General features: G+C 39.5%; 1 protein-coding gene across 3 annotated transcripts; it reads right to left on the bottom strand.

The window, feature by feature from the left end:
* Positions 1-24,046: 24,046 nt before the first annotated feature.
* MED6 (mediator complex subunit 6) lies at positions 24,047-44,635 on the bottom strand. Of its 3 annotated transcripts, none has more exons than XM_039251850.1 (8): positions 44,535-44,635; positions 39,794-39,953; positions 38,631-38,722; positions 36,151-36,233; positions 35,727-35,856; positions 33,916-34,031; positions 25,052-25,079; positions 24,047-24,463 (listed from the first exon to the last, which is right to left on the bottom strand). In XM_039251850.1, the coding sequence occupies exons 1-8, from the start codon at positions 44,554-44,556 to the stop codon at positions 24,333-24,335; spliced, it is 762 nt and encodes a 253-aa protein (XP_039107781.1). In that variant the 5' UTR covers positions 44,557-44,635; the 3' UTR covers positions 24,047-24,332. The 3 variants fall into 3 exon arrangements, with proteins under 3 accessions (XP_039107781.1, XP_039107782.1, XP_039107783.1); XM_039251851.1 differs by having other exon boundaries at positions 35,727-35,835; XM_039251852.1 differs by lacking the exon at positions 44,535-44,635 and adding an exon at positions 44,066-44,319.
* Positions 44,636-72,089: the final 27,454 nt, after the last annotated feature.

The following is a 72,089-nucleotide window of genomic DNA, read 5'->3' as shown; positions in this document are numbered from 1 at the left end:
TTCTCTTTTTTTGCTGGGTCTCTGCTTGGCTTGGGAATCAAAGTGATGCTGGCTTTGTAGAATGAACCCAGAAGTTTTCCTTCGATTTCTATTTTTTGGAATAGCTTGAGAAGAATGGGAATTAATTCTGTTTTAAATGTCTGGTAGAATTCCCCAGGGAAGCCATCTGGCCCAGGGACCTTATTTTTGGGGGGAGATTTTTGATAACTGATTCAATTTCTTCACTAGTTATGGGTCTGTTCAGATTTCCTATCTCTTCCGGTGTCAGTTTTGGTAGTGAATGTGTTTAGGAATGTGTCCATTGCTTCTAAGTTGTCCAGTTTGTTGGCATATAATTTTTCATATTATTCCCTGATAATTGCTTGCATTTCTGAGGGGTTGGTTGTAATAAGTCCATTTTCATTCATGATTTTGTCCATTTGGATGCTCTCTCTTTTCTTTTTGAGAAGCTGGATAGAGGTTTGCCAATTCTGTTTATTTTTTTCAAAAAACCAACTCTTGGGGTGCCTGGGTGGCTCAGTCAGTTGAGCGTCCTACTTCGGCTCAGGTCATGATCTCATGGTTCGTGGGTTCAAGCCCTGTGTCGGGCTCTGTGCTGACAGCTAGCTCAGAACCTGGAGCCTGTTTCAGATTCTGTGTCTCCCTCTCTCTCTGACCCTCCCCCACTCATGCGGTCTCTAAGAAATAAATAAAGCATTAAAAATTTTTTAAAAAACCCCCAACTCTTGGTTTCATTGATCTGTTCAACTGTTTCTTTGGTTTCTTTTTTTTTTTTTTTAATGTTTTATTTATTTCTAGGAGAGGGAGAGAGAGACAGCGTGAGCAAGGGAGGGTCAGAGAGAGAGGGAGTCACAGACTGAAACAGGCTCCAGGCTCTGAGCTGGCAGCCAGCACAGAGCCCGACGCGGGGCTCGAACCCACGAACCGCAAGATCATGACCGAAGCGAAAGTCGGACGCCCAACCGACTAAGCCACCCAGGCTCCCCTGTTTCTTTGGTTTCTACATTGTTTATTTCTGCCCTGATTTTTTATTATTTCTCTTCTCCTACTGGGTTTGGGGTGCCCTTGTTGCTCTCCTTCTAGTTCCTTTAGGTGCGCTGTTAGATTTTGTTCTTGTGCTTTTTCTAATTTCTTGAAATAGACCTAGAGAGCAATATACTCTCCTCTTAGGACTGCCTTTGCAACATCCCATAGAATTTGAATTGTATTTTCATTTTCATTTGTTTCCATATATTTTTAAATTTCTTCTCTAATTGCCTGATTGGCCCCTTCCTCCTTTAGTAGGGTGTTCTTTAACCTCCATGTTTTTGGAGGTTTTCCAGACTTCTTCCTGTGTTTGATTTCAAGTTTCATAGCATTGTGATCTGAAATTGTGCATGGTATGATCTCCATTCTTTTATATTTATTGAGGGCTGCTTTATGTCCCAGTATGTGATCTATCTTGGGGAATATGCCATGCACACTTGAGAAGAAAGTGAATTCTATGGCCTCAGGATGTAGAGTTCTAAATATATCTGTCAAATCCATCTGGTCCAATGTGTCCTTCAGATCCATTGTTTCTTTAGTGATTTTCTGTCCGGTTGACCTATCCATTCCTGTAAGTGGAGTATTAAAGTTCCCTGCTATTAGCACATTCTTATCCATAAAATTGTTTCTGTTTGTGATTGTTTTATGTATTTAGGTGCTTCTGTATTTGGTGCGTAGACATTTATAATTGTTAGCTCTTCCTGATGAACAGACCCTGTAATTATTATATAATGCCCCTCTTCATCTCTTGTTACTGCCTTTACTTTCAAGTCCAATTTGTCTGATATAAGTATAGCTACTCAGCTTTCTTTGACTTCCAGTAGCATGATATATATTTCTCCATCCCCTTACGTTCAATCTGAAGGTGTCCTCAGGTCTAAAATGAGTTTCCTGTAGACAGCAAATAGATGGATTTTGTTTTTTTTTAATCCATTCTGCTACCCTATGTCTTTTGATTGGAGCATTCAGACCATTTACATTCAGTGTTATTATGGAAAAATATGGGCTTAGAGTCATTGTGTTCTTTGTAGGATTCATGATTGTGGTGGTGTCTCTGGTACCTTGCATTCCTTGTGACATTTCCCTCATAGAGTCCACCTCAGGATTTCTTGTAGGGCTGGTTTAGTGGTGATGAATTTTTGTTTATTTGGGAAGACTTTTATCTCTCCTTCTATTCTGAATGACAGGCTTGCTGGATAGAGGATTCTTGGTTGCTTATTTTTTCTGTTCATCACATTGAAGATTTCCTGCCATTCCTTTCTGGCTTGCCAAGTTTCAGTAGATAGGTCTGTAACTACTCTGATAGGTTTCCCTTTGTATGTTAGCACCCTTTTATCCCTAGTTGCTTTCAGAATTCTCTTTGACCTTATATTTTGCCAGTTTCACTATGATATGTCATGCAGAAGATCAATTCAAGTTATGTCTGAGGGGAGTTCTCTGTGCCTCTTGGATTTCAATGTCTGTTTCTTTCCCCAGATTGGGGAAGTTCTCTGCTATAATTTGTTCAAGGACTCCTTCAGTGCCTTTCCCTCTCTCTTCCTCTTCTGGAATTCCTATGATACGGATATTTTTCCATTTGATCGTATCGCTCAGCTCTTGAACTCTCCTTTCATGTTCCTGGATCAGGTTATCTTTCTTTTTCGTGGCTTCCTCTTTTTCTATAATTGTGTCTTCTAAGTCACTTATTCTTCTCTCTGCCTCTTCAATCCATGCATTGGACACCTCCACTTTATTATGCATCTCATTTATAGCATTTTTTAATTCATCACAACTATTTTTAAGCTCCATAGTCTTTGTAGCAATAGTTTCTGATGTCTTCCATGCCTTTTTGAAGCCCAGTGATTAATTTTATGACTATTGTTCTAAATTCTTGTTCAGTTATGTTGCTTATATCTGTTTTGAGCAGTTCTTTAGCTGTCATTTCTTCCTGGAATGTCTTTGGAGGAGAGTTCTTCCGTTTCATCATTTTGGTTAGCTTTCTATCTCTTGTTAGTTTTAAAAGCTTGTTATGCACTCTGCACCTGCGAGTACTGCTGTATTAAAGAAGGCTCTTTGACTGTCCAGGGCCTGTCCTTTAAGGAAGTATTCTTTGAATGGTGTCTCTTCGGTTTTTTGGTTGAGATTTTGGTTATTTTATTTCCCTATTCATAGTGGTATTTGGGACTCTCCACTATGTGTACTTTGGCTTGTTTCTTTAGGTAGCCCTGGAAAAGAAAACAGACAGACAAACATATAAGGAACAAAGGCACAGAAACGCACAGACAAATCCAACAAATACGCAAACCAAAAGGGAAAAAGAAAAAGAAAATAAGGAAGGGACAAAAAAACAAACAAACAAAAACAAAAAAAAAAAAGAAGAAGGAGGCAAGACAAATAATAAAAATAAAAATAAAGAAAAAAGAAAAAAGAAAAGTAAAAAGAAAGAAAACCCAAACGACAAAGGACAGTTTAAAAGCATAAAACCAGAATTCCCAGCTACAAATAAAGAGCCCAGTGTATGCAATGCTGATGGAAGAGCATATACAAAGAGAGAAATGACAGGGCGGGGAGGAAGCAAAATTGGAAGAGAAATGACCAGGCAGAGAGACTAACAGGCTTAATTCAGAGACAGAAAGTGGAGAATATGGTAAGAGACAAGGAAAAAGAAACAAAGATAATGTTACTCAGAGAAACTATATAGTTTGATTCCTCTAGAGAGAGAGAGAGAGATAGAAAGGTAGCAGTGGAGTTGTAGAACATTCATCTAGAGAATGGATTAAATGTGACTATTTAAGCAAACCAGTGACCAGAGTGCCCAGTCCAGCATAGGGGAGCGATTGGAATGAGACAAGGGAAAATATACCTGAATAGAAACAATTGATCTAGAATTAATCACAGCAGTGCATCCATGTTGGTCTTGCCCCAGGCTCTGGTAAAAAAAAAAAAAAAAAAGGCAGCTCTTTAGAGGGGATGGGCATGGGTTGGTATAGGCGGGTCTTAGCCTCTTCTGCATCCCACGGGCCGCTCCCTGAGGTCCCACATTGGTGGTTGTGGGGAGAAAACTGGCAGCGTCCCAGTCCTTTCTCGAACCAAACGCTGCAACTCACTCTTTTGGGTCCGATCTCCCTGTGCCGTGGGCACAGTCAAGGTGGGCTATGCTCTATGTCCCAAGCCACCCCTCATTTCCAGATCTTAGTCCGAGTGCCCCATTGATACTGACCGAAATATAAACCCGCAGGCCCAGTCATTCTGAGCAGTTTCAAGCCTCTCGCCTCCCCACTGGGAACCAAGCCAGGAGAGCAATGGAGTGGCTTCAGGCGTGCCGCTTCCCCTCCAGGTGGGGCTGGTGTCACCTGGGACCAGTGCGTCCCGCTCAAGACCAGCTGGACAGCTGGAAATCGGATCCCTTTGTGTCCCAAGCCAAGGTTTTTCTCTTCTCCAGTGACAGGGACAGTTCCTTGAGCAGTTTTAGCTACTCTTTCTTCCTCCACTCATCACGGTTCCCCCACAAAGGGGGCTCCCTCCCCTCCCTCTGTGTCTCCAGTCCTGGCCTGCTTTTATCTTCCCTAGTTCACACTCACACTATAAGGTTGTTTTCTCAGAGGACTCTGTCTCCTTTTCCTCCCAAACTCCTGGATTCTGTAAGGGTTCCTATGGCTTCAGGCCTTCTCCATTTGAGAGATGGGGGCGAGTGAAATGTAACGAGCTCTCTACTTCTCCACCATCTTGCCTCCTCCCCAATTATATCTGAATTTAGAAAAAGAGAAAAGAAAGGTCTCAAATCAATTATCTCAGCTTCCACGTCAAAAAATGAGAGAAAGAAAAGTAAATGAAGCCCAAAGTAAACAGATGACAGAAAATAATAAAAATCAGAATCTGAATCAATGAAATATAAAACAAAACAAAACTAGAGGGGAAAACACACAAAACCAAAGTTGACTTTTTGAGAAGAGCAATAGTACTCATTCACCTCTCACCATACTTATCAGTAAAAAAAAAGGACAAAAATTACCAATATGAAGAATGGTTAAAGGACAATGCCACAGATTGATTCCATGGTTACTGAAAAGATAATAAGTGATAATTATGAACAACTTTATGTCTATAAATTAGACAGCTTAGGGATGAAATGGACATATTCCTTGAAAGACACAAACTATCAAAGTGTATGCAAGAAGAAGCAAATAGCCTAAATAGCCCTGGATCTTTTAAAGAAGTTGAATTGATAATTTAAAACTTTCCTACAATGTGAGCTTCAGGCCTGCAATGATTCCACTTCTGAAAACTACCAAAGTATGAGGAAGAAAAGATAATTCCATATAAACTTTCCAAGAAAATTGAAGAGTAGGGAATATGTTCCAAGTCATTCTTCATAGCCAGCATTACCCTGATGTGAAAGTTAGATGAAAACATTACTAGAAAACAAAAATTCAGACCAATGTCCCTCATGAACATAGATGGCAAAATCCTAACAAAAGTATAGCAATTGAATTCAGGTATAATATATCATGACCAAATGAAGTTTTTTTTTTATGAATATTGGACTGGTTTGAAATTCAATCAATGTAAGTTACCATAGAAACAAACCAATAATGAATTACCATATGATCACCCCAACAGATTAAAAAAATCATTTGACAAAATCCAATATTCCAATATCCATTCCTAATAACTCCCAGAAAATTGGCAATGGAGGGAAGTTTTATTTATTTATTTATTTATTTATTTATTATTCTTTCATAGTTTATTGTCAAGTTGGTTTCCATATAACACCCAGTGCTCATCCATCCCAACAAGTGCCCTCCTCCATGCCCATCACCCCCCATCAGCCCTCAGTTTGTTCTCAGTTCAAGAGTCTCTCATGGTTTGCCTCCCTCCCTCTCCCCAACTATTTTCTCCCCTTCTCTTCCCCCATGGTACTCTGTTAAGTTTCTCCTGTTCCACGTATAAGTGAAAACATATAGTATCTGTCTTTCTCTGCCTTACTTATTTCGCTCAGCATAACACTAGAGGGAACTTTTCAACATGATAAGGGCACCCACCTATGTATAAAATCCACAACTAATGGCAGCTTTTAATGGTAAAAGACAATATCTTCCCTGCCCCCCAAGATCAGAACAGGAATGTCTACTCTCACTACTTCTATTCAACACTATACAACTAAAGATTTTGACCAGTGCAATCAAATTAAAATAAAAAACATCCAAATTGGAAAGGAAGATCTAAAATTATTGGGACGCCTGGGTGGCTTAGTCAGTTAAGCATCTGACTTCAGCTCAGGTCATGATCTCATAGTTTGTGGGTTGGAGCCCTGCGTCAGGCTCTGTGCTGATAGCTTGGAGCCTGGAGCCTGCTTTGGATTGTGTCTCCCTCTTTTTCTGTAACTCCCCAGCTCACACGCTGTCTCAAAAAATGAATAAACATTTAAAAAATTTAATTATCTTTATTTATAGATGACACTTTAGATCTCTATGAAGAAAACTGATAGAGTCTACAAAAAGCGCTATTAGAACTAGTAATTTAGCTTAGCAAGCTCAAAGGATACAAGATGAATATACAACCATTATATTTTTATGTATTAACAATTAGCAGTTGGAAATTATAATTATTAAAAAATACTATTATACAGCAACAAAAAGTAGTAAGTATTTAGCAATAATTCTGACAAAAGTTGTGAATGACCTATAATTGAAAACTATAAAATATCACTGACAGAAATGAACAATAACCTAAGTAAGTAGAGAGACCTTATTCACTAATCTGAGTAATTAACAGCATTAGGATGTCCATTTTCTTCAAGAGGATTGATAAAATCCAACCTTTTTCTTCCAAAATTTCACAAACTTATTTTAAAATTTACATAAAAATGCAAAGGCTCTAAAGCAGCCAAATTAACTTTGAAAAAGAGGACTACCACTATCTGATTTCAAAAGTTACTATGAAGTAACAACACTCAAAACAGTGGGGTATTTGTGTAATGAAAGACAAATATATCAATAGAACAGAATGGGGAGAACAGAAACAGATCCACACAAATATGGACAACTGACTTTTGACAAAGATGCAAAGGCAATTCCTGGAGAAAAGACAGTGCTGGGGTTTTTTTTGTTTGTTTGTTTGTTTTTTGTTTTTTTAACAAATATTGCTGGAACAACTAAATGGAAAACAAAAGAATTTCATTCAATACCTTGCACCACATAACAAAGGGAATCCCAAATGGATCACAGACTAACATGGAAAACAAAAAATTCTAAAATTTCTAGAAGAAAGCATGGAAGAAATCTTTTAAACCAAAGGTTAAGCAAACATTTATTAGATGTGGCAGAAAATATACAATAGTCATGAAAGAACAAAATAAGTTGAATTTCATCGAAATTGCAAAATTCTCTTAAAAAAACTTTTCAGGGAATGAAGATACAAACCACAGACTGGAATAAAATATTTTCAAAGTATATATGAACTAAAGGACCACTGAAAATACATAAAAACCTCAGAATTCAATAAGAAGCAACCCTTAGAGAAATGGACAAAAGATCTGAAAGTGCACTTAAACAAAGAAGATAATAAGGACAGGGAAAGGTGCTTGACATCACTAATCATGAGAAAAATGCAAATTAAAGCCACAATATGATATTACATGTACTTATTTGAATGGTTAAAATGAAAAATGCTGACCATATCAGCTGATGGTAAAGACAGAGAGGGACTGGAATTTTTAACCACTGATGACAGAAATCTAAAATGGTACAATCACTTTGGAAAACAGTTCTACAGTTTCTTAAAAAGTTAAATGTACATCTACTATATGATCCATTCATTTTACTCATTAAGTTTTTACTCAAGAGAAAAGAAAGCTGAAGTCCACACAAAGATTTGTGCATGAAGGCTCACAGCAGCTTTATATGCAATAGCCCGAGTGGGGACAAACCAAATGTCCATCAACAGGGTAATGGATAAGCGAACTGTGATATATACATTCAATGGAATACTACTCAGCAATAAAAAGGACTGAACTATCTCTATACCCAAAAACATAAATAATTTTCAAAATAATTAGGCTGAGTCAAAGAAGCCAGGCAAGAAAACAGTACATACTGCCTAACTCTATTAACATAACATTCTTTTTTTTTTTTTTTTTATTTCTAGGAGAGATAGAGAGAGAGAGTGTGAGCAGGGGAGGGTCAGAGAGAGAGGGAGTCACAGACTGAAACAGGCTCCAGGCTCTGAGCTGGCAGTCAGCACAGAGCCCGACGCGGGGCTCGAACCCATGAACTGCGAGATCATGACCTAAGTGAAAGTCGGACGCTTAACCAACTAAGCCACCCAGGCGCCCCTCTATTAATATAACATTCTAAAAAATGAAAACTAACCTATACTGGCAAAAGCAGATCAATAGTATCCTGAAAGGAAGGATTGCTGAGGGACAGGAGGACACTTTTGGGGGTGGCACATATATTCACTGTCTTGCCTGTGGTGATGAGTTCAAAGGTGTATACATATATGTCAACACTTAGCTAAATACACAAGTTAAATATGTGCAGTTTATTGTAAGTCAAATAAACTGCGATAAAACTGTTTTTAAAAATAAAATTTGAAGAAGTAAAGAAAATAAGAAATAAAAAAATAAAAGAGGTGGAAAAAAGTATATTGTATCAGAGAATTCTCTCTCTCTCTCTCTCTCTCTCTCTCTCACACACACACACACACACACACACACATCCTATTTAATATTTTACCCCAGGAGTTTAGGAAAAAAGCAACAACATCCTCTTAGTCTTTCTAGAGGAAACACAACTGGCGTGTGGGCCCTGCCCAAGTGGTGATTCCCAAGAAGGACCCCAGAGCCTGGAGCACTGGCAGAGCCTTCCGCCTGTCCCTCAGGATTGCCTACACCCGGCGCTTGGAGGGCCACACCCTTCTCCTTTGTCTACAGCCTAAGAAGCTCTTGGTTTCCAGAACCTGCCAGTGTTCACTGCATGCCCTCCATGTAGATCAGTCCTTCATCTAGGATGACTGCTGCCATCATGGTTATGTTGAGGGGGACCCCCAGGGATCCCCGATTGTTCTCAGCACCTGTTTAGGGACCTTTTGAGGGATGCTGCAGATAAATGACCTCAAGGCACTCTACCACATTGGAACACTAATTGCTATGAGACTCAATTCCCACCCATGAAATGCAACTTAATGAAAGATGATGTAACATCAGAAGCTGGAGTTCAAGGCAGAGAATTCAAAACTGCCCCAGACTTTCCACAACTGGTGGGCCCACCGGCCCTTTGTGGAGTTGGTTATAGTGGTGGACAACTGTAGTTTCAATTACTCAAACAGAATGTCTCAAAGGCAACAGTATATTAAACGTGATTAATTTAGTAGATTGCATTTGTCTATGTGTAGGCCTTCACATTTTTTTAATTGGGATTGAGATTTGCAACCAGGCAAATTTGATCAATGTCAAACAAGTCAACTTCTTGACAACTTTTAGTGACTGGAAAAGCATTCATCTTTATCCCTGTTTGCCACATGATTGTGGGTATCTGTCTGTGGGCTAGGATTTTTCTAATGTACTTGGATCTCAGGAATATGACATCCTCAACTGGGGCCAGCAGTTTGTAAATCTTCCATTTTGCAGTAGTCATTGTTCACCAACTGGGCCATAATCCTGGTATGTCTCATGTAGAGGAATTCTGTTTATGCAGGAAAAAATTTTGCATTATAAGCACCCATAATACAAATACCAGTACTTTTAGCAACTGCAGTTATAGAAGTTACTTCAACCTCATTAACCGCAGTTGAGGAGTTGGGGGGGAGGGGTCAGGGTCTGTCTGACAAATACACCTGTTTTTTGAAATGTTATCCCACAGGAACAATGTGGTAACAAAGTAATGGAAGGTGACGAAGAGTGTAACTGTGGGTCAGAACATTCCTACAGAAAGGATTCTTGCTGGGACTCCACTTGTAAACTGAAACCTTGGGCAGTCTGTGCTTTTGGATCTTGCTCTATAAAATGTTAAGTCTGTTTCTCCCAGAAAGCTCTGTAGAGCACATATCAGTGAGCGTGATCTTCCCAAGCAGTGCAGTGGAAGTTCAAGGGGGTGGCCTGATGATGCCTCATAGTGACAGTGCCTCCTGTTAACACAAAATTTGCAACAGTCACAATAAACAATGTCAATATATTTTGGCCAAATAGCAAGGAATGTCTCCCTGAGCTGGTATAAAACAATGAATATGCAAGGAGATCATTCTGGCCACCGTGATATGGAGGGTTTAGCATACAAAACATGCCCTCCTCCAAATACTGTATGTGGAAGAGTACAGTGTGAGAATAAAGAAACAATCACCAATCTCAAACAACACAACACCAGAACTCAGGTATCAGTTAGTGGTACCAAGTGCTGGGGAAACAACTACCACTTTGAGAGGGGTATAGTTGATATTAGACAAATAAAAGATAGCATCTTTTGTGGTTGAGGCAAGGTAGGTGTAAGAAGGAGCTGTCAGCAACATGCAGAAGAATGAAACTAGATCATTTTCTCACACCATGCACAAAAATAAACTCCAAATGAATAAAGGACCTGAATGTGAGATAGGAAACCATCAACACCCTAGAGAAGAAAGCAGGAAACAACCTCCTTGACCTCCACCACAGCAACTTCTTACTTGACACATCCCNTATGAGAATAAGCAATTAAATTGGTGCTCCTATCAAGACGTGTCAACTAATGGTCACATAACAATGAGAGGACTATTTTATAAATATTGTTTCAGAAACATCTACACTTGGGGAATATTCCTTCGTATGAAGGACTTTTTAAGGTAAAATTGTTAAGAAAATACAGACTGCTGAGGTTAGTTATATTGAGTTGGTGTGAAATGATTAAAATGCTTACATGAGAATATCCTTTACCACCACAATTTTCTCCCCCACAGACATAATATTTTGGATTCAGAAGCACATTGTGGAATGTTCACCACGTCTTTTTCCTTTCAAATACCTATGCCTTTCCATCCTCTTCCCAGTTGGTTCATTCAGATAACATCATTTTCCTTTTTGTATGTATCATGTTTCTGTTTCCAAAAGAGGTAAGACTAATATTTGGAGAATCTAAAAAAAGCTAAACTCAAAGAAAAAGGGAGGAGATTGGTGGTTGTCAGTGGCTAGAAGATAGAGGAAATGGGGAAATGTTGGTCAAAGGGTACAAACTTTCAGTTTTAAATGAGTGTAAGTTCCAGGGATGTCACATATAGCATGTGATTATAGTTAACAATAGTATCTTGTATACTTGGAAGTTTCTAATGTAACTGGGGCTCCAGGGCTCCCACACAGACCAGGTTTGGCCACTTGCAGCTGACAAAATCCAAAGGCAGAGACAAGTAAAGATGAAACAAGAAAGGAATTTATTTCCCCCCTTCTTCTCCCCCATGTTCCTCAGTTAAGTTCCTCCTAATCCTCCTATACGTGCAAACATATGATACTTGTCCTTCTTAACTGAGGAACAAGGGGGAGAAGAAGGGGGGAAATGGTGGGGGAAAGGGAGAGAAGCAAACCATGAGAGACTCTTGAATGCTGACAAAAACTGAGGACTGATAGATGTGGGGGGGGGATGGGCATGGAAGAGGGCACTTGTGGGGATAAGCACTGAGTGTTATGTGGAAACTAATTTGACAATAAACTATTAGAAAAAAAACATAATATCTCTTAAACTTCAAAAAAAAAAAAAGGAGCTGTCAATTATTTGACCCTAAACATCACTGCAAATTAGAAAAATGTCATAGGAGAGGAGTATGCAACAATGAAAAACCCTGCCATGGTACTTCCCTACTGTGAGTTTACAAGCCTGGGGAGGAAGCCCAGATAGTGGCCCAGCTCCAGAGGCAGATCCTTTCCCCTACTAATAATTCTTGACACAATAATTCTAGTCATCCTCTTTTTCCCTGCTTCTATAGCTTATGTTTTATCAGAATACTGTTTTTAATGGAGTCCCTACTCAATTAAATATCCTTAAAGAACTTACAAGAGGACACAGGATTCCAAAATATTCACTGGCTCCAATAAAAATGTCTTTGGAAAGGGAGGTCACTACAGGATTACTGTCCCATTGTCGTCCAATGACCCACAGTTCATTCATTTTGAAAGTCTGACCAAAGGCAAAGTTTTCTTGGTTCTCTATGTTTAATTGAAAGATTAACAGACATTAACTTCTGAAATTAATGTCTTTTGCCTTTCCTTAGTAACGACTCAGCTTTTTTTCCATTTAAGGTAGGGTAGCACTCAGTACGAAACCCTGGAAAGTGTCCAAATGCTTTCATCGTATTAGCGCTATGGCTACCCCCATTAACCAGATGTAAGGGAACAAGTGTGTGGCACGATCGCTGAGACAAAATCTTCAAAGGTAAGGCTCCCTTTGTAATATCTGAAGGTGAAATGTACAGGAAATCAGAAGAACGAGTGGAGCTAATACACAAAATAGCCAGAAAAGAGCCCCAAATACAATAAAGAGATATAAAAAGGCAAAAGTCAGGGAGTCAAAGCAAAGCACAGGAAAATCTGCTGTTTTTATGGTTTTTGTAAAAGCAGGTAATGGTCTGAAAAATATCTCCAGTGAATTAGTTTCACAGAGGAAGCTGGTACACGCGCAGTACCAAGTACACTGTACAGGGCTGTGGAAACCTTACAAAGACGGTTTTCACCGGATTCTTGGGAAGCACAGTGACTGGAGCAGAGGGGAGATGAGCAGAGGTCAGCTGAGTTTGTTATCTCAGAGGAAAAGTGATAATGAAAAGAGACAGCACTTGTGGGAGTGCTTACCCAAGTATCAGGTTCTAATCTAAACATAATATTAACTCATTTAACTTTCAAAACAATCCTGACAGTGGGTAAGAGTTTAAAATCTGCATGGCCCAGAAGACAGTGCACAGACTTAAAAGTTCTGCCATGTAGTGCCTCTTGGTGAGAAATGGTGTTGCTCAAATTCCAAAGTATGGATTGGCCCAAGATGTTTAGGGTGGAATTTTCTGAGACATTCTGAAATATGCCAGTCATAGTACACATGGACATATTTATTCATTTGTTCAGCCCTTCATTCAACAAAAATATTTTTAAGTAGGCTCCATGTCCAATGTCAAGAGTTAATGTTCTACCAACTAAGCCAGCCAGGTGCCCCTCATTCAATAAATATTTCCTGATGTTGGGCACTGTGAGAAATTCTGGGGAAACACCAGTGAACAAGACTGACATTGCTCCTAGAAGTTAAAGTCCAATATGGGAGTCAAACATTATACATACAATTCAGTATAACTGTGTTAAGGACCCTCACAAAAGAATTAGGGCCTATGAAAATGTATAAACTAGTCTGGTAGTCAGAAAAGGCTTCCTTGGAAAAAAGGCACTTGATTGGAGACATGAAAATGAAGTAAAAATAAGCAAGCTGGGAGGCAGAATGTACAAATTCCATGCAGAGTGAACAATATCTGCAGGAAATTATCATCAGCATTTGGCAGACTTGATCACTCCCTCCTCCTTGAATTGCTTTCTCCATTTGGCTTTCAGGGGTTTACTTCACTGGCTGCTACTTCTCATCTTCATTGCTATTCTTATCTCCCCCAACTCTAAATGTTTTTTTTTTTTTCTTTTAAATAGTTTATTGTCAAGTTGGTTCTAAATGTGTTTTAGTGGACAATTCCCCCCCCCCCCCCTGCTTTTCTCTACTTATCTTGCTGGTGATCTCATCACATTTCATGTTATTAAAGACCACAGATATGCTAAGTCAAAATGTGTGTGTGTGTATGCTTATATATGTATGTATCTTCAGCCTGACACTCCTTTAAAATCCAGATTAATGCTTCCAACTGACTAACTGGCATCACCACTTGAATGTTTAATTGGCATCTCAAATTAAGTTTTTTATCCTCCTCACCCTTAAAACTGCTTGTGCCAGTCTTCCTCATCTCAGTTAATGACAGTTCTATCCTTTCAGATGCTCAAAACAAAAATCTTACCATCATCTTTGATTCTTCTTTTTGTCATACTTCACACATCTAATCTGTCAGAAAATCCTGTTGTTTCAACCTTCAGAATATACACTAAATCTGATCACTTCTCCCCACAATCATCATACTAGTCAAAGCTGCCATCATCTCCCACCTTGATTATTGCCATAGACTCCTACCTTGTCTTCGGTTTCCATCCTTATCTCCATCACTCAACTCCCACACAGGGACAGAGTGCACTGTTAAATTGTGAGTCATATCAGTCATATCATATATCCTATCATTACTTTGCTCAGAATCCTCCAATGATTTCCCATCTCATTCACAGTAAAAGTCTACAGAATGTTCTACAAGGTCCTACCCAATATACCTCCCTGATTCATCTCCTACGGTATTCTGCCCTTTGTTCATTCCCTTAGAGCTGTTCCCCTGCTGATTCACTAACACACCAAAGCACACTCCCTCCCTCAGGACTTTTAGCCCTGTTGTTACTCCCTTGATCTACACTGATTGGGGGTGAGGGTGTAAATTAATTGGTTTCAGACTGATCAGAGAAATCTGACCTAAGTATATACATTTGTGAGTCTCCAGCACATGGAAGGCAACTAAAGTCATACCAGGGCTAAGATTTTCTGTAGAGAATAGAGGAAGCAGGGGGAAGGGGCAAGAGCGTGGGACACTGACACAGATGGACACACAGAGATGGAACTGGAGGGTATTATGCTAAGTGAAATTAGAGAAAGACAAATATCATATGACTTCACTCCTGTGAGGAATTTTAGATACAAAACAGGTGAACATAAGAGAAGGTAAGCAAAAATAATATAAAAACAGGGAGGGGGACAAAACATAAAAGACTCTTAAATAGAGAATAGAGGGTTGCTGGAGGGGTTGTGGGAGGGGAGATGGGCTAAATGGGGAAGGGGCAGTAAGGAATCTACTCCTGAAATCACTGTTGCACTATATGCTAACTAACTTGGATGCAAACTAAAGAATAAATTAATTTAAAAAAAGAAAAGAAAAAAAAAGGAATAGCTCACAAAGGCAAATGAAATGAAGGAAGCAGAGAGCCAGTAAGGTATAGATAGATGGATAGACACACAGATGAATAAATAAATAGGTAGGTAGGTAGGCAGATAGGTAGAGAGATAAAAGAAAGCATGATGCTGCAGAAAACAAGGACAGAAAATGTCGCTAGGAGTGACTAGAAGGCAAGGCAATCAGTCCCTCGGCTAACTCAGGACTACCAGGAGGGATAGGGAAAAACTATCACACCCAGAAGATTTAGTACCTACATATCCTGTCCTACCCCCAGATCACCAGAGGAAAACTCCATTCACTGACAAACACATGTTAAACACAAGTTTCATCTGAGTAAATATATTATTTGATACAGATCTACAATTACAAGTATGAACAACCAAGATTCACTAAGAGAAACACAACGAAGAGATCAGCAAAACCACGGTAAAGTCACTTTGGCCTCTCCAGCCAACCTAGTAGTCTTTAAAGTTTAGCAAACACCCTAAGCCCATGTGATTGATTAACTAAACTTTCTTGGTATATCTGTGGATCATGCATTCTTTCTCAGAAAACACAGGGCACTTCTGCCCTCATGAAACAGAAACCAGATCCCCATGCATGATCCCTGGGCACTAAGGAACCAGACCCCCTTGCACAACCTCCAAGCACTGAGAGAATGTCTGTAGCTGGCACCACTGAACCAAGAAATGTTAGTGACCCCGGCACTCCTTTACTGATTAATTGCCCTAAACCCCTTTAATAATCTCTGGGCCCAGATATGTAGCCAAGAAATGTTAGTGACCCCGGCACTCCTTTACTGATTAATTGCCCTAAATCCCTTTAATAATCTCTGGGCCAGGTAGAAACCTTGGAGTTGGCCTTTGGACAAGAGTCCACCTTCTCCCTGGGTGGCTAGCTTCCTGAACAAATTCTAATTCCTTTCCAATCAAAACTCAGCTACAGGCAGCCAAATTTGAGTTTTGGTAACAATGATTCTTTGAAAAGATTAATAAAAGGACTGGAACATTAGCAACACTTAAAGAAAAATAGAAAAGATAAATGGTAACTATCAAGAATGGAAAAATGGGGACATAACTACAGATCCTGAAGACACCAAAAGATCACAAAATATTATAAATATCTTTCAGCCTAAAATAGACAAATTACTTAGAAAGCTATAATTTACAAAAGCTGATAAAAATGTGTTTAACCTGCATATGTAAGAAAATGAGTCTGTAACTAAAAGTCTCAATAAAATACAAGTTTCATGGGTAACTTCTACCAAATGTTTCAGGAAGAAATAACAAATTTTTTTCACAAACTACTCCACAAAACAGGAGAGAATATTTCCCAGGGCATTACATGATGCTCATTTAACCTCGTTACCAAAACAAAAAAGAACTTATGGGAAAGAGAATATTACAAGCAAATCTTACACATAAAGTTGAATATAAAAACCAAGTTGTAGCAAACTGACTCCAATAACATATATTTTTAAAAGGTATATATATATATATATATATATATATACCCCAATGTGAGCAGAAAAAGTTAGGGGTCCCTGGAAAACAAAGATGAGACATAGCCTTCTTGACAGAAGAAAAGCCATTTTAGGCCCCAGCCATCTTGTGAATATTAGAAGAACAAAACAGCCACCATCAGGCCAGGCATAGCCTAATCATACGAAGGACAATAAATCAATGGTAAAACTCCTGGTGCTGGTTCCAAAGCAAAAATTGACGTGATGCACATGCTTGAATTATCTTTATAGGATCTGAACCCCTTTGAGCATTCAGATACTGAAGTAACTACAGCCAGAAAACCGATGATGCTGACCCTATTTGGCCCTCATGACTTTCACCAGGACTCTTCAGTCACCTTCAGGTGACTTTTCCAATTCTTTACTAAATCCCCATTGTGAAATCAATTACCCCTTCATGAATATGTATGAATCCTTAGCTTAAAACTTCCTGTTTTACTGTCTGAGAAGACTCTGCTTTGGGAAATATCCCATGTTCTCCATTATTTGATGCAAGTAAAACCCTTCCTTTTCCCATTCCTTGGCTTGATTGTGACTTTTGGCTCAATGCCCATGGATAGGGGAACCCGGTTTAGTGTAACATCATGACAAAGTGGGGTTTATTTCTGAAATACAAGGCTGGCTAACATTTGGGTGAAAACTGTATAATTGATCACATCAGAAGAAAAAAAAAAAGAAACCATATGATTATTTCAACAGACTAAAAAAAGGCATAAAATGTGTTTGATTACAGTTAAAACTACTAGACTTCCACTTTCCATGGGGCAGTAACTGGCACCAAATGTGCCCTTGCACCATAAGAATTAGATCGCTAGAACACATATGTAAAACAACTACCTTTAAACATCACCATATGGGCAATATAAAACTATAAACCCTATAATTCACATGAAATCTCAACGGATCCCAAAGAGCCAAAACAATCTTGAAAGGGAAGAACAGTTTTGAGGTCTCACATTTCCTAATTTTGAAATCATGACCCACGGGGTTAATAAAGTGAAAATTAGTGGAAATTAAAGCTTGTTTTTCAGAGAAATGTTTCTCCCTAATCAACCGTTGTTTCTTTTCAGACCCCACTAGCAAATACACTAGTTTTTTTGCCGTAGCTTGGACTCAATGTCAACTGACATGGTTCCAGCGTATGAACAAACAACTTACTACAAAGCTATAGTCGTCAAATATGTGGTACTGGCATAAATATAAACATACTGATCAACAGAACAGAGAGCCCAGATCTCCACATAAGCTTTCATACATATAGTTAAATGGTTTTCGACAAGAGTGCCTTGACTATTCAATGGGGAAACGACAGTCTTCTCAACAAACAGTGTTGGGGAAACTCTATATCCACATGCAAATGAATGAGGTAGTAGACCCTTACCTAACATCAAATACAAAAATTAATTCAAAATGGATCACAATACCTAAATGTAAGAATTCAAACTATAAAATACTGAGGAGAAGATGCAAGGAAAAACAACGATATTGGATTTGGCAAGGATTTCTTCAAAATGACACCAAAATTAAAACTGTGTTCTATATAGGTTAATGAGGTTAAAACTGTCACCAGCAAACCCCTACCAACTGCCTTTCTTCTTCACAGGAATGTTAACTTTATCTATTAGAGGCAAACAACAGGAAGAGCTCCACAGGCCTAGACCTGTTTGAGACTGAACACTGGCTCACACCACAGTAAATGGGCCATCTGACAGTTACCCCTATTTCATTATACTGTGAACATCTCTGCCCAAGGAGGGGCACAAGCTTCATTAACATAACACAAGCTATAAATATAGGCATGTCTTCAAAGTAGCCTGTACAACCTGTGTCCACCTCTACATGCAATAACAAAGCTTCCCTTTCTATTCATCCTAATCCTAAATAAAAGAAACCCACTCACCCCCATGGGAAGTTATTCCCTGTGATCTCTTTGTTGCAAATAAAAGTTCTTTTATGTGACAACTCCACCTGGTATAATCCTTATCTGTATCTCACCAAGAAGCAAACTTATGTTAGTTTGGTCACAAAATCACAGGCAATAAAACAACTAGACCTCACCAAATTTAAAAACTTTTGCACATTAAAGTACACTATCAGCAGAATAAAAAGCAGCCCACAGGAGGAAATATTTAGAAACCATGTATCTGACAAAGGATTAATATCCAGAATATATAAAGAACCCCTAAAACTCAACAACAAAAAGAACCCAATTAAAAAATGTGAAAATAACTTGGAAACATTTCCTGGAAAATATACAAATTTTCCCTATCATTTTATGAGATTTTTAATAAAATATTTCAATGAAAAAAATACAGAAATGGTACACAAAAATGTTAAGCACCACTGTTAAATGTCATACTGTAATTGTTAATAATATATATTTGATTTTCATCCCTTTCCTGGCACAGAGCTCCTAAAAATCTTGGGATTTCCTAAATCAGGAGAGCCAAAAAGGTGTCTTTTGTAATGTTAATAAGGTGACTTCAGGAATACCTGAGGTCACCTAAGGATGGGGGCTGGTTATACCAAAAGAATCAACTTGAGTGACTTGAGTGTTGACACTTTCAGTCCCACCCCACCCCACACTACCCCTAGTGGAAAGGGATGAAGATTAAGCTTAATCAGTAAAGGCCAATGATTTAATCAATCATCTCTATGTAATGAGACCTCCATAAAAACCCAAAAGGACAAGGTTCAGGGAGCTTCCAGGTTGGTGAACATCAGGAGATTTGGAAGAAGTAGGACAGCCAGGGAGGTCCTTTCCGTATACCTTCCCCTACACATCTCCTCCAACTGGCTGTTCCTTGAATTATATATAACCTTTCATAAATAAATTGGCAATCTAGTAAGTAAATTGTTTCTGACTTCTGTGAGCCACTCAAGCAAATTAGTTGAACTGAAAGAGGAGGTCGTGAGCAGACCTCCAGACTTGTACTTGGCATCTGAAGTGGGTACAGTCTTGTAGACTGAGCCCATAACCTGTGGGAATCTGACGCGATCTCCAGGTAGATGGTGTCAGAATGGAGTTGAATTGGAGGACACCCAGCTGGTGTCTCAGAGAACTGCTTGGTGGTATCAAAAAAATACACACAATGGAACTGATGTCAGCCTTGTATGAGGTAAATGCAAACCAAACCCACAATGAGATACCACTTCACATCCATTAAGATGGGTAATTACAAAAGCAAAACAAAACAAAACAAAACAAAACAAAACAAAACCCAACAAGAGTTGGTGAGGATGTGGACTGGAACCCTTGTACATGGTTGGCTGGAATATAAAATGATGCAGCTGTCATCAAATACAGTACAGCAGTTCCTCAAAATACCACAATAACCATCTTTTTAAGTGTCAGCTTTTTTTTTTTTAATGTTTACTTTTGAGAGAGAGAGAGAGAGCATGAGCAGGGGAGGAGCAGAGAGAGACAGAAAGAGAGAATCCCAAGCAGGCTTGGCACTATCAGCACAGAGACCGATATGGGGCTTGAACTTATGTATCGTGAGATGATGACAGCCTGAAATCAAGAGTCAGATGCTTAACCAACTGAACCACCCAGGCCCCCTACACAATTACCACTCCCTGGGTACATACACAAAAGAATTGAGAGCAGGGACTCAGGGTGTCTGGGTGGTTCAGTTGGTTAATGACTCTTGATTACGACTCAGGTCGTGATCTCAAAGTTTGAGTTCAAACCCCACTTTGGGCTCTGTGCTGATAGTGGGGAGCCTGCTTAGGATTCTCTCTCCCCCTTTCTCTCTGCCCCTCCCCCACTTGTGTGCATGTTCTCTCTCTCTAAATAAACATTAAAAAAATTCTGACACTTTCTCAAACATGAATGAACCTTGAAGACCTTATGCTAAGTAAAATAAACCAGACACAAATAAGACAAATATCATAGAATCCCATTTATATGAGACACTTAGAGTAGTAAAATTCATAGCGACATCAAATAGAAGGGTGGTTTCCAGGGTCTGAGGGAAGGAGGACGGGGAATTACTGTTTAATGAGTATGGAGTTTCTGCTTGGGATGATGGAAAAGTTCTGGAGGCGGATGGTGAGGGTTGCACAGTGATGTGAATGTACTTAATGGCACTCAACTACATACTTAAAAATGGTTACAATGGCAAATTTTATGTTACTTACATTTTAGCATAATTTTTTAAGGTTTAAATTGAAAAGAAATCATGATCATGGATATAGAAAATCCTAAGCAATGTACAAAAAAACTCACCAAAACTAATAACTGAATTTGGTAAAGTAACAGGATACAAGGGCAAATACAGAAAAAGAACAACTACATGTCTATACACTAAAACAAACAAATGTAAATTAAAATTTTAAAACATCTTTTACAGCAGAATAAAAAAACATGTTATGTTGAGGAACAAATTTAATAAAACATGTATAAGACCTGTACTCTCAAAATTCTGAGAGAAATTAAAGAAAACCTAAATAAATGGTGAAATATAGCATGTTTGTGGTTCTGAAGATTCGACATTACTAAAATGTCAGTTCTTCCCAAACTGATCTATCGGTCGATCCCAACCAAATGGCCACACTCCTGAATGTGAAATGTAGAATAATTGAACTTCTAGAGAGACAGAGGAGCAAACTCAATGAAGAGAAAAACCTCAAACTAGGCACAAAAAAAGTATGAGCAATGAAAGATTGATAAACTGCATTACATTAAAATTAAGAACTTCTGTTCATTTTTAGACTACCATCAACAGAGTTAAAAGGCAAGGCAGAATGGAGAAGATAAACTTGAATACATGTAAGGGACAAAAGACTCCTGTCCAAAACATACCAAGAACTATTACAACTCTTTAAGACAAACATAAAAACAGAAAAATATGCAAAAGACACACTTCACAAAAATAGATATTCAAATCGCCAAATAATCAGGAAAGGATGCTTAACATCATCAATCACCAGGAAATAAAATTTCAGCCTCAACAAGAGATCACTGTATACCCATAAGAATGACTCAATTCTTCTTCAATTAACAGTATCAAGGGCCAACAAAGGTGTGGAACCATAGGGACTCTCATAAACTGCTGTTGATACAGCTACCTTGGAAAATACTTTAGCACTATCAACAGAAGTAGGAGAAATGCATACTTATGACCCAGCAATCCGAGTAAAAGAATATGAGCACATGAACAAGGTTATGTTTCCTAGGGTTGCCAAAACAAAGTACTACAAACTGGTGGCTTAAAGCAACAGAAATTTATATTGTCTCAAAATTCTGAAGGCTAGAAGTCCAAGATCAAGGTGTTAGCAGGGCCACGCTCCTCCTAAAACCTACAGGGGAATTTTTCCTGGCTTCTTCCTAGCTTCTGGTGACTTGCTGGCAATCTCTGGCATTCTTAGGCTTGTAGATGCAGCACTCTGGTCCTTCATCTTCACACGGTCTTCTCCCTTTGTCTCTTCACATGGCCTTCTTTTTCACAAGGGCACCAATCACACCGGATTAGGGGCCTAGCCTAATTAAGATTAGTATGACCTCATCTTGACTAATTACATATGCAATGACCCTATTTCCAAATAAGGTTGCATTCTGAGGTTCTGGGAGATAGACACACAATCCAGCCTGTAATTATAAAAGCAAATACACGAATATTTCATAAAAGCAGTTTTTTCATTAATAGCCAAAAACCATAACAATCCAAATGTCTACCACCATTAGAATACATTTTAAAAGCTGTAATATATTTATGTAAGGGAAGGCTACACAGAAATGAAAATAAAAGAACTACAATAACATGAAACAATTTGGATGACTCTCACAAACATAAGCATCCTACTCTTGATTTTGGCTCAGGTCATTTCTCATGGTTCACGGAGTTCAAACCCCACATCGGGCTCTGCCCTGTCAAAATCCCTCCTTAGGATTCTCTCTCTCCCTTCCTCTCTCTGCCCCTCCCTTGCTCACACACACACTTTCTCTCAAAAATAAATAAACTTTAAAATAAACAAACAGGCAATCAAAACTACACACTTATTTAGGGATGCATGGTTAAATGGTATAAATGTAATGACAGCAAGTATCATTAAAACCATAAAACTAAGATAAGGGTGATATCTGATCAGAAGGACAAGCATGATTCTTAGCACCACTGGCAAGATAGGAGTAAGATCTACAGATTAGATACTAGTATTGTGTCAGTTTAGCTTTAATAACTGTATTGTGGCTGTGTAAGAGAATGTCCTTGATTTTAGAATATGTGCACTAAAGTACTTAGAGGATATGGGCCTTATGACTGCAACTGACTCTCAATCTACAAGTAAGAGGTGTAAATATGTGTATTTTATATATATATATACATACACACACAAACACACAATATTCAGAAAGAATGCACATGCAAGCAATGGACAGCAAGAGATGAAAGAGATTAAAGAATAAAAGAAATATGGAAAAATGTTAATATGTGGGGATTTGGGGTATAAGTATATATGCAGGAATTTTTTTCTACTATTCCCACAACTTTTCTTTAAGCCTGAAATTATAACAAAATGAAAAGCTAAACGGGGATAGCTCAGTCAGTTAAGAGTCTGACTCCTGATTTCAGCTTAGGTCATGATCTCATGGTTGGTAGGTTCAAGCCCCACATCAGATTCCACGCTCATGGTGCAGAGCCTGAATGGGATTCTCTCTCTCCCTCTCTCTCTGCTTCTCCCCTACTCCCACATGCATCCTCAATCTGTCTTTCTCAAAAATAAATAGCATTAAAAAAAAAAGCTATAAGAAAAATCACCATATAGAAAATCAGACATTTCATAAACACGAAAATCAAAAAAGAGAAATTATTCAACCACTCAAAACATGTTTTTGCTACTTAATTAGCACTAAAAACAAAAATTATAATAGTCTGTGGTAGCTAGATTCTGGAGAAGTTGGTATTTTCATACTTTGCTGTCTGAGTGATAACCGGTTCCAAACCTTCTGAGAAAAAAAACTTGACAACATGAACTTAGAGTTAAAAAAACAACAACTACAGATTCCAATGATTCTACTGGTGGGACTCTATCCTAAGGGGGAGAAAAATACTAAATAATGAAAAGTCATCATACACAAATGTAATCATTACAACCTTAAGTAGAGCACAGGGAGAATTTTTTTTAAAAATGATATAATCACTCGTGGGAATTATTCAGTCATTAAAATAGTCCAGAGAAACTAAGCCAACATGGAGCAGTACTTACAGAAGACAGTGATATGATCAAGTCAAACCGTAAGAACAGAATAATTACAAACCACAGTATTAAAAATAACTGTGCACAAAGAAACTTCACTGTTATCATATTTGTAGAGGGAGGTCTTTTACCTTTTATCTTTCAAATTGTCAAAACCTTTATTAATACTGAGAAATACACAACTAATAAAAGAAAATAAGCTTAGTTACTCTTTTCACATTAATCCTTTGTGTTTACAAAGTGCATGTGGAAATATTTCAGTGAGAGAAATAAGGGAAAAAAGTCATGATACAGTGATTTATACAAATACTTTTATTTTGGTTTTAGATGTATATATAGCAGTATACATTTGAGTAAGGAGGCTACTCAAGTCCAGTAGGGGGAAGGTTACAAAAGATACATAAAAAATATTCATATCAAAAGCATAAGGATCCTTATATCCTTTCTTAAAGAACAAGCACATTCTATACAAATGGAAGGGTCGTGACAAAGAATTTTAAAGTTCAAGAGCCTGTCACAATAATGAGGTATCAATATCGGACAAGAGGAGTCTTGCAAGCTTCTCTCTGACCAGTACTCACTGAAGCCTCATTCGTTTTTCCGGGGGCCCTTTAGCGCTCATTATCTGTTGGACGTTCTTCGTGGTCTCCTTCTCCTCAGATTTTACAGTTTCTGGTATAGGTTCTGCCTCTTTCTTTGTCTGATCCACTAGACATCAAAAGCAGACATTGTTTGGAGGGAGAGGAAGGTGGAGGGATGAGATCAATTTAGACAATGGTCACGAGAATGGTTCAGGTTCAAGTTCATTTAGAACTGCTTATCTCAGGTTCTAAATTTAGCGGTTTCATGGGCAGATGCAGAAGAACCCATTTACAAACCTAAAAACCTGATAACCCAAGCAAATCTGTGATAGCAGACAAAAACACATGGCATTTAGAGAAGACATTATGCGTGAAGAGATTATACAGTCTATCCCAGGCTGAAGAGGTAGCTCAATATCTGTTTTCAATGATGAAACAGAACAGCTTTTTTCCAGAGATATGAACTAAAAACAACTTCAAATCACCTCAGCTTCTCCACACCTCCTCAATACTTACTCTTCCCACTCCAATTAATCTTTTAGATACTAATGACTACCACAAAAGCACCATCTTTTGGCAATTCAGCAGATCTCGAAAATTAGGAGTAACGAATTACCGGGAGAGTCTAGAGGACAAAATGACCACAGCTCATCTTACATGCTTTAGTGGTTAACTGAGGCTTGTTTCAAGTTTGACAAGAACATCAGGAACATACCTGGGACAGGTTTTTCTCCAGACTTTTGCTATAATTTTAAAAAGGGGGTGGGGAGAAAACAGGGCAGGTTAGCAAAATTTTCTTCTTCTTGACTTCGTAATTCTTATTAAAATTACACTTTCACTCAAATTATATTAAAAACAACTCCATAAAGAGAAACTACTATTCATGTACCATAAAAAGTAAATTTATCAATTTCTACTTCTTATTCTTTTGTTGCAGAAAAGACAGAAACCCAAAATTAGAACGAAAGAATCAAACATAAATAATTTTCTGTTGAACAGCTATCTATAAAGCCCTCTACCTCTGTACCTAGGCTATGATGCTTTCAAAAAGTAGCTAAGCAGAAGGCCACCTGGGTGGCTCAGTCAGTTAAGTGTTCGACTCTTGGTTTTGGCTCAGGTCATGATCTCATGGTTTGTGAGTTCAAGCCCCTACCATGGGCTCCATGCTGACAGTGCAGAATCTGCTTTGGATTCCCTCTCTCTCTCTCAAAAATAAATAAATAAACTTAAAAACTTAAGAAAAAAAGTAGCCAAGTAGAATCCAATGGGAGAGAATAATGGAGCCTTTCAAGACTCCAGAGGCTTACTCGTTTAGGGGACATGAGCTCAAAGAAAGCAAATGAAATATGGAGCAACACTCCAACTTTTAAAGTTGGCAGGTACAGGAAGCAAAGAGGAAAAAGGTGATTTTCCTTTGAACGTAAAGGCTTCTGATGAGAGTACTATTAAAAATCAAACTATAGAAAAAAAAGGATGGGGGCATCATTGAGTCAGGAACAAAGTGCGATCCTCCATTCTGCACAGCAGTTCTTTTATTTGATTATGCTGTCATCTCCCATTTCCCAATACCCAAGTTAAATGCTTTAAAACTTTTCTCCTCCTTGCTCCTCAAGGCTCACAGCCTACCCTTCACCTGAAGCCAATGACTCTGTGGTCTAGGTTTTTAAAAATGGATGTTAACACCCCAAGTTCCCTCCCATTTAATTACTTTCAAACTTACACCTCTACCTACACCTACACCTACACACACACACACACACACACACACACACACACACACACACACACACACGTTGCTTTCTTTATGGACTTCCCTGTTATCTCCAAAGAATAACATTCCCTTCATTGTTAAAGTTAATATCTCCAGGCATTTTCTGAATTTTGTTCTGAATTTACATGCCCTCCCTAAGCTTTCTTATCTATTCCTAGGACTAAAGACAACAAAATTTCCTGGTATCACATGCTCCAGATTCATGCTGCCAACTGCCTACTAGCCCATCCCAACTTCAAGTTCTGGGAACATTACACTTAATAAGACCAAAACTGAGCTCCATATTATTATTCATTGTGCAGAAAAGATTAACATAGAAGGCTTGAGGCTTTTATGTTAGAAAGGCAAGACTGGCCCTTGTTGATGACGAGGAACTTGAGTTTTGGAAGGTTCTTGCCATTCTGATACTGGTGGCTCACTGTGCCTAGCCTGAACAATGTTCATGCTGAACATTTGCTTTCTTTACAGGAATGTGAATTGTGGAATGAGCTAGAGAGTACCTACAGGATGACACCCCCTTCCCCCACAGCCCACCCAAAAAACACTGGAACCAAGTCTTTAATAGACTTCCTTGGCCACAAATGCCACACGCGTTGCCTCATTTTCATTGCTGAAAGAACACATTTTGTGTAACTCCTAATGGGAAGGAGAGGCTACAAGGAAGCCTGCACATGGGCTCCTCCAGACGTTACTGGTCATTTTCTTCTCTGTACAGCCACAGAATTTGTTCAAGCTCTCCACAACCTAACTTCTCTGATTCCAAACATCACCTTTCCCTAAGCATCTTCTATACTGTTAATGGTTATCTTCCCAAAACATAAAACTAACTACATTACTTCCTTGCAACTGTATTGAAACATTTAATGGGTCCCTACTGCCACCATTCATAGTTCTCAGCTAGTCAGTGATAAGCATCTAGAAAATGAAGTGCACAATATTTCTAGGGCACCTGGGTGGCTCAGTCGGTTGGGGATCCAACTTTAGCTTAGGTCATGATCTGAAGGTTCAGGGGTTTGAGCCCCATGTTGGGCTCTGTGCTGGCAGCTCAAAGCCTGGAGCCTGCTTCTGATTCTGTGTCTCCCTCTCTCTCATGCTCCCTCCCTGCTCATGCTCTGTTTCTCTCTCTCTCAAAAATAAACAAACATAAAAAAAACAGATATTTCTATACTTCCAGAGAGCCTTATTGACACTGTGTTGGTTTGTCTGTAGTGATGACAGTTCAAATACTTCAAATAACTTAATGTTTAAAATAGCAAATAAATACTAGACTATAAAATGAACCGCAAATTCCTGTGTCTAGCACACAAAATCCTCAATCTAACCCTAACCATCTTTTATGTCTCGTAATCCATTACTCTTCCCCACCACAATCACAGAGAGTAGTATTTAATGTATACAATTTGATGAGCCTTGGACATACACATATACCTGGGATACCACCACCACAATCAAGGTGATAAACACATTCATCACTTCCAAAAGATTCCTTATATGTCTTTGGTTTTAGGTTTTGTTCGTGTGCTAATACTTGACATCTACCTTCTGACCCAGTTTTTAAGTGTGCAACACCATATGGTTGCCTGTAAGCATTATGTAGTACAATAGATCTCCAGAACTTACTCATCTTGTGTAACTTTATACTCATTTTATTTATTTTTTATTTTTTTTTTATATTTTTATTTCTAGGAGAGAGAGAGAGACAGTGTGAGCAGGGGAGGGTCAGAGAGAGGGAGATACAGACTCTGAAATAGGCTCCAGGCTCTGAGCTGGCAGTCAGCACAGAGCCCGACGCAGGGCTCGAACCCACGAACCGCGAGATCATGACCTAAGCGAAAGTCGGACGCTTAACCGACTAAGCCACCCAGGCGCCCCAACTTTATACCCATTTTAACAACTCCCTATTTCCCCCCTTCCTCTGTCCTATGGCAACCACCATAATTTCTGCATCTATAAGTTTGACTACTTCAGATACCTCATACAAGGGAATCAATAGTACTCATCCTTCTGCAACTAACTTATTTTACTTAGCATAGCGTCTAACAGGTCCATCCATGAGGCTGCAAATGGTACAATTTCCTTCTTTCTAAAGCCTGAATAATATTCCACTGTACATATATACCACAGTTTTTATCCATGTATCTGTTGTTGGACATCTAGGTTGTTTCCCCATCTTGGCTATTGTGCACAATGCTGCAATAAACGTGGGAATGCTTCTATCTCAACCTATACTACAAAGTTGTGGTAATCAAAGCAGTGTGAAATTAACATAAAAACAGACACATACATCAATGGAACATAAGAGAGAGTCCAGAGATAAACCCACAAATATATGGTCAATTAATAAACAACAAAGGACAGTCTCTTCAATAAATGGTGTTAGGAAAACTGAACAACCATGTGCAAAAGAATAAAACTAGACCACTATCTTATACAATACATAAAGATTAGCTCAAAATGGATTGAAATCATGAGACCATAAATCTCTAGAAGAAAACAGAGGCCATAAGCTCCTTGACACCAGTCTTAGAGATAATTTTTTGGTTTTGACACCAAAAGCAAACACATCAAAAGCAAAAATAAACAAGTGGGACTCCAACTAAAAAGCTACATAGCAAAGGAAACCATCAACAAAATGAAAAGGCAACCTACAGAATGGGAGAAAATATTTGCAAATGACATATCTGATCAGGGGATAGTATCCAGAATATATGAAGAACTCATACAACTCAAAAGCAAAACAACAAAACAAAAACCCCCAAACAGGCAGAGGAACCAAATATTTTTCCAAAGAAGCCATACAATTGGCTAACACGTACATTAAAAGGTGGTCGACATTCTAATCATCAGAGAAATGCAAATCAAAACCACAATGAGATATCCCTTTACACCTATTAGGATGACTGATTATAAGTGCTGGTGAAGATGTGGAGAAGAGGGAACACTTGTACCCTGTTGGCAGGAATGTAAACTGGTACAACCAGTATGAAAGGAAAACAGTACAGAGAGTCCCTTAAAAAATTAAAAAACAGAAATACCAAATGATCCGGCAAGCCCACTTAGGAGGATATATCCAAAGAAAATGAAAACAGGATATTGAAAAGATCTCTGCATTTCCATGTTCACTGCAGAATTATTCACCATAGCCAAGATAGAGAAACAACCTATAATCTATCAAAAGATGAGTAAAGAAAATGTGGTAAGAAATTGAGTCTTTTTCAGCCATCAGAAAGCAGGAAATACTGCCATTTGCAGAAAGAAAGATGAACCTTGAGGGCATTATGCTAAGGGAAAAAGCCAGAAAGAGAACATGAAATACTTTCACATATAAGTGAAATTTAAAAAGGCCCAATTCAGGGGCATCTGGATGGCTCAGTTGATTAAGCATCCAACTTCAGCTCAGTCATGAACTCACAGTTCATGAGTTTGAGCCCAGCATCAACCTCTGTGCTGACAGCTCAGAGCCTGGACCCTGCTTTGGATACTGTGTGTGTGTGTCTCTCTGTTCCTTCCCTACTTGCATTCTGTCTCTGCCTCTCAAAAATAAAGATTAAAGAGAAATTTTAAAAAATTTTAATGTTTATTTATTTTTGAGAGACAGAAAGACAGAGCATGAGAGGGGGAGGGGCAGAGAGAGAGGGAGACACAGAATCCTTAACAGGCTCCAAGCTCTGAGCTATCAGCACAGAGCCCGATGCGGAGCTCTAACTCACCAGCCGTGAGATTATGACCTGAGCTGAAGGTCATGACTGACTAAGCCACCGACGTGCTCCTAAAAAAGTTTTTTTTTTTTAAACATTTATTTATTATTGAGAGAGAGAGACAGCATGAAGAGGGGAGGGTCAGAGAGAGAGGGAGACACAGAATCCAAAGCAGGGTCCAGGCTCTGAGCTGTCAGCACAGAGTCTGACGCGGGGCTTGAACTCACGAACTGTGAGATCATGACCTGAGCTGAAGTCGGATGCTTAACCCAATGAGCCACCCAGGTGCCCCCCCCAAAAAAAGTTTTTTAATAAAAAAGTCAAAAGTCATACAGAATAAAGTGATGGTTATCAGTGGCTTGAGAGGGGGTTGGCAGGAGAAATGGGAAGAGGTTGGTCAAATGGTATCAACCTCCATAATAACATTAAGTTCTAGGGATCCAATGTACAGTATGGTGGTTACATCTAGTATTATACATTTAAAAGTTAGTAAGAGAGTGAATCTTGAATGATCTCACCACGAAAAGGATATGGTAGTTATGTCACATGATAGAAGTGTTAGCTAATGCCATGGTAGTCATTTTGTAATACAGAAGTACATCAAATCAACACATAGTATGCCTTAAACTTACACAATGGTAAACACTAGTTATATCTCAATAAAACTGAAAACAAAAAGTTTACGACTATGTATTTTTTAATGTTATTATAAATGGGATTGTTTTCTTAATACTTCCTTAGTTAGTTTATTGTTAATTTACAGAAATTCAACTGAATGAGTGTTATTTTGTATCTTGCAACTCTACTGAATTTGTTGATTAGTTCTAACAGCTTTTCAGGGGAATCTTAAGGGTTTGGTATGTATAAGATCTGTCAGGGACTATATATAAAGACAATTTTACTTCTTTTCCTACTTGAATGTCTTTTATTTCTTTTTCTTGCTTAACTTCTCTGGCTAGAACTTCCAGTACTATGTTGAATAGAACTGTGGAGAGTGGGTAGTCTTGTTTTATTTCTGATCTTAAAAGAAAAACTATTTTTCACCATTGAGTATGTTAACTGTGGGTTTATCACATATGGCCTGTATTAGGTTGAGATATATACCTTTTATATTGGTTTTCTTAAAAAATGTTTTTTATCATAAAAGGGTGCTGAATTTTGTCACAAGCTTTTTCTGCATCTACTGAGATGATCATGTGATTTTTAACCTTTGTCCTGATAATGCAGTGTATCATCAAGATTCATTTCAGTATGCTGCACCATCCTTACATCTCAGGGATAAATCCCACTTGATCATGGTATAGGATTCTCTTAAGGTGCTGTTAAATTCAGTTTGCTAGTATATCATTGAGGATTTCTTTTTTTTTTTTTTTTTTAAATGTTTTTTAATGTTTTTTATTTATTTCTAGGAGAGAGAGACAGAGACAGCGTGAGCAGGGGAGGGTCAGAGAAAGAGGGAGTCACAGACTGAAACAGGCTCCAGGCTCTGAGCTGGCAGTCAGCACAGAGCCCGACGCGGGGCTCGAACCCACGAACCGCGAGATCATGACCTGAGCGAAAGTTGGACGCTTAACCGACTAAGCCACCCGGGCACCCCTCATTGAGGATTTCTGCATCTGTGTTCATCACGGATAATGAACTGTAATTTTCTTGTGGTGTCTTTGTCTGCCTTTGGTAACAGATTAATGCTGTCCTCATAAAATGAATTTGAAAATGTCCCATTCCTCTTCAATTTTTCAGAGTCTGAGAAGGCCTGGTATTAATTCTCTTTAAATGTTTGGTAGAATTCACCTGTGAAGTCATCTGGTCCTAGGCTTTTCTTTGTGGAGAGGTTTGTGATAATTTAATCTCCTTACTTTTGGTTTATTGAGATTTTCTGCTTCTTCATGACTTAGTCTTGGTAGGTTGTATGTTTCTAGGAATTTCTTACAAACTTTCCAATTTTCTTTTTCTTTTTCTTTTTTTTTTTAGGTTTTCCAATTTGTCGGCATGTAATTGTTTATATAATCTCTTATGATCCTTTTGCTTCTCTCACCTCTTTCATTTCTAGTTTTGAGTCTCCTCTCTTATTAGTTTAATTAAAAGTTTGTCAGTTTTATCTTTTCAAAACACCAACTCTGAGTTTCATTTTTCTAGAGGTTTTTCTAGTCTTTATTTTATTTGCTTTTGCTCTAGTCGTTTTCATTTCTTTCCATTTGCTAACTTGTATGTGAAAATTAAACAACATACTCCCGAACAACTGATGAGTCACAGAAGAAGTCAAAAAGAAAATCAGAAATTTGGAAATAAAAATGAAAACACAACATACCGAAACTTATGGGATGCAACAAAAGCAGTACTAAGAGTAACATTTATAGTAATAAATGCCTACATTAAAAAGGAAGAGGGGTGCCTAGGTGGCTAAGTTGGGTAAGTATCTGACTGACTCTTGATTCTGGCTCAGGTCATGATCTCATGGTTCATGAGTTCAAGCCCTGCACTGGGCTCTGTGTCAATGATGTGGAGGCTGCTTGAGATTCTCTCTCTCTCTGCTCTGCTCCTTCTCCTCCCCTGCTCTTGCACATTCTCTCTCTCAAAATAAGAATAAACTTAGAAAGAATTTTTTTAATAAAAATTTAAACAATTTAAACATTTTTAGAAAAAGGAAAGAAAGTTCTCAAATAATCAATCTTAAGTTTACAGCTCAAGGAACTAGAAAAAGAAGACCAAACTACGGATTTCTGGTTTCTGAGAAATCTGTCCATTATTATTAATGTATCCATTAATTAGTAGAGACATTAATATATCCCTTAATACTCTTTCATGTTTCTGGTTTTGTGTGTTCTATTCCCATTTTCTAGATTAGCACTGTCCAAAAGAAACAGGTGAACCACAAATGCAAGCTGGTAGTTACATTTTCTGAAAGAAACCGAGGAGTTTTATTTCTTAACCAAATATATCTAAAATAGCATTTTTTTCAACATATAATCAATATTTTAAAATTATTAAGATATTTTACTTTTTCTCCCTAAGTCTTTGAGCCCATTATGTATTTTATACTTCCATCACAGAGCACTTTAGACTAGCCATGTTTCAAATGCTCAACAGTCACGTATGTCTACTGGCTGCTTTCCTGTGCAGGTCTCGATAGTCAACCACACCTCATCTACACTGTCATGGTTACTCGTATTCCTACAGACACTATAATAATTTATTTGTTTATTCAACAGACACCATTTATCTTCAAATGCAATTCACGAGATTTCTCTAAATTGACCTTCTTGCCCTGCGTTCTTACTCTGTCCTCTGTTCCCTTCACCATATAACCATTCCAATAGTGCACACCTCTCACACAGTAGGGTCAGGGAAAGGGGTATAGGAGGCCTGTTTTAAGTTATCTCAAAGTGTGAAAAATCTCATTTAATTTAAAACTCACTTGAAAATCTTAGTCCCCCAACCTTTTGTGTACATGGCCCTGGTAAATGTCTGTATGAACTAAGACTACCAGGAGAATAACATGTTCACATACCTACTTCACGTCTAAAGCTCATTTAGCAGAATGACGGGTGGATTTGCTATTGCTGTCAGAACCACCCAAAATAACATAACGGAATTCATATAACTTAATCACCAGTATGATGTAACTATTTATTACAACTCCTGCCTCCTCCCTTTATTATGCCAAACACTCTACCTCAAATGTTCCTTGTATTACAAAAGTTTTAACTAATCTAACATTTAAGGACTTAGCTACTACATTAGGCTGAAAGGCAGCATACAGAGTAAAAACAACGTGAGTTTCAGATTCTAGTTTAGCTACCACCTATGACACTTTCAGCAACTTCTAAATGAGAATACTGTGCATACACAGTCCTTAGTTTGTGAAGATTCAAAGAGGAAATAAACGTAAGGGCAAAGAAGAGTGTTAATTCCATTCCCTTTACCTACTTCTTTCATGAAGTCTTTGAAAACCTTTCCTTTGATTCAGAGATCATTTTTCCCCAAGCGACCATTTTGTAACTAATGAGAAAGGTCAGTCTTTTTAGGTCACATCTGAAATAGTTCTCAATTAAAAATAAATATTCCAGGAAAAAGTGTGAAATCAAAATTAACCACATGCATTCTCATTACCTGCACAAATTTGGGTGGAAATTTCTGCCTAAGGTCCAGGAGCAAAGCATCTACACGTTGTCTCTGAAAAAGAGAGCTTGGTTCTTCTTTCCTTTTGGCTTTAGGTTTGACTTTATCTATGAAAATATGAAATCCAAATCAAAAGATTGCCTAATTAGTTTGGTGTCTTATATTTTACAAGTCTTTGTCCGCCGTGAATATACTCAAATGTCATTTTTAATGACTGCTATTCCAAAGACCATCCTCCCAAAGAAATTAAACACAACATATAAAAACAAGTGTTCTAACTCTCCCTCTTAAATGTAGCTTACATTTTAACATTTAAAACACTGATTCCTCAGGTGCCTAGGTGGGTCAGTGGGTTAAGCATCTGACTCATTGTCAGCTCAGGTCATGATATCACAGTTTGAGTTCAAGCCCCACACTGGGCTCTATGCTTACAGTGCAGAGCCTGGTTGGGATTCTCTCTCTACCCCTCTCTTGCTCTAACTCTCAAAATAACTTAACTAAATAAAATAAAACTTTAAAGAAGGGGCGCCTGGGTGGCTCAGTCGGTTAAGCGTCCGACTTCGGCTCAGGTCACGATCTCACGGTTCGTGGTTTCGAGCCCCGCATGGACTCTGTGCTGACAGCTAGCTCAGAGGCTGGAGCCTGTTTTCGGATTCTGTATCTCTCTCTCTCTCTGACCCTCCCCTGCTCACTCTCTCTCTCAAAAAATAAATTAAAAAAACATTTAAAAAAAATAAGTGTAACTTTAAAAAATATTTAAAAAATAGAAATCAAAAACTAAAAAGCGAATTCTTTTAAAGATACTTCAGTTTTAGTATGTAAGCATACATACATACTAAGAATTTTAAGGCTGGGGCACCTGGGTAGTTCAGTCAGTGAAGCATCTTACTTTGGCTCAGGTCATGATTTCACAGTTTGCGAGTTCAAGCCCCACGTCAGGCTCTGTGCTGACAGCTTGGAGCCTGGAGCCTGCTTCAGATTCTGTGTCTCCCTCTCTCTGTCCCTCCCCTGTTCACACTATTTCTCTCTCTCAAAAATAAACGTTAAAAAAAGAAAAAAAAAAGAATTTTAAGGTTAAGGCTTTCCATAACTGCCTAAACCATAATTCAGAGTATTAATTTGATATTATCTTGTGTATACTTTAAGTGTATTAAATGGTCTTCCCACTAAACCTAATAGCTACAATTAGAAATGTAATGTTCACAAACTCAGGTTACCATATTCAATTATAAAGCTCATGATTCACCGGGAAGGGGGGCGGAGGGAACAGGACAAACCAAACAGCGGCAGATCATGAAGAAAGGAAGAAAAGAACTTGCAAGAGAAATTCTGAAATTAAAGATTTGTGGAACTTCCTGAGAAGGTAAGTATATTGGGGCACTATCTCTCAATGAAGAGTTCCAGATAAGTTTTATTCCAAACACTTCATTAGAATAGGAGCAAATAGCTCTGGGGAGAAGTTTATTCAGCAGATGCAAACCTTCCTATGTTTGCATAGGAAATGCCAAATGTTGCCACTTGCACCTACTATAAAGAATAAATACAACTATCTGAAAGACCACTCATTGCATTTAAAGGAAAGATTACCAGTTACCTGCAGATTAAAATTTTCATCTGTTCCTACGGGAGAGCTATTATTCCCACCTCCAGCTACATGAACCATAGCCAGGACAATGCCATCATCCTATGAAGTCTTCCTATGTAAAACACACCTAGAAATCAATAGCTGTTTTCCCCAACAAAACAGCTTCATTCTTAAAACACCAAAAAGAGTTCTTATGAGGTCCAGGTGTTCTACCCACCTTGCTCTTCATGATCTTTGAAGTGCCACCAATAGCCTTTGGAAGGATGATATCGACAGTACGACATAGCTTCATCAAAAGCTGACTGAATGCCATGCACTGCAGTGAGCTCATAAAAAGAAAACAAATTCTGAATTTCTCATTAGATCAACTAAGATCTCCAATGTAAACACCCACAAACTATCACATATGCAAAGAGAGCAATTTTCTGGGCTTTTACCAGAACCTGAATCACTATAGAGCTGGGGCTGTGATATATACTTATAACATGGACATGGCCCACAGTAACCAGTGTTCAAGACATTCTGATAGTCAACACTTCATACCAACTTACAGGAGAAAGAGAAGCTTCTGTTGGATTCCTGGAAACAAAGTGCTCGATTAAAAATTTTCTTTAGTGTTTCAAGAATGTGAAGATACTTACCACCCTAGAGTTTATAACTGACCCCAAGTCTGGTGCCTGATAGATCACTCCAGCAATGATATAGTAATCAGCCAGTGGGATAACTAAAACAGTGAAAATAAACAGTTATGAATATAACTATGCATACAAATTGCTAAATTGATTTTCATAAAAAGAACAACTAAAATTTGATATTTTCCCATATTAAAGCTTATGGCATGGTTTGACAATTCCCATTTTTGTAAATAAATTTATACTGGAAAACAGCCATGCTCGTTCATTTATATTATTATCTAAGGCTGCTCTGACTCTAGTTGAGTAGCTAATACAGACTCCATGAGGCCCTCAAAGCTTAAAATATTTGCTCTCTGTACCATAACAGGAAAAGCTGGCAAACCAGAGCAGTGCCTCTTAAACTTGAATCTGCATCTGAATCACCTGACCATCTTGTTAAAGTCAGATTCTTACTCAGTAGGGATAGTGTACTTTTAACAAGTTCCCAAGTGATCCAATGCTGCTATCACTTAACTACACTATGGGGTATAAGACCTTAGAGTGAGAGATTCAGGGCCTACAGTGAAGATATCAGATGCACTAAACTTGCCACTGCCGGGGTACCTGGGTGTCTCAGTCGGTTAAGTGTCCGACTTTGGTTCAGGTCATGATCTCACTGCTTGTGAGTTCGAGCCAGAGCCTGGAGACCACTTTGGATTCTGTATCTCCTCCTCTCTCTGCCCCTCTCCTGCTCATGCTCTGTCTCTCTCTCTCTCTCTCTCAAAAATAATAAACACTAGGGCGCCTTGGGGGGCTCAGTTGATTACACATCCAACTTTGGCTCAGGTCATGATCTCACGGTTCATGAGTTCAAGCCACGTGTCAGGCTTTGTGCTGACAGCTCAGAGCCTGGAGTCTGCTTCAGATTCTGTTTCTCCCACTCTCTCTGCCCCTCCCTCACTCGTGCTCTCTCAAAAATAAACAAAAAAAATTTTTATAATTAAACATTTAAAAAATTTGTTATTTTGTAAAAACTTGCCACTGTGCTCCATTCCTGGGTCCTAAAGAAGAAAACAGCTGCTAGTGAAGCTACTACTACCTCTGTCGCTTCCATACCTTGAACCATTTCATCATGGAAATCTTGTTTTTGGTCTTGCCTTTGTCTGAGGTTGTTTTTTCCTCAGGGAAGAGACTCTAGATCATTGATTTTGAACTTAAATTTGGATTCTTGACTCTGGAACCACAACTTCTTTAGCAAGTCATTCCTCGCTAAAGAATCAATACCAGGGCGGAGATTTTTCCTAAATGTCTGTCTCTTTTTTAAAAAACATTTATTCATTCTTGAGAGACACAGAGAGACAAAGCGCGAGAAGGGGAGGAGCAGAGAAAGAGGGAGACGCAGAATCTGAAGCAGGCTCCAGGCTCTGAGCTGTCAGCACAGAGCCTGATGTGGGGCTCGAACTCACTGACCATGAGATCATGACCTGAGCTGAAGTCGGACGTTTAACCGTCTGAGCCACCCAAGCACCCCCCTAAATGTCTTGAAGAGGTTATCTAATGAGGAGATTCAGCCAGTCATCTCTGGAATAGGGGACTAGCTATTTGATTCAAAGTCAAATCTGAATTCTGTACCCTTCAGTGTGATGTCTAGAGCAACTTTATGTTTGGTAATATGAGCCAGGTAAGAATTCTGGTTGAACAGGTCAATGAGGATTTCCAGTTGATCCTCTATTAATCTGGTACAACTGCATCTACCGCATACTTTGTAACAGAACTGGACTCAGTGGACTGAGATGAGAAGTTACTGGGGGCTCCAAGGTTCCCTATACTCACAGAAGAGGTGGCTATGATGTAGCAAGCTGGTTTGTTAGTGCTCAGAGAGCTGGCCCTGGGCATGCTAGAAGACTCCTGGTGTCTGTGCATATGACTGGTAGAACCTGGTTTCTGAAACATTTCCTAAGTGGTGAATTTATGCCTGCTGTACTACAGTGCCTGGACAATTTGCACAAACAACATGATTACAATGGAAACCTCACTTCCTTCTGCAAGGCTGGTATTTTGGCAGGCAGAGAGTGTCCACATGATAAGCCCTCAAGAGAAATTCTGGACTCTATGAGTATTAAAAGGCTTTCCCTGAGCAGACACATTAAACACATAAATGTGCGTGGGGGCTGCTGGAGGGAGGATACACTTGGGGAGGCCCCTCGCAGAAGAGAAAGCAAAGGAAGCTTACGTGTGGATTCCCACAGGTTCTACTCGATATGGCTTTTTTCCTTATTCATCTGTCTATGGATCCTTACTGTATTGCCATAACGATCTTGGTTATAACTAACATACCTCTATGCTGAGCCTGCTGAGTCCTCTTAGCAAGGCACTAACACGCATATGGTCTTGGGGATCCCCCAAACAGAACCCAATCCAAAAAAATAAGAACATGTAGCTCAGAAAGTTAAGTAAGCCATGGTATTTTAAGAAGAAAATCATGCCTTAAGTCTACACATTTTTACCTTGGGTAGGAGACTGCCTCTGTTGCTTCCGAATGATAAAAAGAATGGGCTCTTGAGCGTGCAGAAGGATGTATTCCACTCCAACCATTTGACTGAGAACAGAACACAGACACTAAGAGATCTATGAATGCCCTACAAACTATTCTATAGAACATTCAGAGTGTTATATAAAAATATAGCAACATGATAAATTGGATTAAAAGTATCTATGTATGATATTAAAAACTGGCTGTCCAATAAAACTGGCTATTTTCCTAGGTAGGTAGAATATAGATAGAGTAAGATTTGATTTTTAAACAACAAAGTTTCTCTACAAAAATTCACAATGAACTTCAATCTGAGTATTTTCAGTCATGAAAGTACACTGAAGAGTGTACATTTCAAAAAATGCAACTAAAATACCATGATATTGCATGAGTTATATAAAAATACATAAAATCTAAAAATATATGGTACATAAAGACTATACATGTCTTGACCATATATTTCAACTCTATATTCTACTCAACTGGAAAACATCAAAAACCTTATCCATGCTTCCAACACATTTTTTTGACCTGACAGATTGTTTAAAAGCAACAATAAGTTCTCTTAATAGTTGTAAATATTTGTCTCTTAACAAAAGCCATTTAAAATATCACAGAAATTTAATTTCATGAACCCTCTCTGATGTTTGACTGACAGAATAAAAACTATATACACAGCTGTTTCAGAAACTTTTGTAATAGCAATAAATTCTTATTTAGCATCCTAACTCTCAAGAAACTTACTTTGCAGTTGTCAAGCAAGAATTTTATGTCATACGAAGAAAAATCTACTATAAACTAGACTACAGTTTAAAACATTGAATTTGATGTAAAAGAGACAGTAAGTATGGTCACCTGGCTGAGGACAACAGCTGCATTGCTAAAATCACTCATTAGATCTGCATCTGAACGTAACAGCTGTATTTTAACAAGGCAGTAATATATGAAATTATACAGAAAAGACTTCCTAGGTTATAACTGACTACTCATAATTCCTTTGCATGTCAAATTTGCATAAACCCAAACAAAACTCCAGTCCTTCCCAAACTTCTACTCTGTACTTCACTATCCATAGCTTGAAAGAGCCCTTCATTTCAAAATCTCTGGCAATGGTGCTATCTTCTTACAATAACTTACTTTAAGTGTTCTAATGTTAGCCTCTGCATTTTGACCACTTCATTATTACATGTCCTGTCGTAGAAAGGATTACTTCTTTCTGAAAAGTAATCCAGGACACTTCCACTGTTCAAAATGGGGATCCAGGAACTGTCAACCCAAGAGATTCCTAGCAGATTATCTATAGGAAACAAAATAATAAAGGATGAGAAGAGAGTATAAAGGCCAATCAAACATTTACTACACATCTAATGCAGGAGGCACTATGGATATACGGATGACATGGGTCCTAACCTATATACTCTCACAGAAGAGAGAAGTGTGCAAGAAAGCAATAACAAGATGACATGATAAGTGCTAAAATAAAGATATGAATAAATGTGTTATCAAAGCACCGTGGAGGGAGAATACTTTCTCTGAGAGAACAGGAATGATTTTTCACTGGGTAAGGAGAAGGTGGGCTTTAGCTCTACATGTTAAAGAAGAACAGAGGTTCACCATGGACCAAAAAGGGAGGGGGGGGCAAAGTAACTGCAAGCAGAGAGAATGTACATACAAAGATAGAGAAATACAGAGGTATGTGGTTAGAGGATAATCTGATTAGGTGAAGTGATAGGATGTGAAATTTAGAAAAGTTTCAAAAAACTGGAAATCCAGAGTTTAATTCAAAAATTGTCAAATAACATGCATCCCAAAGAAAATACTTCCACAGCCACCAGTGTGAGACCTCGACAATTAGGGACACAGAATTAAGTTAGGAAGCTATTATTACGGAGGAGATAATGAATGTAAAAGTAATGAAGCTAATGAGAAGTAGAATGCCCTTAATTATATACAATTGCAGATTCTGGAACAGAATTAACTCTTTAATTTTTTAATTTTTAATTTTTCAAAATGCAAAATCGTACTAAATCCCACAAGAAGTAAGTTCTGAACATCAAAATGCCTATTTAATACTGGTTGAAAAAAGGGAAGAACTGAAAACTTCAACCTCTCCAAAACTGTAATCACTTCTGGCACCTCTGAAAAAGTCAGACCTAATCCAAGGCAATAAACAGTTCTGAGGAAATAAATATGATGAGAAAAAGCAATTATATAAAGGTAAAATGTGACATGTTTGTTGTCAAAAAAAGGAAAAAACAGATTAAGTACGTTAACGATCAAATAATTAGTACAGATTATTAAGATGGTTTGTCATAAATACACCATGCCATCACCAAGTATCAGACCAGGAAATAACATTGTCAGAAAAATATTTTTTTTAATGAAAAGCAACTAAAGATAATCAATATTCTCAGCTTAAAACACTACAATCCAGTTATTAAAGTAGTTTTCTTTAAAGCAACTTTCTTACACATTTCTTTTTTATTTCCTTAGGAATGATTACACAAAAGCTTTTGCAAATGGACAGTTATAGGTTTGTTTCTCACATAATGGAAACTATGTCTGTATGATGTCATAATAATAGGCTACTGACAATAAACTGTTATAATAGTACAGATTATTTCAGCACAGGTAGAGGGATAATTTGCAGAAACAAGTAAATGTATAATTAGAGATTCCACCTACCAACAGTTATGGAGAGTCAATATATATGGGCATGAGGTGATGACGACTGGGGGAAGGCAATGGCAGTGCATGGGAAGATAAGGACAAACAGACATTTTTAGGGGTGAAGACAATTTCATGAATCATCAATTATAAAGTCAGAGAACTTAGGAACCAATACTCATTTAGGAGAATAATGATAACGAATTTGGCTTGGAGATATTAAGTTTAAATAAGGAATCAGAATTCAGAAGGAATCATAAATGCCAGCTGCTCCAAGTGATTATTCAGTATATTTTCTCTATAATTTTCTTCACCAGGATGTATCCTGATCAGTAGTCATAGGTCATATTTTCCTCATATTATAAATGAATCAAAGATGAAAAATCAGGCAAGTATGGCTTATGAGACCAAAACAAATGCAAAGAATATCGCTTACCACTTCTGGACACTGACTTTGTGCCAGGCAGTATTTTGACCACTTTACCACCCAAAACTCAAGGAGACTGGTACTATATAGGTACTACATAGTATCTATATGCTAGATTGTATATGTAAAATGCTTAGCACATTGTAATAACCCAATAAATGTTCATTAGGATGATGTTGGTGGCAGTGCCAGCAGTCAATTTATTTTAAGATTATAATGACCAAATTTATTTCTGGCATAATCAAGACTGTTCTAGTTTGTACTCTTCTCCCCTCCCCGCAGCTTATGCCTTTTTAAAAAACAGAGACCCCTTTTATTGTCAAAAAGGTGTGAGGTTAGTATATAATTTAAAGTCACACTAGGTTGAACTCATTTCAAATGTCAGTATCTCTGCAAAGCCTTTCTCTACTTTGCAAGACAAAAATAATGGCTTCTTTCTCTATGTTCTCACAGCAATTTTTACACTTTTATTAATACTCATAACCCAGAAATGCAAATGTGTTCCCATTGTGTTTGACTTTTCAGACAACTGAGAACATGTCTTCCTCATCAGGTACTTGCATAGGACCAGACTGAAAATAGTCAGCAAATGTTAACTAATGTATGATTGAGGGTCAAGGACAAGTGACCCTACTCATCACAGGTTCACACATACTCCAGAATCCAAGAATGTTCAATTACAAAATGATTAACTGAGATTAAAAGGGTGGTATGTGGCTGAGAAATAAAATATTATCTGTCCCACTTGGAGACTGACTACCTGCGATCACAACACCATTAAGAGAATACACCACTGGGGCACCTGGGTGGCTTAGTTGGTTAAGCGTCTGACTTTCGCTTAGGTCATGATCTCGCAGTTCGTGGGTTCGAGCCCCGCGTCGGGCTCTGTGCTGACTGCCAGCTCAGAGCCTGGAGCCTGTTTCAGTCTGTGACTCCCTCTCTCTCTGACCCTCCCCTGCTCACGCTGTCTCTCTCTCTCTCTCTCCTAGAAATAAATAAAACATTTAAAAAAAAAAAAAGAGAGAATACACCACTAAGTCAAACAAATTCCAACCACTTCTTACCACCTCCACTGGTACCACCCTAGTCCCAGTTACCTCTAAATTTCCTTGTATTATGGGAATGACTTCCCAACTGGTCTTCCTAATTCCACCCTTGTCCTTCTACACTGTTCTCAGCAGTCAAGGTGACTCTTAAAAAAAGGAAGTCAGATTACCATCATCCCCTTTGGTGAAAACCTTCCAGTAGCTGTCCATTTTACTCACTGGAAAAGCCAGACTTTACTATGGCCTACAATCCCTATATGATCAAGCCACCAATTACCTTCCTGACCTCATCTCCTTCTCACCTCCTCTCTCACTCTGCTTCAGCCATACTGACCTTACTGTTCTTTTAACACACCAGACATGCTCCCACCTTAAAGCCTTTGCAATAACCTTAACAAATCTAAGTAAAAAGTAAAACCTTGTGAAAGATAAGTATTTGAGTACACTGAGGGACTAAGTGTTTCTTTTTTTCAGTAGCAAGAGAACATGTTGACATAGCCTAAGTACAGCTCTCTATCAGCAAGTGATAGATAAAACTGCGCAAATTCTGACAGTGGGGGGAAACATATAAAAACACTGTACAGAAATGCTGGAGGCCACTGGACATTTTGAGTAACTATAAACAAGAATACATTTCTATTAAGTGTGCTAGACCCCAATTTGGTTAATACAGAAAAAGAAATCTCAAAACACTTCCCTTTAAAAATCAGGTATGCAAACAAAAATAACTCTAGGTAAAAACGATTAGGAACATATTACAGTTAGACATCTTTTGAAGAAAGCCCTTTTTCTTTAATCCCTGGGGGTAAGAGGGTTTGCATCTAGGTACAAACATTCACACTTCCTTTAAGGGAAAGCACCCAAAGTTTCAAATGGAAATAAATATAGATTGAGAGTTTCTTACAGGCGTAGTAAGTTTTGTGGGAGCCGCCCCCCCCAAAAGTAAAAAAATATATTCACGACCACTCTCTCACTCTCAAATTTTTCTCGTTCTCCTGAAGAGTAACTTCCATGATCCCTCCTCCCAAGGAGGAAGCTGGTCTGTTTGGAACTAAGTTAACATACTTCAAGCTATACTGTCACTCTTTGAAATCCCAGAGCACAATTCCTAGGCTTCTTTCTCTTGTCTTTCCTTTTTTTTTTTTTACAAATTCACTAAAAAAGATGTGTGTACGTGTGCTGAGGAAAATGTATGGCCTAATTTATACAGAGATCAAATAGCAATTAAGGGATTGTGCCTCCCTGTATATTCACTGATTCAACAAATACCTGAGTGCCTTTACAGTTCAGCTGTGAAAAAGGACTGATCCTTGCCTTCAGTAGTTGTGGAGTGTTCCTACGGAAGGTATTACAGACTCAAAAAGAAAATCGGGATTCATGACCGGCGACGCGTGGGCCAGTGTCAGGAATAAGGCAGCAGACCCAAGGGATGAACCAAATCATGTCATCCCACCTCTCGGCCCAAAGGCCATCCCTTCACCCGGACAGAACAGCCCCATGCTGTAGAGATACGCGTGCCTGCAACAACACCGCAGGTCTGCGGGCAAACCCCAGAGCTTCTTCCAACCCCTTCGTTTTGAAGCTCCGAAGAGACCGCTGAGAAGCCGGAGAAAACGAACTTTGCCAGATCAGAGCCTTGGGAGTCATCACAAACGAACCTGAACCTTGCCCCGCGAGCTACAAACCCCCAAATCAGGTCCCAGCCAATCAGGAAACAAAGGCTAACAGCGCAGGTTACCTCGGATATCCACGGCCGCCATAATTCCAAAAGCCCTCGCGGGTTCTCCTTCCGGCGCGCAGTAGAGACGTAACAGCTCCGACGACGGAAGCGGCGCGCGGCTGACCGCAGATCCCTCGAGGAACGCCAGACGGAGACTGCGCCGCCCGGAGAGAAGCCTGGGGAGGGGAGGAGGAGGTTGGGGGGGCGGGGCTGGGGAAGGGGGGCGGGGCTGGGGAAGGGGGCGGGGCCGGGCTGGCAGGTGAAGGAGCGGAAAAGAGGTGAGGGGCGGGGCCGAGAGGTGGAGCGGGGCGGGGCAGGAAGGAGGGGAGCAGAGCCAGAAAAAGGAGCGGGAGAGTCGAGGAGAAAGCACTACCGAGAAAAACGGTTTATGGAGACTTTGAGGAAAATGAGACTGAGTGGGGTCCTGCCCCACGCCCACCACTGAGAGATTCGATAATTGGACCTTGATCTTTTGTAATCGTAAAAAAAAAAAATCTGATTATGCAGAGGTGGCGGAGAGAGGGGAGACATCTTCAAGTTTAAAAGGTCCCTCGGATGTATCCAGGGGCTGTTAGATTTAGGAGCGAGTATGCAGTTGTTTTTAATCCTGCCTCAAGTGTGGGATGCTACGGAACTAAGCGGAAACAATTTTAGACTCATTAACTTTTTAAAAAAATATTTGTATTTATTTCTAGGAGAGAGAGACAGCGTGAGCAGGGGAGGGTCAGAGAGAGAGGGAAATACAGACTCTGAAATAGGCTCCAGGCTCCGAGCTGGCAGTCAGCACAGAGCCCGACGCGGGGCTCGAACCCACGAACCGCGAGATCATGACCTAAGCGAAAGACGCTTAACGGACTAGGCCACCCAGGCGCCCCAGGACTCATTAACTTTTAAGTGACTAAATCCATTAAAAGTCTAAATCCATTAAAGAAACTCTTAGAGGGGCACCTGGGTGGCTCAGTGGGTTAAGTGGCTGACTCTTGGTTTCAGCTCAGGTCATAACCTTGTGGTTTGCTAGTTCAAACCCTGCATCAAGCTCTCTGCTGTCAGCATGGAGCCCGCTTTGTATCCTCTGTCCTGCTCTCTCTCTGCCTCTCCTCTGCGCGCTCTCGCGGTCTCTCTCTCTCTCAAAAACAAAACAGAATAAAACAACAACAAAAAACCTCTTAGATGCCTCTGAGACATAAATTTCGCAAGATGGGAAATGTTTCTGGAGTAAGATGTTAACACTATTAAACGAAAGGGAATACCTCTGGGTCCCTGACTAAGGATTTAGTGTCTGCATTCCAGATAACTTGGGGTAGGAAGCAAGCCCGCAGAGAAGGAATAATTCTGTGTCACGGGAAACCATAGAAAGCCTCAGAAAGATTCTCAAACTCCAGTGTGACTCCATAAAAAGGAAAATGATGAGGGTATCTGCAAGTAAGACACTGATGCAGAGAAGAGAACCCCCAAATCTGAAGGAGCCCTATATAGGAGATGAAGTGTGGGTGCCTATATCTTCTCCAAAACTTAGATACCATGAAGCCCCCCCCCCCCAATTTAGCCACAACCCAGGAGCAAAGGGGGAGGACCATGAATTTACCAGGATTTTTCACCTCATCTACTGGGAATTCAAAAATTTTTAATCTTAAGTGGAATAAAAATATACTGTATTGCTTTATTACACTTCAATTTTTGAACTGGGATTTTATACCAGAGGTGGTATATATATAATATGTGTCCCAACAGAACTATGCACTTGCACAGAGCAGAGTTTTAAAAAGATGGATTTTTCCAGGAGGAAATTTTCAGGAGGGCCTGGTGGGGGGCCTGGTGGAAAGGGCATTCCAAAAAGGAAGAACATCGTGTCCAATAAACAGATGTGTGAAACATCAAGGTTTTTGTTTTGCTGGGGTTTTTTTTCCCCCTGGGGTTTTTATTAGGAGAAAAGGGGATTAGGAAAAAGTACCAGAAAATAGATGTGCAGATAAGAAAACACATGATAATCAGAGTAAGCCAGACCTAGGAGCTCAGCCTTTATCTTGTAGAGAGTGGGAGAAATGTGATTGGGCTTCTATTTTAGAAAGATTATTCAAGGAGGATGAGTTGGAGGCACTTATAAGACTCAAAGCAGGGAGTCCATTTAGAAGATGGTTGCAGGGGCACCTGGGTGGCTCAGTCGATTAAGCATCTGGCTTCGGCTCAGGTCATGATCTCGCGGTTTGTAGATTCGAGCCCCGTGGTGGGCTCTGTGCTGACAGCTCAGAGCCTGGAGCCTGTTTCGGATTCTGTGTCTCCCTCTCTCTCTGACCCTCCCCTGCTCGCGCTTTCTCTCTCTCTCTCTCAGAAATAAATCAAAAACATAAAAAATAATTTTAGAAGGTGGTTGCAAACTAAATAATGTCTATACTCATACAAAGGCAGTGGTAGCTGAGGGAGGACAAAGGATTACAGATATTTAGGAGATAGGATGGGAAGGGAATTAGTGACTAATCGATGAGACTGATGGGGGACTAGATGAGATGAGATGAGGGACTAAATGAGACTAGATGCCATTAATCAGATTCGGAATGACAAGTAGCAAGTGACTAGGTGAAAAAACGGGTCATGATTTATTTTTGAACATGTCCATATCCATGTGCATGAAGTGTCTGCAGGACACTGTACGCTAGGGTTTCTCAGCCCTCACACAGTTGACATTTTGGGCCAGAAAGTTCTTTGCTGGAGATACGGAGAGCTGTCCTGTGCCCTGTAGGATGTTTAGCAGTATCCCTGTCTTCTAGTTTTTCTCAGCTTCTCAGGTGTCTCTTAAAAAAGAGGTTAGAAGCTCCTGGGTGGCTTAGTCAGTTTAAGCAATTGACTCTCAGTTTCAGCTCAGGTCATGATTTCATAATTCCATGAGTTCGAGCCCCACATGGGGCTCTGGGCTGAAAGTGTGGAGCCTGCTTGGGAGTCTCTCTCCCTGTGCCCCTCCCCCACTTACGTTGCATCTGTCTCTCTCAAAATAAATAAATAAAACTTTTCTAAAAAAGTGAAGGGTTTGGAAGAAGCTCTGGGCTTTGAGCCCTCAGACCTGCAGTCTACAACGAAACTGAAGCTCTTCTATCCAGATGAAGGGATGGCCTTTGGGCAGAGAGGGGGATGGGATGACGTGATTTGTTTCATTTCTTCGGACTGGGCATGGGGGCTGCTTTATTCTTGACATTGTGCCCCTCAAGTTCCTGTGCATGATTGTTAAATTGAAATGGATTTATGAGAAGTGGCAGGAAAACTCTTAAAAATCTCTCTTGATCTTAGAACAATGTAGAACAACTTCCTTTATGCTACTGTTCTGGAAATGCACAGAATAAAAAGATAAACACATGGGGGCGCCTGGGTGGCTCATTCAGTTAAGCATCCGACTTCGGCTCAGGTCATGATATCACGATGCGTGGTTTAGAGCCCCGCATCAGGCTCTGCGCTGACAGCTAGCTCAGAGCCTGAAGCCTGCTTCAGATTCTGTGTCTCCCTCTCTCTCTGATCCTCCCCTGGTCATGCTGTCTCTCTCTCAGAAATAAATAAAACATTAAAAAAATTTTTTTTAAGATAAACACATGATTATGTTTTGTGCATATCCTACCAAAAAAGTGTTCTGGCCAGTATTAAATGTGTGGGGGCTTTTCTCTCTTTCTTATGTAGTGAGGAAAAGGCCAGCTACTTCATAATATAGACCAGGACAGGAAATTACCTCAGAATCACTTAGGAGGTGTCTTTAAACACCATTTTCCATTCTGGAAACTCAGAATGGTCCTGATGGTCCAGGGAGAGATATGGTAGCAAATATTTTGTAGTTTAAGGGTTGTGAGAAAATCTACACCACTCTTCATGGCAAATACCAAAACCTGACCTGAGATAGTACCTCTGAAGGCAGCAATTCAAAAAATCTGATTATGAAGACTTCAATCCTAGAATTTCAGATAGAGAACCCAGATAAACTTAGCACAGAAGAAATAGAATCCTTCCAAGAACCTCTCCTTGGAATTTTATTCCCATTGCTGGACAGCAGCCATGTCTCCATGAGGCATCAAAAAGCAATAGCCAAGGTGGACTGAACTGATCAGACTCCAGTGTGGCATTCAATGACAGCTAACAATCCTCACACCAATTGGGCTGAGTATGCCCCTGGTGCTTGGCTAATTCTGGTGTGAAGCAAAGGAAGTATCCCAAGGAAGATCCTTCATTATTGATTACAAATTACTGATATGGCAAGTTAGGTCCCACCAGTGACACTGCAAGTCGAGCTGCTGTATCTCAAGTGACTATCCCAGCACATTTTGGGAAGGGGGTGGTTGTGGCAATAGCTTGGAAATCTGCTGGTAGATCTGGCTTATTCTTAAGGTTCTGCAAATAAGGGTTAGGTGGTTTCCTAAACAAGATGACAAGGAAGAAGAAAATAGTAATTCCTAGATCTTATTAGTAATGGAATTGTTCATGGTATTCTCATATTGTCTTTTTAATCTAGGCTATTTCTGCACATATGTCCCCATTTCTTTTTTTTAATGTTTTATTTATTTTTGAGAGAGAGAGAGCGTGAGCAGGGGAGGGTCACAGAAAGAGGGAGACACAGAATCTGAAGACAGGCTCCAGGTTCTGAGCTGTCAGCGCAGAGCCCAACACAGGGCTCGAACCCACGAACTGTGAGATTATGACCTGAGCCAAAGTCAGACACTCAACAGACTGAGCCACCCAGGCACCCTTATATGTCCCCATTTCTAGCCAATTCCTTTTTCTCTTTTTTCATGATTAATGCCACCAAAGGTTTATTTAACTTGTATATGTTTTAAAGAAAACTCTTAGTTTTATTCATTTGCTCTATGATATCTTGTTATAGTTAACTTATTTTTGCTTGTATTTTTTTCTTTCCTTCCTTTAATTTTCTTAGGTTTTACTCTGTTAATCTTTTCCTAATTTACTGAGATAAACATTTAGCTCATTAATTTTCAGCTCCTATTCATTTCTTAAATAAGCATGAAAGGCTATAAATTTTCCTTAGGGAAACATTCATTGCATACCTCAAGATTTGATGTATAGTGCTTTCATTATCATTTGCTCTAAGTGTTCATTAAGTTCTAAATCAATTTCTTCTTTGACATAGGAGTTACTTATAAGTGTGTTTTTAACTTCCAAATACGTAGAATTTTTAAGCAATCTTTTTGTTATTAATTTCTAATTTAATTGCGTTGTTGTCAGAGAACATGTTCTGCATAATACCTATTCTCTAATATTTGTTTAGATTTGCTTTATGCCTCATATGATCATGTGTACTTAAGAAGAAATGTACCCTTTAAGTGTTGGATACACTTAAAGCATGAGACACCCCAGCTTCTCAAAATTGTCTTTTTTGGTCTCCATGGCACTACCCGCTTCTAGTATTCTGCTGCTTCTCAGGTCATATTTTTTTTCCTTTTGATTTTTTTTAATGTTTTATTTGTTTTTGAGAGACAGAGAGAGAGAGAGAGAGAGAGAGCAGGGGAGGGACAGATAGAGGAAGACACAGAATCCGAAGCAGGCTCCAGGCTCTCAGCTCTTAGCACAGAGCCCGATGAGGGGCTCGAACCCACAAACTGTGAGATCATGACCTGAGCCGAAGTTGGACACTTAATTGACTGAGCTACTCAGACGCCCTAGACCACTTCTTTCCTATCTATTACATTGTTTTACCCATAAAATTCTCAAATCCTTAGTTCCGTGCCTCATCTTGTCTATCTTCTTTTTTTTTTTTTTTTTTTTTTTTTTCCTCTTTTTTTTTTTTTTTTTTTTTTTTTCGTTTTTTTTTTTTTTATTTTTTTTTTGGGTTTACAAAGTAGCCTAATCCAGACCTCTCTNTTAATTGACTGAGCTACTCAGACGCCCTAGACCACTTCTTTCCTATCTATTACATTGTTTTACCCATAAAATTCTCAAATCCTTAGTTCCGTGCCTCATCTTGTCTATCTTTTTTTTTTTTTTTTTTTTTTTTTTTTACTCTCCTCTCTAGAAGATCTAATTCATACCGTGGCTTCAGTTTCCATCTGTTATCTGGGTTTACAAAGTAGCCTAATCCAGACCTCTCTTCTGAGTTCCAGAAACATATTCGCAACAGCTACCTGGACAGCTCCAACTTGCTGTTCTGTGTCCCAGACGGCAAGAGTTTTACCCTTGCCTGTATTCTTGCTTCTGGCCAAGAAGTCTTGCCTCCCCTCTTCCTTGCCGCCCGCATCCAGTGCACCACCTTATCCTGTCCGTTCTCCTCAGGCTCCCGTCCTGTGTGAGGCTTCTCCTTGGCATTGCCACTGCTGCTCTTCTAATCCCAACACCCAGTCTGTCTTGCCTGAGCATTGTTGCTAAGGGAACTTTACCCTTAAAAGTGCTTTCTTGTTCTAAAATCTCTGACTCCCTATTTTCTGCCCACAGGACATAAGTGGCCCCAGCTTGCTTTTCAGCTTTATCTCTCAGCCCCAAACCACCACTCCAACTCACTGAACCCCTAAAACACTGAGTTTCTCATAGATTCTGAAACTGCACAGGATGTTTTTGTCTTTGACCCTGTGGAAGTGGTTCCACTTGGAAACTTTGTGGGTTTGTTTGTTTGGTTGGTTTAGTCTTGTGTTAAGTAGTCTTGTGTGGGGCTCGAACTCGCAACTCTAAGATTAAGAGTTGCATAGGGCACCTGGGTGGCCTCAGTAGGTGTAGCGGCTGATTTCGGCTCAGGTCAGGATCTCACAGTCCTTGAGTTTGAGCCCCATGTCGAGCACTGTGCTGACAGTGCAGGGCCTGCTTGGGATTCTCTCTCTCTCCCTCTCTCACTGCCCCTCTCCCCTCTCACTCCCTCTCTTGCTCTGTCTCTCAAAATAAATAAATAAACTTAAAAAAAAAAAAAAAGAGTCACATGGTCCACTGACTGAACCAGCCAGCTGCCCCCAACCTGGAAACTTTGAATGCTATTTTCTCCCTTCCCTCACTCACACCCTAAGCCCAATATACAGGAGAGCAAATGTATATGCACACATATGCACACACACACACACACACACATACCTGGAAAAACCTACTCGTGTGTAAGCAAGATTAGAATGAAGAGGAAAGTTTTTTAAGTTTATTACTCTGCAGATGTTGACAACTAGGGACTAATGTAATTTTAGTTAGAGGAGAGTGGGTGAGTAGGGAGAAGGCAAAGAATGGTTAATAATACTTATATTGGCAAATAGCACCTTCTCTTCATTTTCTCTCTGCTGACTTGTTAGGAAATTTTCTTAACTCCCCATGAAATGATAACATGTTCATTTCCACTTCTCCTCAGACACCTAATTGTCCAGGCATTTAGATGATTGGATTACTCTATCTCCCAATCCACTTTTCTGTTACTTTCTCTTGGGGTTCGTTGCCTGGTAACTCTGATACCAGTCTTGCCTTCCTAGTAATTATGCTTTTTGTATTACCCAAATTTATCTCCTGCTGAATTTTCCTGTGGTTTACATTTTATTTAGTTCTAAATCTAAAATATGTGGACATAAAAAATAAGTATCTTTTCTTAGGACAATGTATGGAGTATATTTATATAATAACTCTTACCAAGTACTCATTGGTAGGAAGAAAATTTCTGGGATCATTTTCCATTTCCTGTCAGGTAAAGTGACCCTTTCTTTCACAGATCTTTGTCCTTGTGAGTATGGATTGATGTGGACCTGACATACAATGTGAGCTAATTCTTTACTTTCCTGTAGGTACTCAAGTGTAAGATTCAATGTCCTTTCAAGGACCCAGATTAAAAGAAGATAAAAAAAACTTGTCTTAAAAACAGAAAAAATGTTTAAAATGACAGAGTTGGTAATACGACAACTTTTTGTGTGTCACCAGTCCATGCCATGAGTTTTTCCCAAATTATATGCACATGAAGAGTGGCAATGCATATACCATTTGGATTTACAGTATACCCATGTAAAATGTAAAACATTGTTTTCTATTACTAAAGCCCTAACATCCAGGACTTTGTATCTTATTTTGTTTTGCTATTTTTTAAATGACTAATAGAAGATTAATCTGCACAATAATACATATAGTCCTCTCTGCCAGGCTTAATATGAGGTGTTAAATATTTGATCCAATTTTCTTTCCTGAATAAGTTTTTCTTTCCTATATAAGTTTTTCTTTCCTATCTCTGTCAGTTTGAAAACATAACACCAGAAGAAGAGGGGCCAAATTCCAAACTGAGCTCCTAAGAGTGAGGTCTTGGGAATGGGTCTTCAATTGGTATAAACATTTGCTGATCTTGTGTGGGCCTAATGCATTAAAGCAGGATCTTCGATGAGCCCTTGCTGGCTGGGGTTCTTGTACCAGATCAGATACTCCTGATTAAGTCAGAATCTTAGGGCAACCACAGCCTTGCACCTTCCATTGTTTCCAGAGATACATCATATTCAGCTGGGTTGAGGATATCAGGTGCATGCAGGCACAATGGTTTGGTGGGATTTTGTATTTTAATATGCCATACACTAACCTGAGAATATCTGTCAATTTCATGGACAGATCACTCAAAGAAACAATTGGTCTTTCCAGTATTCATTCATCTATTCATTTTTATTTATTCGTTCACTTGTCAGTTGTGGGTGGGCACGGCATGGTCTTGTGAGCCAATATTGTTATACACAGAGAAGAGTGATATAATAGATGTTATTCTAGGTTTGTAGAAGAAAACTCAACTCTAAAGCTCCTGCAGAGAATGGGGGAAGGTTTCTATTCTTAACATGTTTAAAATTGTATTTTTAGATGAATAAGACATAGTTGTACACATACATATACTCAAAGATGAAATAAGCAATTCACAATTAATTTTTGCTGAAAATTCTATTACCCCTCTTGACAGAAAGCCGTATTTACATATAAGAGTTGATCAGATCTCAAAAGCTAGATTAGAAATCACAATAAGATCTGTGGCATTTTGATATAAAATAGAAATAAATTTTACTTTGATGTGTAGTTAAAATTGAAATAAGTCAAATTGAAAATTAGAATGAATAAGTCCAAAATGGTATTAACATCACACTTGTGTGTATAAATCTGGCAAAAATACTTTTCTTTACAGACACAGTGAACATAGCTAGAAAGAATTTACAAAGATTGAGTCTTTAAATTATTTGATTATGTTAATGTTGCTTATTATTAATCAAAGCACTAAAAATACCTGACTGGACTCTAAGAATCCCCAAATTATGAAAGCTTGATCCTGGCTTAATAGCTCTTGCTAGAATTGAACACATGATAGTTCAATATAATTTGTTCAACCATACTCCATAAAATATAGCTCTGGTAAATATCAAGGAATGAATAAACTAGAATTGGTAATGACTATTACTTTGGTCATTCACTTCACCCAAACTAATATAATTTTAGGCATAAAAGCTAGTTAAGTGAAACATAGCAAGTTAAAATACAACTGAATTGGAGAAAATGTTGGCAAAAGTAGAAATAATTGTTAACATTTACATATGAAGCACTTACTATATGTTAGGCAGAGTGATAAGCACTTAAAATATTGCTGTGATTAAGACTCTCAACAAGCTCATGCATAGTTACTATTAAATTTCCAACTCACAGAACTAAAGGCTAGAGTGGTGGTCCCCAGGAGCTGAGGGAAATGGGGAGTATATAAACTTTCAGCTGTAAGATGAATAAGTTCTTGAGATCTAATGTACAGCATGATGGTTATAGTTAATAATACTGTATTATATACTTGGAATTTGCTAAGAGAGTAGCTCTTAAATGTTTTCACTACACACACACACACACACACACACACACGCACAAAGGTAACTGAGAGGGCACCTGGGTGACTCAGTTGGTTAAGTGTCCAACTCTTGATTTCAGCTCAGGTCATGATCCCAGGGTCATGGGATTGAGCCTCACGTCGGGCTCTATGCTGACACACACACACACACACACGCACAAAGGTAACTGAGAGGGCACCTGGGTGACTCAGTTGGTTAAGTGTCCAACTCTTGATTTCAGCTCAGGTCATGATCCCAGGGTCATGGGATTGAGCCTCACGTCGGGCTCTATGCTGAGCATAGAGCCTGCCTAAGATTCTCTCTCTCTCCCACTGCCCCTCTCCCCAGCTCTCTCTCTCTCTCAAAATTAAAAAATAAGTTTTAAAACAAAGGTAACTGTGAGGTGATGGATGTATTAACTTGATTGTGTAATCATTTCACAATATATTCATATGTTAAATCATTACATTGTACAACATAAATACATGTATTTTTTATTTGTTGAGTATACTTCAATAAGGCTAGGAGGGAAAAGTTGTCAAGTTGCATGTGAGAGAACAGCAGCTTAGGGAAGGTGAACAATTCACTCAAGTTCACAGTGGTAACGGAGCCCAAGCCTCTGGTACTCTTACAATCTCCCATTTTGTTCTTCTGCCTTTAACATATTGAACACAACAACTGAACCTTGAACTACTATCAAAATATGAGTGAGATGGTGCTGAGAAGAGGAAAGAGAATGGGCACTTTGCTCTAAGCAGGGGACTAGCTGGTGACAAAACACAGAAGCGGGGGGAATTTTGTTCAAAGGAAAGCAGGGATGTTATACCTTGAGCATATGATGTGATGATGCCGCAAAATGACATTGGAAGAGACACTCGGGCCCCCTTTGTTCCAGATCTTATTTGCTTAGGAGTTTTTATTAGATCCTAAAGGCATTGGCTAGTCAATGGAGACTTGTATTTGATAATGGGACTCCGATATCATTGTGGAGGGTGAATTGGATGCATAGTAAGCAATAGTTTCTAACAATCCAGACAAGAGATGATGCCAGACTGAACTAAGGCAGAAGCTATGAAAGTAATAAAGACATGGGCCTTGAAGGAGTGAAAGAAATTTGCTCTCCTCTCCCAGGGCCAGAGGTGCAAGCGCTTCAATAGACAGTTGGGTATGTGCAAAAATGGGAATGGTCAGCAAAGGAATACTGTCCTGAATTTTTCACACATCAGTAATGTTTCCTGCTGTGGGTTCTTCTTTACCAATCCAGATGGGGAATCATCATTTGTGGACTTCAGAGGAAAAGGTAATTATAAAATTCATTAGGCTTCCCAAATAAAGAAGTGTAATGTCTTCCAAGAAAATAATTAAACTACCATGAGCAAAGAACTTCATCTGTGTAATTTAAAGCAATGTAGTGGGTCATTGTTTAGTGTCTCTAATCTAGTCTACATGTAGCTAATTCATAGTCATGCTCCATCTAGCCAAAATTAGTCACATTATTCTGTAAGCCAAACAAAAATACTGGTTGTTTTAGAGGTTTCAATATTCTATCTAATGTAGTCTAATATGCATCTGGATAATCCATTCTCCTTTTCTCAATATATTTGAATCTTGCTACAGTGAAAAGAAAAAGATATAGAATCTATAGCATGTATAATAAAAACTCTTGTTTCACAAGCCCAGAGCCCTTAATAGAAGGAGTTTGGGATGGAATATTCTTATACCTATTTAAAAGACAGGGAAGCCAAACAGCTGTGGGTCAAGCTGCCAGGTGTTGAGGTGGTCAATTGGCATAACAAGCCAAAATGGGAATAACAAGCAAACTTCTTTATTTACTTACTGCAATGGTGCAGGCAAGAGGAAAAAGAGAAAGGCACTAGCTTTTCATTTTCCCCAGGTGGAATGCCACCAGGCAAGGATCAAACTGAAGCACAGATGGGGGATATCGCCTTACAGCCAAGGACTCCTGAACATAAAGCTCCTGCTTTTTTTTATGGACTTGTGGGGCCACAGGAAGCAAGAAGGGGAAAGGGCTTAGCTTCGAAAAGCATTGAGTCAAAGTGGAGAAAGCTGCTTTGGTCAAGATCTTTTTTTTTTTTTTTTAATATTTTTATTTATTTCTAGGAGAGAGAGAGAGAGAGAGAGAGAGACAGCGTGAGCAGGGGAGGGTCAGAGAGAGAGGGACACAGACTCTGAAATAGGCTCCAGGCTCTGAGCTGGCAGTCAGCACAGAGCCCGACGCGGGGCTAGAACCCACGAACCGCAAGATCATGACCTAAGCAAAAGTCGGACGCTTAACCGACTAAGCCACCCAGGCGCCCCAGCTTTGGTCAAGGTCTTGATGGCGGTGCTTGAACAGTGTCTCAGCAAAAGGCCTCCATAAAGAGACCTCCAAATGAAGGTTCCTAGGCTGGGAATGCAGATATGCATATGAGCATGGCAGGCTCAAAAGGGGCCTGTGTCCTTGATTGCAACTCCCTCCAGATGCACTGGCTGTGTGCCATCTCTGGTGTGAGGCGAACAGCTTCCCCCACGAGGCCTGCCAGGCAAAGCCTTGTAATTGCCTGTGCTCAGACCTGACAGATCACACACAGGATTTTTGTCCTGGAGCCACACACCCCAAGGTGAATCCAGGAGACTCCAGATCTGGTAGTAAATTGAGGTGGATTCAGCTGTCTAGTATGCTGATCTGCCAAAGCCATAAACTGAATAGAGGGCATAAAGGACATTTTTTGGTCTGATGTCATTCAATTACTAAAAGCTGGCAGTCTTGATTTTACATAATTGGGAATCCCAAGACCAAAGATTAGACCTAGGGCTTAGAGAACAAAGACTCAGGAAGTTTTCTTCTAGGTTCCACTGGTTTCCCATTCATCTGTAAACCCAATTTTGAGAAGAGGAGGGAAAGGGAAAGGAGTAGTACTCTGAAAATTTTTGACCTTCCTCTGTCCTGTGGGCACTCACTGTGTCAGTCTTTGTCATAGGGGAAGTAGACATCAACACATATTGTGTTATTTCAGAGCAGTGGCAAGAGTCTCCCTATCTGGCCTGGATGCAACTAATATCTCAGATGTCTCTTAAATTTGTTCCCTAGTTTCCATTCTCTGCCTTTCACTTAGATTATTGTAATAGACTTCTGACTACTGTCTCTGCTTTTGGTTTATTTTTCCCACTGGAATATCTAGTAAGCAATAAGGGACACAGAACTGAATCCTCTTTGGAAGTTATTTCTGTAGAATCGGTAATTGAAGCCCATGGGAATGAACAAGCTCTCCTAGACATGATGTAGGATTTAAGAACAACCACCAATCTCTTCTACTAATGAATTAGGGAAAGAGCACACACCCATTTTTAAAATTTATTCAATAAATAATTATCAATAATTTTTAGTATTATGCTGTTTCTACACTCTAGGGATTAAGAAATTCTGCCCAATAGGGGCGCCTGGGTGGCTTAGTCAGTTAAGTGTCCAACTTTCGCTTAGGTCATGATCTCGCGGTTCGTGGGTTCGAGCCCCGCGTCGGGCTCTGTGCTGACTGCCAGCTCAGAGCCTGGAGCCTTTTTCAGAGTCTGTTTCTCCCTCTCTCTCTGACCCTCCCCTCCTCACGCTGTCTCTCTCTCTCTCTCTCTCTCCTAGAAATAAATAAATAAATAAATAAATAAATAAAAGAAATTCTGCCCAATAAATAATGAAGGCAATAGGGTGGAGTTTTCAGCAAAGGCTTCATAGAGGAGATAATGTTTGAGTTGGCATGAAAGATGAAATGAGGAGTGCCTGGGCTGTTCAGTTGCTAAAGTGTCTGACTCTTGATTTCAGCTCCAGTCATGACATCAGGAGCGTGAGATTGAGCCCCACATAGAGCTCTGTGCTGGGTGTGGAGCCTACTTGGAATTCTCTCTCTCCCTCTGCCCCTCCCCTGCTAGCACTAGCTCTCAGTCTTTCTCAAAAGATAAAAAAAAAGATGAAGTGAGGTAGGAAGGGAGGAAAGAGGGGAGAAAGTAGGAGAAAGGAAGGGAAACAGAAAAATGTGGACATGAAGCATTCTCTTCATGTCCACATTTTGAAAGTTTTGAAACATTTCCCTATGTCTGGATATTGGGGGTTAGGTGGATAATGAGTATAATAAGATTCAAGAAAAGGTAAATTGTATCCCAATAACTGGAGGGATTATATTCCATAAGTAATTTGGGCTTCATCCTTTATGCAATAGGGGAACCACTGGAGAATTTTTTACTTTGAGTAATAAAAAGGTCATATTTTGTTTTAGAAAGCCCAATCTGGCAATTATATGAAAAGCAGGTTGAAGGATATAGTGACTGGAGATATTTCTGCCTATAGTCTAAGTGAAAGAATATGGCCCTGAATAGGGAAAATAGCAGTGGAGTTGGGAGGAAGGAATGGATGTGATGGGCACCACAAAAGTATAATTCAAAGGACTTAGTACTGAATGGCTGTGTGAGTGGGAAAGTCCAAGGTGACTCACAGTTATTTGACTTGGGTCAATGGGTGGATATCATTCATTTTCTTTTGGATCAGTAAAATATCCTCCATATTGATCTTCAGTCTTTACCCTCTCCAGTTTATTCTTAACATTCTCATCAGAGTGATATTTCTAAAATACAACTATATATATATATATATCCTATCACTTAAATTTTCTAGCCACTACCTACGAGTCTGCAAAAGAAAATCTGTGCTACTTACTTTGGGTTTCTTGGCAGTTAGAGAACAGAACAGCCTCACTAAAAACACCTGTTTTTTATATCATACATTATAAGGACATAACACTTTACAATGATTCCAAGGATACCTTGGAAAGCAGTTCCCAAACCCATATGTATTTTGATTGCTCTCTGTAAAGACTATGACACATGGCCCAAATCCTGAGCCCCCTTATTCTTGACAAGTTGTCTTCTACTGTCATCATAAAGTCTCAGACACACCAAGAAAATAATTGCTTTTTATTACCAACTGTAGATTTGGCCCCAAACCCCAGTGTATGATCCTGGAGAGCTTGAATGGATCATACAAACACCTCCTAGGTTAGGCAGCTCTCAAAAATCTAAATGAAGTACAGTTTCATTCAACACTTCCTTGGCTCCTTACTCCCAGACCTATTCTCTAATCATTACTCTCAAATATTTGTCATCTTAGAGACAAAAAACCACTAAAGGCGACTCAAGGGAACAAAAGCCTCTCCCTGCCCCTAAATCACTAAAATACCAGCCAGAGATTTTACACTGGCAGCTGCTAGGCCAAATTCCACTCGCAAACATCTTTTGCTGGCCAGAACAATGACGCCTTGCAAAATGGTTTAAAACCAAAAAAATCTTTATTCCTTCTCTGCCATCAAAATGTGAAAAATGAATTTGCAGTAGGGGTGGGGGTGCCCTGTACATTTTGGCATTCACAAATCAACTGGAGCTAGAATAGTATTCTTCTTTAGATGAGGTATTTGGCTTCCAATTCATCACCTCTGGCCCAGTTCCCTGATGTGGGTTAGGCCATTGCTTCTCCATCACTAATGTGCATGCAAATCACCCAGGAAATGTTAAAATTCAGATTTTGATTCAGTAGTTCTGGGGTGAGGCCCAAGATATGTTCTCAGGTAACTCTAACACTGCTGGTCTAGCAACCACACTTTGGTGACAAGGAATTAGGTAGGTAGCACGATACTTAAGCACTTTTCTTTTGAGCTAACAGTCTGGTTTTGGACTCTAGTTCAGCCACTTACTAGCTGAGCCACCCTGAGAGTAGTTCCTGTGTTAAGTATGCCTTGGCTTTTTCATTTACAAAATGATGCTAATAATAGTTTTTAACTCAAAGGAGTTTGGAAAAGATCAAGTGAGTCATTGTATATGACTCATTGTATAGGCCTCAAAAGAGTACGTGGCACACAGTAAGAAATCAATCAATGTTAATTATTATTATTCATTTTTGAAGTTAATATGGAATAACTAACATTATGGAATGGTTTCCTAAAATTATGGAATGGTCTTCCAGTGACCTCAGGATGAATTCCAGCCTCCCTGACATGAATTACAATGCCCTTCTTGACCTGGCCCCTATTTTCTTCTCTAAATTCATCTCTCTTCCTTTTGTACCTTGCAATGCATTTTAATCTTTCTCATCTTGATCTCTCTGCCCTTGGAGTTCTCTTTGCCTAGAATACCTTTCCCTTTCATTACCCAGCCAACTCCTAAAAGCCCTTCAAAATTTAGTTGCAACAACTCAAGTTAGTTGAGTTGGAATTCTTCCCAGACCCTTCCCATTACCACGGTGAGTTAGGTAGCTTTCTTACATGTCCCCACAGCATTCAGAGCCCATCTCTGTGACAACACTTACCACATCATATAATAATAGTCAAATTGTCTACTTCTTTGAGGAAACTCCTATGGCCGTAAGCTTTCAATAAATGTCCATTGTGGAATTAATAAGTCAATCAATGATCAAATATATTCTTGATGTCATTGTAGATCTTGGTGCTATTGTAGATCTTTTATGAGACCTCTTCTTTTATGAGTCACAGACTGTTGACCTTTAAAGATCCAGACGGGTTACAGCCCTACACCCCCTCCCAGGGATACTGGGAGCCCCGAATTGTGATTTTAAACCTAGATTCAGCAGACTCCGTTCAAATTCATGCTAGGTGCTTTGCAGAATTCATTTAACCTTCTTAACTCACTTTCTGGCCTGAAAAACCTCTTTCGATCTACCTCCAGTCTGCCTTTCCAACCAAGTCTTACTGCCCTCAATGTGCTCCAGCCACACTAGCCTGCTTTTAGTTCCTGAGATACCCAGCTGCCCTCTGCAGAACCTTCATAGCAGCTGGCTCCTTGGCCCGAGATGCACACCCACCAAGCCCACTACTCCCACACACGAGTGGACTCCGTCTCCTTTTCACCTCCAGAATGCAAGCTCCTACAGGCCTGACTTTTTTTGTTTTTGTTTTTGTTTTTGTTTATTCTACCAAGAGTCCTGTCTGGCCCATAGGAACAGCTCAATAGATATGTGTTGAATGTTGAGTGAGTTAATACTTCCTATCAGGTTACTGCTTAACTGTGATCCCCATCTAAGGGCAGCATCCCTCCCCCTTTAATTCTAGATGATTTCCTCACTGGATTTGTTTTGTTTGTTTCTTTGTTTGTTTGTTTTAATATTTTTATTTATTTCTAGGAGAGAGAGAGAGAGAGACAGCGTGAGCAGTGGAGGGTCAGAGAGAGAGGGAGACACAGACTCTGAAACAGGCTCCCGGCTCTGAGCTGGCAGTCAGCACAGAGCCCGACGCGGGGCTCGAACCCACGAACCGTGAGATCATGACCTAAGCGAAAGTCGGACGCTTAACCGACCAAGCCACCCAGGCGCCCCTTGTTTGTTTGTTTTTATGGCATCTGTCACTGATTATAAATATTTTCATTTATTTGATCACCTTTCCCCCATCCCCATGTTATCTCCAACAGACTCTAAGTTCTGAGGGAAGAAATGATGCTAATTTTGTTCAGTGCCTGGCATCTAGTACTTAGTTGATAAATATTTTCTCTCTAGAGTTGTTCAGTGAAAATTAACTGGCCAAAGAAGAATGATGGCAGTATTATCCCATTTTATTTATCTGACATATTGAAGTTTCACGGGTCCTTTGTAGCTTTAAGATGGAAAGAAACCATTAGTATTAACCATAGAAAGTCAGGATAGGAAAAAGCCATAGATGTCATGAGGGCCATTTTCCTCTCTCTGCAGATAAGTAAATTAAGGCACAGGAAAGGGAAGGACTTGCACAGCTAGTTAGGAGCAGAGCTGGAAATAAAACCCATTTTATAATAATAACTCTACACGATTCATTCATCGATGAGGAAAAAGGTAAGCCCCTACCCTGCATACTTTGACTTATGTGCTCAAAGAGCAGCTACGCTTTATGCTTTTATGGTTCTTAGCTCTGGCTGCACACTGCAATTGCCTGGAGAACTTTAAAAACTACTGATGGCTGAGACCCAGCCCCAGAGATTCTCATGTAATTAGGTTAAAGATATGATGGCCAGTCTACAACCTCAACCAATGAAATCAGAATCTCTTGCGGGTTTTTAAGGCTTCACAGGTGATTTCACCATACAGCCAGGATTGAGGAGCACAGTTTAAGAAGACGAAAGAAATGTACTTATGTTGACTCATGTGAGAATGGAACTCAGAACCCCTGGCTAACATCAGTCTAATTCTTTAAACAGGTTTTCTTTCCTAATTATTGGTCCTTGGAAAAGTCTTTTGTAAAGAGCCAGCCCCAGCTTGTCAGAATACAGCCAACTGTCCTGGAATGTCTGGATTAGTTAATCTTGTAAATAGGGCCTATGAGATGATTTTGATAGTCAAGTTTACAATAATCCAAGGTAGACAGGAGGCAGGGTTGATTTCTTCATGACACTCTCTGCCCAGAAGAAATCTCCAATGGTTAAAAGGAACAAAACATACAAACTTAGAGGAAGCAAATAACTCCCAAGTGAAAAATCATCTTATCAAAGGGAGACCCACTGGTATTTTAACACTTATTCCAATAAGGAATAGGAATATTTTTAAAACCTCAGATTACATTTATTTCAAAGGGATTTAAAATAGTTAACAAATTACCATCTTTTTCATTGAAATTCATTATGTTATCCCAAACTGTTTCCAGAGTCTGGGAGTTTTGGCTGATCTGATCTGATCAGATGTGATCACTTTGGTGACAACTGCGGGTGCCCTGCTGTGAAAGCAGACAGGACTCCTGAAGCTACTCAGTAGGTCCATTCAAAAGGCAGATGCAGGTAAATGGCCAGTTGCTACTTTGTACAATCAGATTTTTCCATTTACAAAGTAGTATTTGGGCTTAGTCAGGAAAACTGCATTCACTTCTATTATGCTTGTGAAGAGTTCGCTTATAGCCAGTTTCTGGAGGTGGTGGTAGTAATTAAGCCAATTACACAAAGACCTCATTTTGATAATCGTTTACTGTCAACAAATGACTCACAGTTTGGTATCTGCAGCTGGTTAGGAAAATTCTGTGGAGACACTATCACCTTGGCTCATGCCTTCTCAGTGTGGGCAATGGAGACTGGTTCTTAGCAGAGGTGTAAAAAATAATCTTACTGCTTTATGTAGAAAACACAGACATGCATGCAGCCCATAAACAAGTATATCATATATCAGCCATATTAAAATTTCATAGGGACCACAGATTATATAATTCCTTTTATTTATTTATTTATTATTATTATTTTTATTTTTGAGAGCGTGCACATGTGCGTGAGCAGGGGAGGGGCAGAGGAAGAGAGAGAGAATTCTAAGCGGGCTTCATACTCAGTGTGGAGCCAGACACGGGGCTCAATCCCAGAGCCCTGGGATCATGACCTGAGCCAAAATCAAGAGTTGGATCCTCAACCAACTGAGCCACCTAGACACCCATACAGGATTCCTTTTATATGAAGTGTCCAGAAAAGTAGATCTATAGAATTAGAAAGTAGATTAGTGATTGTCTAGAACTGAGGGAAATGAGGATGGGGGGCTGAGGGTGATAACTAATGGGCACAGGGTTTATTTTGGGGTTGATGGAATGTTCTAAAATTGATTGAGGTAATGGTTGCACAACTCTGAATATACTAAAGGCCATTGATCTGTATACTTTGAATGGGTAAATTGTACAGTATGTGAATCATATCTCAATGAAGTTCTTAAAAAAAAAAAAAACCCGACCTCCCTCCTTTAAAATAAATCATGGGGGTGGAGGTGACTAGGAAAAAAATTCTAAAAAGGCTCCTTAAGAGGGCAATAATGAAGAGAGAGAGAGAGAGAGAGAGAGAGAGAGAGAAATTGCCTTGGACCAGAACATCAAGGAATTTCATTTTCAATTTCTGCATTCTTTTTTTTTTTTTTTTTACAAATAGTTTATTGTCAAATTAGTTTCCACATAACACCCAGTGCTCATCCCCACAAGTGCCCTCCTCCATGCCCATCCCCCCCTCCCCCCCATCCTCAATGTCTGCATTCTTAGCCTAAACATCTGCCCTAACAGATTGTTCCCAGTTAGCCTGAACAGTGCCTTTGTTGATCCTACCCCAGCCAGGTAGTATCCCACACCTCTACCAAAGGGTGGTGTCTGGAATTTGCTCTGCTACTAGCTGGGCTGAGAAAGGCGTTGTGGGAGGTACCTCTTAGGGGAATCAGGAATCATGGCTGCCTTACAGGAGTCATGTTAGGAACAGTCTCTGAGACCTGGGTAGCTGAAGACCATGAGAGGCTCCCTGAGCACTTAGCTGTTGGACTCATGTTTCAGGGTTAAGTTCCCTGGGATACCAAATCTGAGGCGGTTAGCAAACATGGTTTTTATTAAGGGGATACTCTCAGAATCAACCCTTGTGGAAAAGAGGGGAAGGAAGCAGGAGTCAACTGAGGGAAACGTTGAGCTATTACACACGCTTGGCAATGGGCTCAGCCAGCCCCAGGAGAAGCTCTGGAGTTGAGTTAGCCCTTCAGAGCTGTCCCAACAGCTGAGTCATGAGCCTTTATTCCCGAAGGGATATCTAGGTGACACATCACAGCATTCATCCCCCTCAACATTTTGTAAGATCAGAAGAACACCGGTAGGAAGCTCATGAGATATCCTGGTTGCTGTGACTAAAGAGGACTACAGAATATAGCCTCCCATATGAATTCATTCTTTTGGTCACAGAATCATAGAGAATGACTTTGTTTTTGTTTTTGTTTTTTTTTTTTTTTTTTATATATATTTTTTTACAAATAGTTTATTGTCAAATTAGTTTCTACATAACACTCAGTGCTCATCCCCAAAGTGTCCTCCTTCATGCCCATCCCCCCCCCCCCCCCACATCCATCAGTCCTCAGTTTTTGTCAGCATTCAAGAGTCTCTCATGGTTTGCCTCTCTCCCTTTCCCCCACCATTTCCCCCCTTCTTCTCCCCCTTGGTCCTCCGTCAAGTTCCTCCTAATCCTCCTATACGTGCAAACATATGGTATTTGTCCTTCTCTGCCTGACTTATTTCGCTCAGCATAACACCCTCAAGGTCCATCCATGTTGCTACACATGGCCAGATTTCATTGTTTCTCATTGCCATGTAGTATTCCATGGTATAGATAAACCACATCTGAGAATGACTTTGTATAGTACCATAATGGATATGCAATTAACACTAGCTAATGTCACAAACTTATATTGATATTATGACAAAATAGATGTGCTGGGATCCGCACCGGCCTCGCTGGATGACAGTCACAGTGAGGAAATGGCAGCATTTGCACAGCTCCTGCCATAAGAAACTGGTATCTCCTTCTGCTACTACTGGCTCATGTTGGAAATGAGCCTGCTGGTATTGACCAGGCCTCACAATATTCCAGATCAGACCGTTATTCTCCACACAGATTCCTCATATGGAAAAGCATATTCCTACCTTTACAAAAGAGATTTTAGATGAAAGTTCTGTGGATGATTGTCAAAAGGCTCTTCCTATGGGCCTTGTAGATCAAGACTTAGATAATAAAGGGGGTTAAGAACACAAGAGTTACAACTAAGCCTGCCCCGGAGACAAAGAGCTTAATTTAGAGTCAAGAAACAGATAAGGGCAGAACTTAAGTTAATACTTATACCTTTTCTAACTGGTGATGTATGGCAGTCCCTTCCCTAAGGCGTATTTTCCTCAAACACCCTCCTTTACACTGGTTGCTGGGATGACGATAGATAAGAGTAGCTAAAACATAACCCAAAAACAAAGACCAACACGTTTACTGCCTCCATGGTGTTTATACATTCAGCATCAAGTCAAAAAAGTTTCCACAAACAACTTATTAACCAGCTCAAAAACATTCGTCCTCTTGTGAGACAGACAGAATGACTCCTAGCCTATAACACTTAACCAACTGACCCACCCAGGTGCCCCAAACCCCTGCTCTTATCAAAGTTACTCCCATCCCTAAGCCTTCCATGCTGTGCTCCTACCACATCTTTATGGCTGCTATTGCCCTCCCTCTAAAGAACCCTATATCTAGAGGACATGAAGAACCCAGACTTTCACAGAAGGGCTTTGGAGAGATGGTGAATTCCCTAGAACTGAATGAGAAGTGTGTGCATCATTGCTTATGTACATTTTTCTAGGACAGGAGTCTATAACTCCCATAAAATTCCCAAAAGTCCATTCCTTTATTATTCATTTCATCTGCAGTGATGTTCTTTCTATTGTTTTCTTACAGTCACTGTGTATTTTTGTATTCCATCAAGTGTCATGAAAATGAGTTCTCACATCTCTTTCTTCAGTGCTTCCACTAAGGCTCCTCTTTAAACACACTCTGAAGTTCTTCCTTAAAAAAAAAAATCTCCAACTTCTTACGTGTCCACTTTGAACAGATACCTCTAACTGATGACAGACATTAATATTCACCTCCCGATAGTGGATGCACTCTAAGTAGGTTCAGTTCTAATATGTCCAAGAAGCTCCCTGCAGTGGTTGGCACGGCTGTCCAAGATGAGAGCATGTTCGGGGAGTTCCTTTCCCTGCCTCTGTTTCCACATATACGCTCTGTCTTGCTCTGAACAGAAAGTCACTGGGCCTGGTAAATTATATAAGCAAAGCAAAAAAAAAAAAAAAAATTGTCATTGAATTTTTGTCTTTCAGCTACCACTTATTAGCACTTAACTAAGTATCCAGCCCTGGGCTAAATGCTATGTAAATAATCTCACTGAAGTCTCCTAACAAGCCTATAAGGTGGCCGTTATTGTTATTTTCATTCTACAGAGGAGGAGACTGACACTTATCAAGGATACAGTGCTCAAAGCCACACAGATAATGAGTAGTAGAGCCGCATTTGACTCCCAAGCTGATTAACTCCAGGGCTCACACTCTTAACCACCAATCTTGACTACTCCCGAACCATGCAAGGCTGGCTTTTTAACCTTGTTTATTAGAGGGGAAGTATATGTATATGTGTGTATGTATATTAAAAAAGTTGTAAGGCTTAATTAATTATCACAAAACGAATGCCATTTAACCATCACCCAGGTCAAGAAATAGAACATGGCCGCCCTGTGTCTCTTCTTATCTCAACTTCCTCCCTCCTCACTGAAGGCAATCACAACCTTGCCTTTTATGATAATGGCTTCCTTGCTTTTCTTTATATTTTTACCACCAAACAATGCATTCCTAAACACAATTGATTAGGTCTGCCGTTTTGGGGGGGAGGGGTGTTGTATAAATGAGATCACACAATTTCTTTTTTCATATCTTGAGTTTTCATTTGCTCGACTTTGTTTTAGAATGATCTAAATGCTTCTGTTGTAGTTTGTTCATTTTTATTCTGAATAGTGTTCAGTTGTGTTAATGTGTCACAATTTATTCTTTCTGTTGTTGGTAACCATTTGGATTGTTTTCATTTTGAGGCTATTTTGAGTAATGCTGCTCTCAACACCCCTGAACCTGTGTCCTGGTGCACATGTGTACACAGTTCTGTAGGGTATAAACCTCAAAGTGGGATTTCTGAGTCATGAGGTATACATGTATTCAACTTTAGAAAAAAATACCAAATTGTTATCAAAGTGACTTACTCTATGCTCCCACCTGCAGTGTATGAGATTTCCCATTGCTTCCCACGATAAGGTGTGTTTAAAAGACAGACCACAGCTTTGTTCCTTGCCTTCTATGGGGAAGAATCTCAAGTCTTTTTGCTGGCATCCTATCTCACATAAATACACCTGGGCTGCTTTGGTTAGTGAACTTCCATTTTCCAGCCACATTTCCGTTTTCCACTTATATTCTGTCTCTTGGAAAAGAAAATACCTCTGAATTCTTATCAGAAATGAATTCAGCAGAGCTCACAGAAGAAACAGGAAAAAAAGACCGATAATGGAAATTCCCTATGAATATAATCTCTATTTAGCTATGCTACACAAATGTCCCAGACACAGGAATGATTTTCCATTTTCCAGGTTATAACAAACCCAGTCCGCCCACTGACCAAACACACAGGTTTAACAAAGTGTTTCCTGCAGATGTTACACTACAATTAGGAACGAGAGGGTGGCAGGTATAGTTTGTCAGAGGATTGAGTAAGACTGGAGAATGAAAGCTCTGGTAAAGATTTTTGTCTGATGTTCAGAATGGAGTCCAGCATGTAGTAGGCGTTCAGTGAATATTTGTTGGTCATTCAATGTAAGTTGAGTGTGTCAAACATCATTTCTTATTTTTTAAAATGTCTATTTTTAAGAGAGAGTGAGAGCATGTGCACACAAGCATGGGAGGGGTAGAGAGAGAGGGAGACACAGAATGAAGCAGGCTCCAGGCTCTGAGCTGTTAGCACAGAGCCCGACGTGGGGTTCAAACCCACAAACCGTGAGATCATGACCTTAGGTGAAGTTGGACACTCAAATGACTGAGCCACCTCGGTGCCCCTCAAATATAATTCCTAATTATTTCAGTGAGAAGTCCATGACTTTATAAGTTCTTAAATCTGTGAGGGATGGAAACTTTTGACATCCCAAGCTGTTACTATAGTCAGCATTTCAACACTCCTGAATCAAGCACTTGGCTCCCTCCCTTTTTCCTCTAGGCTACATGCACTGGACTGAGCATGTGATGAGATGAAAAGTCCCAATGTTGAACTTGCTGAAGATGCAGATCAGGAGAGAACTTCAGGATCTTTCAATTTCCAATTACATGTTGATATCACCAAATATAGCTGATTTTACCTTAAGAGGGCTGCCATATAAAAAAAGGATATATTTTTGTGTTATTATTCATAATTTATTTAAAAATATATTTAGAATGTAACTCCCTGTGCCAACCACTATACTAGGTGACAGAGAAATAACAGTGGATAAGATAGGGATGATTTCAACATTTTGGTCTGGTGATGGATGCGGACTAAATAAAACCCTGACAATTAAATTTCATTGTAATTGGAGCTATGATGGAGAAAACAAAGGAGTCTGAGAGCATGAAAAGAGGGTATAAAACACATGAGGGAGATGGAGGAAGGTGTCCCAGAGGAAGGAATATCTAAACAGAGACAAGAAAGAAGACTGGGAGTTCACCAACTGAACAAGAGAGGTAAGAAAATACAAGGGAGAAGGTAGAGCATGAACCAAAACCAAGAGGCAAGAGAAAAGTGAAAAATGTTCAGAATGACTAGACACAGAATATATAAATGATTGGGAGAGATAAGGCTAGAGTAGAATTCAGGGGCAAGATTATTAAAAACTACATCAAGGAGTTCAGAGCAGTGGGATACTAAAGGAATATTTTTTAAAAATTTAAGTTTATTTACTTTGAGAGAGAGAGAGAGGGAGAGGCACAGAGAGAGAAGGAGAGAGAGAATCCCAAGCAGTTCTGCACTGTCAGTGCAGAGCTCGATGCAGGGTGCAAACTCATGGAACCATGAGATCATGACCTTAGCTGAAACCAAGAGCCAGACGCTTAACTGACTGAGCTACCCAGGCGTCCCTAAAGGAAGGTTTTTAAAGAGGCGAGTGTCAAAGTCAGGTTTGGATTTAGGAGTGTGTTATCATAGTCTGAGCCTGAAAAGGTGATGACCGATACTGACCTAATGACAGTAAGAAATGAACTATAATTAGGAGGTGCTATTGATAAGGATTGGTGACAAGTCCGGGGTGAGGACAGGGAGAATTCAAGAAACTGAACTTGGCAGTTGGATGAATGATTTACTGAGACAGGATACATACGGAAGAGCAGTCTGGTAAAGGGGGTAGAATAGCTGGGTTTTGTTTTAGTTGTGTTTGAAGTGCTGGTAAATAATACAGTGAAGATGTATACTGGGCAGATAAAACTCAGGAACATCTCTGTCTGAGTCCCATATATAAACTTAGGAGGTCCAGCAGCCACCGAGTAAATGGTAGAATATTGGGGCTGTGTCAAACATATTAAAGGAAACTGGTTTGGTGGATATTTTTTATTGCCCCATCATAGGCTTACATTGATTTAATTTTCTGTTCTGGCTTCCTGGCCATATTTGTTGAATAAGGACTTCAAGACCTGGTATTTGTTATAAGGCAGATTCCAACTGCTAAAATCCAGATCCTTTTCTTTCCAGGGAGCTACCTGGGATACATTTCAAAGAGGGGACTCAAAGAGGGTAGCAATGGAGTTCGCATCGCTTTTCGGAAACACTACAAAGAACAAAAACTAACTTCTTAAGTATTTGGAACACAGTGATGCCTGACATCCTTTACGGCTGCCTATAGACACACAAACAGTTCTACCAACTGCCTCCTCGAATGAACCCTAACTCATCCCTGCAAAGACTTAGGGGTTCTTGCAGGTACGGTCCAGCCAAGACTAGAATGAGGGTAATTCCTGCTGCAGCGAAAGTGAGGTTGACCTGTATAGCTTAAGAAACCTTTTATACCTTTGAATTCAAACTTCAGTTAGCTTTAAAAAAACCCCAGCCTCTTCTATACCCCACCTTTTAAAGATTACTGAAGTGTTTTTCTTTTCTTTTTTTAATAATTTTTTTACATTTATTTATTATTGAGAGAGAGAGAGACAGAGCACGCATGGGGGAGGGGCAGAGAGAGAGGGAGACACAGAATCTGAAGCAGGCTCCAGGCTCTGAGCTGTCAGCACAGAGCCTGACGTGGGGCCCAAACCCACGAACCATGAGATCATGACCTGACCTGAAGTCGGACGTTCAACTGACTGAGCCACCCAGGTGTCCCTGTTGAAGTGTTCTTCTAGTTTGGCAACAAACCTTTCTATACCTCAGTTTATATCTCAGTTGTTCAGATATTGAGGTAAGGAGAGACAACATTTTTTGTTAACCTCACAACAATCCTATGAGAGGGCATTGAAAGAGGTTGATTCGTTTTCCCAAGGTCAGAGAGCCCACAGTCTTTAGCAACAGTGCTATATTGGCTCCCATTTTCTTTCCATCATCTTAATCTTGATGATGAGAATAATTACCACAATAATAATGAACATGTATTGAGCATTTATTATGCCCCAAATCTCAGTGAAAACACTTGACATAGATTTTTGACATTTAATCTCCACAACAGTTTTATGAGGTACTATTGTCTCTACTTCTAAAATGCAGATTCTGAAGCTGAAAGAAGTTATCGCCGCAGGTGACCAGTGGCAGAGCTAGGATTTGAACACAAAAGACTGACCTCACTGTAATCTAATACACTTTGGTTGGGGTGACCTCTGAGGACCTTCCCCCACCACCCATCCCCTGCTGTCTCCTGTTCAAAGATTCAATGATGTACTTCTGTACTCTGGAGCCTTATCACATTTTATTTTGCCTAGGTTACATCATGAAAAGTATGGTTTTGAATGGTTGTGTTGAGTTTATCTGGTTTAACAAGTTTTTTTGTCTAGCTTAAGCATTGGAAGTAGCTCTGGAAGAAGAAGGTAGAGCCAATCACAGATTGGTCCAGGGTCAAGTTGAGGTAGAGAGATTTATTTTTCAACTCTGAAGGTGCAGAGAAAGGGCTGAATTTGTTTGCGGCTGCACAGCTTGGGAGAGCGTAGTGCCTCGCCATGTAGCGGAAGCCACCATTGCCAGTAGGGGTCTCTGCTTCATAAAACAATATCCATTGTCTCTTTTGGATCCAGAAACAAGAGGCTGGCTGGTTTTATTCTCAGTGCTCAGAGGGAACTCTAGAACCAGATTTACCAGGACAAAATAAATAAATATAATTATAATTATAAATCTACATATAAATACGCATTATAAATATAAAACAACATTTTACCTTTTTCTGGCTTTATTTTTTTACCTGAAAGAGGATTGGTAATGGGCAAATAAAAAATAACAAAAACTTAAAAAG

The sequence above is a fragment of the Hyaena hyaena genome, unplaced genomic scaffold (assembly GCF_003009895.1).
Source record: "Hyaena hyaena isolate Hyena2069 unplaced genomic scaffold, ASM300989v1 scaffold_400, whole genome shotgun sequence".
Taxonomy (NCBI): domain Eukaryota; kingdom Metazoa; phylum Chordata; class Mammalia; order Carnivora; family Hyaenidae; genus Hyaena; species Hyaena hyaena.
Note: the sequence above shows the minus strand (reverse complement) of the source record. Positions and strands in the feature narration are given on the sequence as shown.

What these genes read in the sequence shown, in the direction of transcription:
- MED6 (XM_039251850.1), bottom strand. Translation starts at nt 44,556, where the DNA reads ATGGCGGCCGTGGATATCCGAG. An exon ending in CTAACATTAGAACACTTAAA is followed by an intron (nt 38,723 to 39,793) that starts GTAAGTTATTGT and finishes TTCTGTTCTCAG; the next exon opens with TCAAATGGTTGGAGTGGAAT. An exon ending in TTCCACCCAAATTTGTGCAG is followed by an intron (nt 25,080 to 33,915) that starts GTAATGAGAATG and finishes TTAAAATTATAG; the next exon opens with CAAAAGTCTGGAGAAAAACC.